The sequence below is a fragment of the Anabas testudineus genome, chromosome 8 (genome assembly GCF_900324465.2).
Source record: "Anabas testudineus chromosome 8, fAnaTes1.2, whole genome shotgun sequence".
NCBI lineage: Eukaryota > Metazoa > Chordata > Actinopteri > Anabantiformes > Anabantidae > Anabas > Anabas testudineus.
Window position 1 is genome coordinate 9,508,483 of NC_046617.1, and position 54,527 is coordinate 9,563,009.

Below are 54,527 nucleotides of genomic sequence, written 5' to 3' on the forward strand. Positions count from 1 at the left end.
ACAACAGCTGCTCCATCCCTTCCCTATTCCTGCTCCTCTGCGTCTGATTGTACCGGCTGATTCATTTTACCGTCCACTGATGTGTCCTGCTGCTTCAGACCTGCTATTTCTCACCTGTCCACTTGGTGTCCTCAGTCTGTCATCTGGCTGCACACCTGCTTCTCATTTCGTATTGTAGTTTCAATATAAAAAGCGTCAGTCAGCAATGCAGACCTGGATTTCAAACAATTTGGCTTTTTCGAAGGATCCAATCAGGGAGGTAAAAATAATCTGGAGGTGAAAACAATCCACACAAATGTTGTGTGCAGAGTTCAACCTCATTAACCTCACCTATAAACCCAAAAGAAGTTGGGACACTGTATGAATTCTACGTTAAAACAGAATTCAACTATTTATAAATCTCATAAACCCGCATTTTAACCACAGTAGAACACAGAAAACAGATGAAATGCTTAAACTGAGAATTGAGAATTTCTCATCTTTCTAATAGATGAGTTTCATAATGACGTTTGCCCATTTTATCCTTGTAACTTTCTATTGAATCCTGTAGGCAAATATTTAATACAGAGAATGGGTTTAAGCTTAACTCCCTGTAAAAATGTTTTTAATTGTTGCACTATGCTTAACATTACAATTGCATGAATATGTTAGTTGTGGTGTTATCTTTATAACTGTACATTTCTCTACTCTTTTCAGTGCAGTAAAACCTTCAGTGGTGGTGACATATTAACATTTCACTCAAACCTGAAGAGACCAAAGATTAAACACGCATCATGTTTAAATAGATAGATATAGAGTGCACAGTAGTGTCTTATCTATTCAGCTTCTGCTCTGTTTTGGGACTATTGATGGCTGCTACAGTTTATAGTCATATAACATAAATTCATCCTGTGAACACAGATTGCTGATGTTCTATCATTCTGTCATTTTCTAAATTGCCTCTTACAGACGGTCCTGAGAATCTGCAAAGATAACACTACAGTGGGATTAAATTTAACAGACCTGCTTAAAGTAATGTTAAAAATGATGATATAGTTTAATATAAAACCACAGTCATGTTTTTCTGAATAGGGGAGCCTTCTGCGTACTCCCTATAAAACCCATGACCCACACATACGTTGAAAAAACAGTAGAATCAAATAGAAAGCTGTAAAGTTTGCTCTGGGGGGTAACAGCAGATGAGAGGTTATGTCAGCGGGGGTTATCCTCTGTTTCATGGTCATTCTGGGACACCGGACTCAGCTCCACATTCACAACTGCTGATTCACAAATCTGCTTCACACTGTAATTGTTGTAGTATGATTTCAATGTGAGATCAAGGATTTCTCTAATATTTATATATTTTAATTTATCACAAATCTTGCCAAGGTTATATTTCTTTCACATATTCCACTTCAATCTGTTTCTATCAACTCTGTTTTACTCTTTTAATTAACTCTTGATATAGCAGCTACCTATGACTATTTGAATGCAGCCATGCTCTTTACTCAGGACATAGTAAAGGGCATGCTGAATATGTAATGTTTGTCAAAGATTTTCTGCCACGGTCACTGGCGAACCATCAGATAGCAAACATTTACTGACAAAGTCTGTGTAGTGCAAATGTATTTTTGCAAATGCATGTTTGGTGCCATCTGGTGACTTCAAACATTGAAGCTGAAAGATTTAAATCAAGTTCCAGGCGCCTGATGTATGGAAGAGAACAGCTGCCATAATATTACTTAAACCGGATGGTGAAATAACAAACACATCTCAAACACACAAAGTTTGCAAAACATACTTAATTAGGAAGACCCTCCAGCCCATAGCCTTATGGATAAATATAACACGATGCTGTGTTACATAATGCATTGTTTTTGTAAGTTGCACGGTAGAAGGTGATGTCTTCTCTACTCTACACGCCAGAGGACGCAGACTTGGTAGTAAAAGAATTTATGTCAGACAGTGTGATGAAATTAGTGACTAATGTAGGGAGGTTTCTACAAGCCATCACCTGCAGTAACAACAAACGGTCATCAGAACAATGACTGGGGGATGATAGTTTCACTAGGAGCACGTAAAAACATAAAATGTTCCATTAGGATCTTGATGAAATACATGTTCGTGATAACAGTCACTATTATCTATGAACACTAAAATAGGTTTAACATTGCTAGAATCATTTCTCCAGTTAAAACTGGTCATGAATAGCTCCTTTCCCCAAGTCATTACAATGAAAGTGGTAGTGGTCAATATACACAGTCCTTGTTCTGGACATAAACATATTCAAATGTGCACCTAAAGCTAAAATGAGGCTTTAGCAATCTGACATTAATAAATCAGGTGGGCGTCTCTCACAGTGAATGTCTTTTAAGTGTGAAATTATCTCGCTTCCCTGGACAATGTTTAACTGTTGAGTTGCAGTTGAAGGAAAGTACCAGAGTGTCTTTGGGAGCGGTAACCTAAAGACCTGTATGAACAGGAATATTTGTACACCAAGCAAATCCTATTTCATCATTTATCTGAGACAAACAGATTTGCACAATCTATACTTCATTCTATCTTGATCAGGAGTTTCCAACTGGTCGTAATCTAGGAATCATCATTCTGACTAAGAAGCAATGTGAGGACCACTGTGTGGAAACTGTTTCATACCTGAAAAACGTGAATGTTGACACTGTCTGTCTATTCTTGGTAATATAGAGGTGGATGTGACCTTCCAGTACAGAGAAACAGAAATAGAGTAGGCATAATTTTCTGAAAATCATCTTGGCTTTTCAGAATTTTTTTATGTTTTCATTAATTTAATGATTAATCACTAACAATAATCGATACATTGAAATGTGTTTTTGAAAATATAAAACAAAGAAACAGTGATTCCCCATTGAAACTACATTATTGAATGTCTGTTCAGGAACCAAGTGATATCAATACCATCCTAGGGGTCAGCTAACATGTTGTCTGAATAATACATGAATGAGCTTAATGATTTAACTAGCTGCCATTATTGCTAATGTAAAACAGTACATTGTACACAGTTGATAATTGTTATATTATGTCATGTGTGTAGGTGGCCCAAATGCTTCTGTTTGAAATATAATTTTTCAAAAGCGACAGTGTATGCTTTTATTTTCTGTGGACACGCCTGTGCATGTGTTGAAACAAGCGCTGTGGAGGTGTAATCACACAAGGGAGACTCTCTCCACCTCTCTGCAGAACCTGCGAAAAAGGAACTTGACGCTGTTGTCTGGCACTGTTCGAGCACAACTCCAAAAGGTGACTATAATTACTCTTACTTATAGCAAGATCATAAATTAACTGTGATATCTTGGTTATCCAATATTAAAGCATTTTTCTCTGTGCTTAAGAACAGTTTTTGTATAGTTGAACTAAACAGACATCTTATGTACTCACAGAGCATGTACAGATTGATTCTTTCAGGAGGAGAGAAAGACAGCTTTAATTATAATACGGTGTTTCACCTTTGCAGCTTTTAAGGATCTGTATTTTCTTTGCATATGTTATGTGAGAGAGACATATCTTTTTATGGCAGCACACCGGCTGACAGCTGATTTACTGTTCTGAGCTTTTAGTCCCGTTCCTCTTGCAGCCAAGATGCCAGAAACAGCAGAAGCAGTGTCAGCTACTCTCACCACCAACAGAAACTGCACCATAGAAATAACCAATGTCAGCAGTAACTACTGTCTCATCAACCCCAAGTAAGTCTGTAAATGTATTAATTCATGTGCGATTGATCATGTATGTGCAATCTATTTAATTTAAAGCAAAGCTTGTTTTTGCCACCTATTCGTCAACAGTGCAATCCGACACTTTCTCTTATTTCTGATAAAAAAGGAAGCTGAAGCTACCACAATAAAATAAATACAAATTACTCTTGTCTGTTAGAATTTGTGTCATGCTTCTACATTTATCTAGTTGTGGCAGGATAGACCATATCCTGGATGGGTGGTTTTCATGTGTGACATCAACTTTGCTGAGAACATCCACCTATCCATCATGTAGTGACATACACCGCCTCATTGCACATTGCATGCAGGTACACTCACTGTTGCTTAGAAGTCCACAGCAGCACTTGTACAGTCACACTCCATCTATCAGCAGAAGGTGTTTCACCCTGCAAAGCATAACACTTAAAAAGTACACTGACAATCTGCACAAAACTTACAAAACTGGGTTTTGTTTTTTATCAGAAGTAAAGAAAATATGATTAATAGTGATGGTAAGGAGTTGCCTGTCACTCTTCTGTGCAGGGTGTACATGACGAGTGGATTCTCTCAGCATCCGCCGCAGCCTACGATTCGTAGCACCAAAACCGAAGTGTGCTCCTTCACCAAGGACGACAACACTGCCACGGGCGCCGTCGGCCTGCTGACCTACGACCTGTTCCACATGCAGAGCCGGGTCTGCTCCGAGCGCATGGCTATCATGTTCTCTGTGCCCTTTGACCACAACCTGTACAAAAACCGGCTGGCCGTGGGCGTGGTGGATCAAACCTCTGCCTGTGACAAAAGTCTGTACGACCAGATGTATGATGGGAAAGACCTTAGTAAATTCACACGCTCCGAGGCAAACGGTAGCGGGCTGGAATATCGAGCAACATATGTTGATTTGAGGGCCACAATGTCTACTGTTGGCAAAGCTATTGTTAAAGTGGAGCTGTTTGATAAAATGGGTCGTTAGCGTGGTGTTCTGCTTTTTGGTGCTTTGTTGATTTTGTACCAACAGAATAAATAAGCTTCATCTTTTTTGGGCCGCTGTTGCATGTTTTCATCCACAGAAACATTTAAATGAGAGAAAGACTGATTTGCTGTCATCCTTACTTTGTGTCCGCTGAAAGATATCAATATCTGACAGCCAGCTCATTGATTCTCCATTAGCTTATTCCTTGGGCTTATGTACACTGCACACTCCCTTTTTTTTTTAATATGGTAATAAAACATTCAAACCAAATGCTTGTGCTTGTGTTTTGTTTTTTTTTTTTCTGTGGGATATGTTTTTGCTCAGTGTGCTTTCATTATTACTGATGAACAGTAATCATTTTTTAATCTCTTAGCTGGATCCATCCAATTCTAATGAGTAGCAACAGATGGAATATCTGCATAGATGTTTTTTTAATCGGCACTGTAACAGTATTGTTCTTCGCTGGCTGTGAGACTCTCCATCTTGCTCTGAAGTGAGTGGTTTTTTCTGTGGCATTTGGAATTCAAGAGTTTCAACAACAGAAAGACTAAGCATCTGATGTCTGTCTCAGGGTTCAGTTTGCTTCGTTCCTATGTGACCCAATAGCGCAGGAATGAGATTTTTTTTTTTAGACCACCTCAGCCAGTCAATCAGAATCCAAAATTAATGTGCTGAATCATCCCAACTTACCTAACAGGTTGGGACTCAATATGAAGCAGCTGGAAATGGTTCAACTTAGGGTGTGCTTGTTTTTCCCATAGAGAAAAAACACAGGGATCTTTGTTCTCAATGTCTTTATTTTTTTGTGAGCTGTGGCTTTCTGGTAAAGACGTGTGGAATGAGGGTGTGTTCTGGGTGTGTTGGGCTGAGTGGGAGGCTTCCTTGGGCGTGTACATCGCTGTTAAAAAAAATATAGAAAAAAACTCCCAGTGTCTACCTTTCAGGTAGCTTCTCCCATTTTGCACCTCGGGACCACTGACAGCGGGTAAGTCACTTACTGGAGAGCATTTGGGGGGAAAACTTGCTACACCAAGAGATAGCATAGAGAATGGCTCCTTAAATGACTCTCAAGAACAGAGCAATTTGTAGAGGCGCATAGAAGCCTGATGGGGGCATTAGTTTGATTTGTATCTCTTATCTGCTGATAAAAGAGTTGATGATTTTCTCCAGTGTTTTCACTCCAACTTCATTATTGCGTGTACTTAGTGCTGTAATTGAAGAGGTACACTCTCTAATGAGGCAAAGAGAGTCTGCAGCTATTGTCCAATTGCTCATAACTGTTTTGAAATCTCATTATCTCCAGAAATGCATTAGCCAACCTCGGCTGCAGTCTGTGTGCACTTTTGAAGGTCATCGTAATGCCAATAGAGCATGTCAGCAGAGCAGCGGTCAGGAGGATGTTCTATATTATAACAAGTCCGATTTTTGTGCTTCTCAGGCGGAGACAGGAGAGCGAAGTGATAGTCGCAGCTGTGATGTTGTGGGGTTCAGGTGGTTGGCTCCTAAATTACCTTTGTTTTACAAGCAGATCTCACAGACATTGAAACATGGCTGAGACGGCTGAAGCGGTAGCAGCTGACGTGAGCAGCAAGAGGAGCGTTACCATTGAAATCAGCAATGTCACCAGCAACTACTGCCTCATCAACCCAAGGCAAGCCCCTGTTAAATTCATGTACTTATGCAATATGAAATGTATTGTTCTGTATGTCACTTAAAACCAAAACCATGTATAATGTATGTGTCTACTTGTTACTGATTAGGGTGTACCTTGAAAATGGGGAGACGTACAACCCACCACAGCCCACAGTGCGACCCCTAAAAACAGAGCTGTGCACTTTCACCAAGTCCAGCAGCAAAGCAACCGGGAGCGTGGGTGTAATGACCTACGACCTTTTCGAGCGGTCGCAGAATGACTACATTGAGACTTTGGCCATCATGTTCTCCGTTCCTTGGGACTACAACCTGTACAAGAACTGGTTTGCAGTGGGCATTTACAAAAAGGGCCGTAACTGTGATAAGGATTTGTACAAGGAAATGTACTATGAGAAGAAGCAGCATGAGCATGGGTTTGTCAGGGAGGAAGCTAATGGGTCAGGAATCAATTATGTGGGCAGCTACCTAGATATTAAAGCCACCATGTGTCCCATGGGCAAAGCCATCATGAAGGTGGAGGTGTGGGATAAGCTTTTCACACCCATGGGTCAGCAGGCTTACTAGAGACCCCTCCCAACCAGTATTTCTGCCATGTGCTCCAAGAACAGAAGTCATCCTTTCACCTCAAGCTCTTACCGTGCACACTGTTTGTACAGTCAACACGCATGATTTAACACATCTGTTGTTGCTTACATGTGTCTGTATTCCTGGGCATTACCCTTTAGTAAATCTGCTTGAGATAAGAGTCTGGTTTGTTTATAAATCCAGGCAGTAAGATCCCCCCATTATTCAAAACCTCTGTCTGTTTGAATAGCATTCAGTTTTTAAATGGCATCTTTGGAAATGGAAATAAAAGGATGGGTCTCTGGAGGATAAGGGCATATAGCTTCATAAGAACAAACTGAAAGCATGTCTGAATTTGCCTTGACACTTTAGCCTGAGGAATAAAATAAACCTATTTTTATGAAATATTTGGACACGAGTGTCTGTTGATTGAGTTTAAAACACAGAAAAGGTGCTTAAACAGAAACATGATTGAAAACTTAGAATATAAATGTGTTTTTTTGTTGTTGTTGTTGTTGTTTTTTTTGTACATGAGTATTGGAGTGCATTTTTTCCCAAGGCTCTGTATATAGGAGCAGCACAGGGTCACAATCTTTTCTAATGTTGCACAGCATCAAAACACTTCTGTCTGACCGATGTGAAACTAGCCATTTTGTTGTATTAGTGCCGTTTTGTTCACTGTAATATTTGGTAGGAGAGCTCAAGTATTTGCAGTCCTGCCATCTCTGCTGTTGGCACTAGATGTGGCTGATTTCCATTAAGATATTCTATTATTTTCTGTGATTGTTTTAAAGTAACCTGCAGCTATGTTATTAAAACTTGTGATACATCTGAACACGGTATAAAATACTAAACAAAATGAACTCCTTGCCACAAGGAGTGAAATGATAAAAAAAAAAGGAAAGTTCATTCTTGGTTAATTACAACCTTGTGTGATTAAAATCTGTAGAATCGGTCATCAGTAATCAGTAGAACAGTACTTATGGCCAGTTATTTTAGATATAGAGTTTGAATCGTGATGCAAGTCTGACAGAACCTCAGAGAAAAGTAAAACTTCTTCAGCTATGTTGTTGTTTGAAACAAGACCGCTGATTTATTTTAACAAACAAAACCCAAATGAGTATAGATATTTGCTTTTTAAATTTTTTTTATTTATTTTAGTTTGTTTGCTTTTTGTTTTTAACAATTACGATCTTGGCAGGGGCTATGAGTCAGTGGCAAATGAGACAGAAATGGATTTAGGTGATGACCATATTATTCCAACTGCTCAGCAACTCATTACATTTACCAAAAGCTTTGTAATTCTTTAATTGAGCAGAAATTACTATCTTGATGTGTTATCTCATCATCAAAGGACCTGTTTTGCGGTAATGGCATATCCAATCCTGTGTAGATGTAGTCATTAACCTTAGCAAAATAGGGGGTTCTGAGGCAGCAGGCAGAATATCAGCTCTTCATTTACATCACAGGCGAAGTTATCAGGTCTATTTACAGTCTCGACACTGCATTCCTGATTCTGTTTCCCCATTAGATTTATGATGCATTTGCAGCATTAACTGTTCCAGCCACAAAGAAGCCCAGATCAAAGGTTTTTGGTTAGTGTCACCGTTGCACATTTGCATAAAAGCCATACATAATACAGAGGCATAAATTGGGCCTGATTAGACTCAATGCTTCAAGCATTGTCATGACCCACGGTAACAGATTGGGACACTAAGCAGGAACTTTTCTTTGTCAGCGCTTTAAAATGGGTCCCCACACATGCCTTTCAATCTCTCCTCTGTGTTTACTATACCTGCACATAAGTCTTCTTTCATGTTTTGTATTATATTGTTTACTACTGTGTATTCTAGCTTGTGTGTTTGCATCTCCATTGGTACAAGCAGAATGTGAGTTTGCATGCTTTGTGCATTTGTGTACACTAGCTACGCCTGCACGTGTGGAAATATTTTATCAAATTATTTCTCTTTTACGTGATGCGATTTGTATTTTAACCCCGAAACAAAAGATATGTTGAAATTGTATTTTCCTTTGTAGATAAACATAAGAAACTCAGCATGGTCTGACACTGATGCTATTCACCTCTGAGCAGGTTTGAATCTAGCTGCTTCTTGCACTAAAAGCTACTGTCAAAATCCTTCCAGCATCTTGAAAGGAAAAGGAGGTGCATAAGCAAAAGAGCATCGACAGTTAACACTGTGGCGCGTTGTTCCAAACATCAGCTGATCACACTGAAACAACAGAAATGTTCCAGTTAAACTTGCAGGAACATGAGCAGACACGGACAGAAATGTATGCTGGACCAAGCTGAAAGGATCTGAGGTGATGCAAACTGGAATTTCAAGTCAACTACACTCCAGTCTTTATTTTAAAATGCTCATATACTGTATTATTGCTTTTTTCTGTTTTTGAACAGACAGTGGCTGATGTTGAATTCGCTTTGAAACTAAGCCTCACTGTACTGGAAGTGTCCAAACAGGCATAAAGTGATTGTTTGATCACAGTTTCAGTGACCTGAGGGTTGAGTGTGAACTGCTGCGTTTTAAACAACCCAAACTACTAAGAACAGAACAAATCGTTTTCTTCTCTTTTAATGTGAAGATGTTTATTTAAAGGTGCAATTTACTTCAACTTCCAAATATGCTCTCAAATACTGCCATCTAGAGGCCAGATCTGACAGTGAGAGTAACCACATAATCCATGGCTTAAGTGCTCTGGGTATTCAAGGCCATAAAAAATACCTTAAAGGATATTTCTGCACCATGACGCTAAATTAGTTGTATACTTTTATGTGGCTCACTTGTCTTTCTCTGCTCTTCGCTCCAAACATATCTTGACGTCCAGCAGGGTCTGGTACTCCTCGACAGTTCACTGTGTGTCTGCCCTGATGTGTCAGGCTGGCAACAGGCGCCTGCAGCCCCGTCATCAGAGCTCGATTACGGGCCTCAGTCTCAGTCAGGGTCCCCTCCAGAGAGTCTACAAGGCTAAAACAATGAAATTAGATATTGCTGATGCTAAGCTGGGATTGCGTGTGTTCTGCGTGTTTGTTTTTGTTTTTCAACATTTCTGCAGGTCCTATTTTGCAGACTGTTCATAATTCCTTCAGCGGATATGTGACGGACGAAGGTCATGTTGCTCTTGGCAGGTTGTATTTGACTCTTTTTGTTAGTTTGAAACTTCTCAGCATGCAGGGAGACACACGTGTATCATGTACTGCAACGAAACACATAATTTCAGGGAAGGAACTCAAAATGTTTTTCATAAGAAACTGAGCTGCCAAGATGTTTCTTTGTAAATTTGGCAATAGATAATAATAATAAATATTTATTGAGTGTCTGTTGATTTATGTTTGTAACTTGAGACATATCTAATACAATGTTGGACTTCCTAACAAGAAGGAAGTCCAGTTGACATGATTTAACTTACAAATAACCTCACCTGGATGACTGCCCTCTCTTGTGGACTGTGTATTTACTCAGCTTTTGGTGTGCCCTCTCAGCCTCAGATGAACCGGCAGATCCACGTGATGACTCAGCTGGCAATGCAAAAGCCATGTATGTTCCTGATTCTGGTAATTGCAATTCCCTTTGGTTGTTTCTGAGGTACTATATAGTATATATATAGTGGTATATACTATATACCAGCGTTCTTTTTAGAAAAAAAACCCTAATTTAATCATGTTAACCAGCAAAGTTGATGCAGGAGCTGCTGCTTTTCCATCTTTGCACGAACTGGCCAATTATTCTGTTGTCATTCAGGTGTTCGGCTGCCATCTGTACACGGCTGTAAATCTTTGAGTTTACTCTGATTTAACGAGCAGCAGTTTTGATGTCAAATCTACTTGAATGAACAGTCATCTGCTGCCAGCTTGGTGTCATCCGGCTGTAGGGTCAGCTCTGACACAGCAGTAGCTGCCTGGATCTCACACAACTAAGTAATTACTGGGTTCACAGTAAATCACTCCCATCAGTGAGTGATATCTTATAATTAACCCCAAGTTTGTCAAAGATCCAGCGTGCACTTGATTTTTCTCACCGCTAGTTGGTGAGAAAAACAAATTATGCAAACAAATGCACTTTCCCACTGTGTTTCTGTTCATTCTGCCAGCTCTCTCAGACATAATACTCTTTGGCCATCATGGTGCGAAGACTCTGAGGCCCTGACAAGGCTCCAAAACCTAAATAAAAGGTTGCACGTAACTGAGTTACGTAAGTTGAACGTAACTCAGTTACGTTTATATAAACCAATAATTAGATAAACTTAACGGAGTAACTTGAGGTGAGATCAACACTTTCAAGATTTTCCTGTTCGAATCTGTTTCACAGATTTTTCTAATTTGTCAATCAAAACTAACCGTGTCAATTTTACATAACCAAATAGCTCTGGAGGAGAGCAGCTTCATATGAAACGCTCCCTGATGCATTTAAAAAATACCCTGCAGCAGCGAGTCAACCCACTTCAATGTCAGCACAGATCATTGAAACAGAGGCCTATGGGATTATGCTCAGATCATCTGATTTATATACAAGTTGTTTCATCTCACAGTGTTATGCAATTGCGTTGCGGTATAACTGATGGGCTTGAAAATAACCTGTTGGCCTCATAAAATGTTTTCCTGTAATAACATCCAGATATATCCAATAACATTAATTTTGTGTGGCAAGCATTTGTGTGCCTGTATTTTATTGTTATAGAGGTTTCTATATTTAAATAAAAATCTATTAACACACACACATGTTAATTAATGCTAATACAAAGTTCTCTTTAAAAATCTCCATGTTTAATGCCTGATGTCTTATTTTTATAGTGGACATATTTGTAGTTTGGCCTGATTTCAAAGGTTCCAATGATGATACCACTGTTGCTCTGGATTCTCGGGTCAAGGTGTGAACAATTGTATAGTTGAAGTTGTTTGTCACTATATCACATAAAACCACTAGAGGGCAAAGTGTCCTGACTGGAAAGACTTTAAACTCATGTAGTGTTTATGGACATGTATAAAACAACATATTGTTTTGTGAAATACTTTATGAAATATGGCAGGTAGCCTAGAATATGATGAACATTGTTTTCACAATCACATATTCCCTCGTGGCATCAGAAATGGTTTCTGGCTTGCTGTCACAAAAAGGTGTAACACAGAGTTGGATGAGATCAGAAAGGGGTGGAGGCGAGGATGGCCTAGCATCTAGAGAGGAAGAAGGTCACCAAACACACTTTCCCACTCGGCCCTGCCAGAGACACACACCTACAGCATGTACACACACATAGAGTCAAAGGGGACCAGCCAAATATCCTCCATCCGCACAATGAACTAGACTGTGTACACACAACCATGGAAAGACATGTAGGCTCCATTTACACACAAACACAGGCCCACCCTGCCGTGTTGTGTGTGCCAGATGAGGGTGTGATACATGACTGCTGTCACTGCTTCCTCCACTACATCAGCAGCAGCATAGCAACTGCGCCACAATACAGTGTTCACAGAAGATACAGTGAAACACTACCTGAGGCACAAAGCAATGCCATCTGCTCCGCTCCCAAAGGAGGGGGGGGATGTGTTTCTAATCAAATGCTGACAAAGGTTAAAGTGCACAGGATGACCAGAAATAGAAAAATAAAAGCGCAGACAAGTAAAAATGAGACAATACAACCGTTTATTTTATATTGTAGAAAATATTTGTTTTCAAAATGAATACAGTACATGGTGTGAGAGCAGGCAGAATGTATTCTCTCATAAGGTACAGTAAGTCCTGACAAAGGCAGAAAAATAACACAGCATATAAATACATACTTGTTCTAAATCTGAAAGCACTTGCAATGGCTTTATTGTCACTAAGGAATTGAACAATATATAACCACAGTGTCAAGATTCAGGTAGAAAGAATAAACCCCTGTATCTTGTTGTCGTTGCTCAGTGTTTATCACCATGCTGCGTAGACAAACGTCTTCTGTCTGAACTGAGACGTTAGATGTTAGTGCTTCAGTTAACTCGTCATTATATGATCGCGAGGCTGTTTCGGGATGGGAAGTGCAGAGGGATTTCTTGCCGTTCAAAAATAGACAATTTCAGGAAATAGATCTCATTTCTGGGGCGGACCCGTTCATTGTTTCCCATCTGCAGCCTCTGACCCTGAACCTTCTCCATGTTATGACTTTCACATTTACAAAGACCCTTTTCATATATCAAACATGGACACATACCAGTATCCATTTCAGAGCTGCACTGAATACATGTACATTGTCTAATTAGTGGCTCAAAGCAGAGTTAAGTTTGAGAGGCAACAAAAGTTTGCATAAGAATATTTGAGGAGTTCAGTAATAAAGATTACCTTGTCTTTTATCAGTATATCTGGTGTCTAACATAATGTCAGCACAAATAAAGTTTAGATTTGCAAGCTGCAGAGCTTTTGTCATAATGACCCTGAATACTAGGTTCTCCAGTTTAAAGTAACTGTATTCTGAATATGTGCAAACTGAATGTGACCAATACCATCATATTCAGACAACTTTTGTCACAGATTTTCATACAAAAGTGTTTATAAGATACAGTACAAGAATTGAAAACAACACTGTCACAGTTAGTCTAACACCGGGGAGTTTGCTTTTGGACAGCTGCAATGATTTTTGATGACACAGAATCTGACATTTACTCAAAATCGGGATGGTCTCTCGACACGCTTCGTCAGTTGCTGATATTTCAGAATTCCTCTGAGTTGTGAAGTGCTGGTGAACTTGAAAAGAGTCACTCCTCCACAAGGCCCTGGGTGAGATGAAAGTGCAGCAGCAGTTTCTGTTTAAATAAGCAGTCCTCAGGTTGGAAGAAAAATGAGAGCACATGTCCAAAGAGTGATATTGTTGGTGACTGAGCGGAGCCTTGATTTAAGATGATCAAGAGCTTCCATCCCCGTTCTTAGTCTTGAGCACCACAAGGCTAACCATGATGGGGATCAAGCAGATGGGAGTGACCACCAGTGCAAACACAACGGCTGACGGTGGGTCTCTTAGCTCCTCTGTGGCACAGTCCTTGAAATATAAGGAGTGAATGTTCACAAAGATCTCTTCCACCAGAGAGTTGGGCCATGGGATCAGGAGACAGTCAGATATTTCCTCTGTGCAAAGGCTTAAGTTGCTATACAAACTGCAGTGTGGAGACAGTGAGACATTGACAGTGTGAAAAGGACTGAGATAGAAAAACATAATTAACAACAACTGTTATGTCTGCAAACGTAGACCACGTACTACTTACTCTCTCACATTGTCCCAGATGCACCAGTCAGTGCTGTTCAATGATGCCATTGCGCTCATAAAATTGCTGTGACATAAATGTTTAGACAGCATGGAATGGCAATCCATTTTTGGTAAACCATTGCAGAAGTTACAAAAGTGAGGACAATTTTCAGTAGCAGTCCCGCAGGCTGCATGAATGGATCAGTAACAAAAATAATACAATTTAAAAAAGAGCAGGACATGTGAAAAAGAGAGACAAACGGAAATAGATTAGAAAGACACAATAAAGACATGTTGGACATTTCTAGAAGCTCATCGTTAAACTGTAAGCTTGTATGATTATAAGGTTATGTCACCTACCAAGTGGCAAGGTAGACTCTCCATACATAGGTTCTGATGGGGAGAAAAAGCACAACTTTAAATTAAATAAAAAATATTTACATTAACAGTAACGGAGACTATTTGGATTGAAGGATAAAAAAAGCGTCTGTCATGTAAACTTTTCTGTTTTTCATTCAAAAACACACGAATCTTAGCAAACGTCAATACAAAGAGATTTTTTTTTTTTTTGTCTGCTGTAGCTCCTGAGCTCTTTTCGCATGTCTCGCTCTGAGGCAGGCATTTGCAGCTGGAGAAGAGAGACCACACACTCACCAGAGAGAAAGGAGAGGAATACCCCAATGAAACCAAGCGCTGCCTTCATGTCAGAAAAAACGAACAAAGCTGCGTTTTCCCCAACTGATGACCATGTATAATAAACTTTAACCTCTTCGACTCTGTGCAGCAAGGCATAACAGGAAACCCGACAGGATGGAAAAGACGCAGTGTAACCTTCGGTTACCAGATGTCCAAACAGTGTTACCCACGGTTAACAGATGTTCTTCGAAGATCTGTCTGACAGCCCTGTGTCTTGGCAGCAGCTCTTCCCCTCTCCAACGCACGTTTCTTTAAGACTTTCTTCCTTTTTTAAAGGGGTGGAGGCAACAAAGATTGTCCTCTCCATTCTCCCAAATAAAAGGGAGCACACCCAAGCTGGGCTGGACTCACATCTGAAAACCCTTACTCTTTAACTCTTGTTCTGCTTTTTAGTCTCAGTTTCTCACAGTCGAAGGCCTGGCCAGCTCACAGCATGTGATTTATTTGCCTTTTGGGCTGCCTCTGCCAAATAGGAAACATAAGTAAACATTTAGGGCTTAGCGTTTTGGGGAGGATGTAATCATGACTCTGCAGGGTGTGCTGTGCAGACAGCCATGATTTCATATTTAGGTTAATTTGACCAAACTTGGAACAAGTTGTTAGTCAGGGCTGACCAGCTGTTTAAAAGGCCAACTACACTCACATGCAAATTCTAGTAAAGAAAACACACTAATAGCTCCACCACAAGTGTGGGAAACGTTTGTTCTTCAATGTAGCATGGAACTCATGTGTGTTGTACATCTGTAAGGTAGTTTCTCAGTGTCGCCACTCACCACTTTAAAGAGCAATGGAAAGAACGGGTCTCACTGATTGAAAGAAAAATTAAATGTATGGTGCATGTTTTCTCACGACCAGCCTGTTAATTTATGTGACTGAATCCACATGCTGGGCCTCTCACAACATCTGTTTGCCGAGCAGCATTTTGATTTAGTAATGACATCAGGAAATGTGTCTTTTCAGTAGAGGAGGAGCTGAGAGTTGGGGGGAGTTGGCAAGGGAAGTAGGGGGACAGTCAGGGGAAAGGAAAAAAAAAAAAAAGGACGGCACAGGATGACGAACAGTGAAAGGGGCGCAGCTCCAAAGTTCCAGTTGTTTCACAACTCAGAGTTCATGAGTTGATCACAGACGTTGCATGGGGTGAATGACGAACAAACGCAGGAAGTTGAGCCAGGTGGGGGCTGCTCATAATGAGGTTTCAGTTAACCTTCAACCTCAAACCATTAGGGGCCTTGTGTCTACTGCTGTTGACCCCTCACTGGTAGAGACCTCCCCAGGAGTTTGTCTTGGATCCTCAAGATACTACACACAAGGAGATTTTGGCAGAAAACAGGAGCTCCATGCTTTGCTTTGCTGTTTGTCAGTTCCAGGACAGGCAAATGAGTGTGAGGAACTGATCCAACACAACCCCGCAGTGGACACAAGCATATAGTCATTATTTGTACTTGTAAAACATATCAAAAGTAAATGTGATTTGACTATATATGCTTCTGAATTATTCAAGTAACAAGCTGGACGCAGGTTTGAATTGTCTGGCAGACGCAGACACCTAGTTCACAGTCCTATTGAGGATAATATGTGACAGTAGGTGGTTAACTTACCAGCACTCATCAATGGTGAGTGATACCCTGTAAAGAGAGGATACTGGATTAAGTATTTGTGATTTTATTTTCATGTTGTTGTTGTTGTTGTTTCTTTCACATACCCATAGTTGTGGCAGGTTCCACAGCTAACTTTTCATCAACCAGACAAACCACTGCTGTGCATCCTGCTGCGAGAAAAAGAAAAACAAGGAGAATTGAATATTGTCATAACTAGATCAGAATAAGATGAAATGTTATCCAGAATATACAAATGTCAGACTTTGTGAAAGTAGAAATTCTAAAGAACATAGCAAGGAGTGAACAGCTAAAGCTAAATCTTAATATATTAACTTAATTACAAATTAATTTGCAGTAAAATATATCACATTTGCACAAGATCATAAAATAAACTGGAACAGTGTGATTATTACAGCATTACTAAACCACAGTATTCTACTCTATAATAATATAGTATAAAACTCAAACTTGAAGATTTTTAAAAGCCACACAGCCACTGAGAACCCCTGAACCTTCCTTTTCAGAGTTGAAATTAAGAGTAAGGTTAAATCATAAAGTAAAGAAGTTATCAGCATAAATCTTCAACTTACCCCAGATGAGAAGAGTCACAAAACCTCCAGAAAATCCAAGTGAGGAGCTGGTGGCTGTCATTTTGTCTGACAATGCTTAGTCCGTCTTCCCTGTTGGGTAGGAATTTCATATCTCAACCTTTCTGCAGGATGGCTCTATAAAACAACAGGAAGCCCTCATTTCCTAGGATGGGCGGATTCACAAAACAGAACAGAGAGTCTCTGATTAGGTTAAAACTGCTGTGGTCCATTAGTGCACCACCATCACTCTCTCTCTCTCTCTCTCTCTCTCTTTATCTATGTCGTTCACTCATCCCACCCTCTGTTTTCATGAGAAAAAGAGAACTTCTTTGATTTTATCAATACAAGTCATTTTTATATCTCAATAACGGCTTCACACAGCAGTAGTTTCTAATAGCATGTGAGGCGTTTTGTACTTTGTGGGATTCATGCTGCTATTTGCTAGTCGATTATCTGACAGCTTCTTTTTTATGTTTTGTATGCTTTGCTTGAGTGGAAACTTGGAATAGGTATTTTTGCACTGAGCAAATTTTATCACCAAGAGCTGTGAAGCCAACTCACAGCATAAGTGAGTACACGGCTGTTTATCATAGTCTAAAGGCTTTTTATTAATACCGGGAGGTTGTTCATAGCCAAATGTTATAATGAATGAAAGTACATACAAAATGCACAAATGTCATCGTTTTCCTGTGTTTTGGAACCGCACATTGTTTCTGGTCAAAATCTGATGCATGCATTCTTCACAATGCAGCTTGACCACAGACATTGGGGTGTGTTATGCTCATACATGCATGATGTAGCCTCAAACTCCCAGCCTCAACCACAGGTGAGGGGTGGCCTACAGAGGTCCGGTAAATTCCAAGCAATCCAGACTCAAGTGACTTCATTTGAGGCAATTTGTCAGACTGTGAGCAGCTCCTTCCCTCCCAAAATTGTTATTAAACTCTACTTAAATATGCATCAGTGGTCTATGCTCTAAGACCCACAAGCGCTGTTAGAATTCACTTAATTTGTCATCATCGCAGACCGCATTTTCTAGATTATGACTGCTGTTCCTGTTTCTGTAGCGTAGACGATTTCCTGTATGTGACTGGTGGTGAGTAAGGATTATATTAGTGTTTTATCTGTGCTGTGTTACACCATCAGCGGTGATGACAAGCACCGGCTTCCCACCACCTCTGCGTTTGACGTCATGCTGAGCTTCTGTGGTAAAAAAAAAAAAAAAAAAAAAAAAAAGAGGCAGCGGGGCTCTTCAGTATGAAACTGATGGACTTGTCTGTGATGGGTGTTCTTTCTCAGCTGCTGAGCTTGGGAGAGCGCCAAGTAGCTCTGGGCCAAAATTGCTTCCACATTTCATTTTGGATAAGGGTGCTGCTCTTTCTTCATGTGACTGATTGACTTTTCAAAAATCCCACAGATACGAGCTTAAATACTTCTCCATCAAACTCGCAGCCTGAGTGAAGTTAAATAGCTGCATTGACGAGCTTCAAATGTTTCTTAATGTTATGTGTAATCGAGGCAGAATAAGTAAAAGCTTTCTTGGCTTATCTTTCTTTTATGAATAAATGCTTCCTACATCAGTAACACTCAGTTCACATTTTAAATTATTACATAATTATTTTATCAGCTAGTTTGTTACTATATCATAGCTGCAACATAACTGTCCCAATGAAACAGTAGCTGCCAAGACAGGCAGTTTACATTAGAAAGAACTGAAAGCTTCCTGCTGATATCGTCACTTATCTTCCTCTTTGTATTTCCACTTGTCTGACAGCTCAGTGTCAGTCTCGTGGCTACTTCAAATACCGCTGTAGACACGCCACACACGGCGTACCATCTGAGATGCCTTTGTTCAGTAAATCCATAATTAATTACCAGGAATACACAGCATAAACAGAGAGCAGGGAGGAGCAGTGACGACAGCCTGACATTCAATCAGAGCATGTCCAGCCAAAGTCTTACAACCAAATTAGACGTTTACAGCTTGTGAGCACTTTCCTACAGAGAAAAACAGCTGAACAGTGCCATCTTGTGTGTCAAACAAATCACATTTCAGCTCCTTATTCTTGTTCCTTGGATTAAAATTTAAGAAGTTCCTGCAGCTGTCTTCAAGACTAATATAACAGTCTCTATTATAAAGAGTGAAAGCGAGCATGTTTGTCAAGGCAGCAATAAAATATTACAAGTAATGAATGACATTTATTTTGTAACAAGCAGTATCACTTTGGTTCATAGACTAAGTGTTAAGTAAGTTAAATAAGTGTTGTGCGTTTGTCATCTATTACCCCTGTGGGCACCCACAAACAGATTATTAATGGCAACATAGTCGGTCAGAGTTATATCTCCATAAGATCAGTTATAATTATGACAAATACTGTCCATGAATACATTTATAATTTAAAATGTCCTTTCTTAACCTTCATAAATAAGCATTTCCTGTTTTGTTTTTGTTTTTTAACGTCACTCTAAATAGATTGATAAGATGAAGCTGTCAGAAACATAGGTGCATATGGGTACATTAGATACTCTTTTATTAATGTACTCACACTGGAAGCAAGACACACTAATTATTCTGTAGTAATTAAGTATGATGTACACTGATGTGATCAGTGTTATCTACCACTCCACTACCACTTTACATCTGGTTTGTCACTCAGTTTTAACCCTTCCTTCCCTTTTTCACAAAGGATGTGACGTTTGTGAACTCACCACATCAGATAGCTTTTTTTTTTCATCTCAATCTGTACAACTATGCACTTCCGCTGTTAATCGGGCTAAACATATTTCACAACGTTGCCATACATCCAAATGCTGTCACGTCAAGAAGTAGGGTTTTACGTGATGTACCTGACGGCACCAGCGCCTTGAGGAGCTCCTCGGTGACACAGAGGATGAGATGTGTCGGGCTCCCCCTGCAGGTGGAGGGCAGAACAACGACTGGGCTGTGCTGCATCCACTGGAATGTGAAGGGACTGCAGCAAGGCCAGGTTTCACCCCCTAACTTAGTCGATCTTTAAATCTCCTTGTTGATCATATTAAATATCATATGCACATTCACGGGAAATAGCTACAATACATTTTTTCGTGGTGCTCTACTATACTATTTTTTTCCCATTATGCTATTTCAAAAGATAAATCCAGCCTCATTTATCGTCACACTTCGTTTATTTATTGTGTTTGTTTCACCTGGTTGATCGGATCATGCTGTATTTTTCCCTTCCTTGATGCTTTTATCGAGTATTACTGTGAACTTTTTTTTTTTTTTTTTAAACGTTACATTTACATTTAGTCATATGGCACACGCGTTTATCCACGTTACATTTCAATGCTGATCAAAACCCACAGCGCGTTATTCCCCTCACGCATTTAGATGGCGATCTAGCCCTCCGGACAGTTGCATCAGTTCCTGTGCGTGCGTGTAAATGGATGTGTCGTGGCTACTCTACGTTACTTTTTATTCCCAGGACGCAGAATAGTAAAAAAAAAAAAAAAAAAAAAAACCCTCCGCTACGAGGAAAGGCAGCGATCATAATAAAGACGTCACCGTCCTGCTCGGGTTGGTTCAACCAAACCAATTGCGCAGCTATTTGTAAGCTACAACAACAACAACCTCCAGCACCATGCCCATGGATAACGCAGGGATTTCTCTGAGATCCCCTCCTCGCCGTGCGGAGACGTTATCTGCGTCAGACCCCAAAACACCCTTTAATCGCTCCGGATCTCTCTACTAAGAAAAAAAAAAAAAAAAAAAAAGAGGACAGAGGGACTTGGTCGCGCTGCAGCCTCCTGTCGCAACAAACGGGACGCGAGACGCGGATTTGAAGGTATTTAATAACTGCGCCACTGGGTTCAGACGTGGATGGACGCGGTGTCATCGTGGCGCTCGCTCGGTGCGCAGCTCCCCGACGGTGTCCACCTTTAAATGGACACTGTGTGGAGCCACGGACACGGGACGCAGCGCACTTCACGGCCGTGGCATGAAACGCGTGCACGAATCGCAGTCCTGAGCAAATACGGACGGGAGCACTGTCTCTCTCTCTCTCTCTCTCTCTCTGTCTCTCCAGCTCGGCTTAGCCGTCATACTTGTTGTTCTTGTTGTGTTTACGCTCAGACAGGAGAAGTTGATGTTCATGAGGGTTTTATGGAATATATCAGAGTGTACTACGCACTTTTCTGCTCCGCTTCATATTGCTTTTCTGGAGAGGCACGCCCACTCCGGAGCGATGTGGGGTTGAAGTCACACGGTTTCTATTCACTGGCTGTACATCTGTAGGTTTGCTCATCATTTGATCAGTTGCAACCTAAATGCTGCGAAAGAGGCTAAAGGCACTGAACCCTCCACAGTTTAAAGCACTCGGAGGCTTCTTGTGTTTTTTTTTTTTTTTTTTTTGCTAACATCAGATGTCAGTTTTGTTTTGCGAACACAGGGGGGCGCTGTTTGAAATTCACTTCCAGTTCAAGTGAATGGGGAAGTTTGAGACCTGTGAGTGGGAGGAAGTAGTTCTCAGTGTATAGTGTAATAATATTTATATAGTAATTAACAACATACAGAGACTATTATAAGCGTATTAAACCAAAACTATTGGTTATGACCATACTAGTGTTTATTAACTTGAAAAGGTGAAAGTTGCTAAATTCACCACACTCACACTTTCTAAAGTCTGGCAGGAATATTATTGAAATTGTAAAAAAAAAACAGTTACTTAAATTACATTAATCCTCCTGAGAGTCCGTGATGAGGAACTGCTTTCCCACTTTCCTGTCTTTTTTTTTTAAAGAGTCATGGAGGAATCAGCGACTGCAGCCCCAGCTCCTGGTCCAGGTGCTGCCCCGCCAACTGCAAGACCTCAGCCTCCCTTCTTCGTCCCCTCCCGCAGCCTGCTAGAGTGGAGACGGAGGGTCAAGTCCGAGTATATGCGCCTTCGCCAGTTAAAATGCCTTAAAAAAGCAGAGCAGGTCAAGGTGGGTCAACTCAATCGCTGGCGGTTCTGCTCATGCTCGAGATGTTTTATTAGCAGCTCTCACTGTGTGTGTGTGTGTGTGTGTGTGTGTGTGTGTGTGAGTCGGGATGTGTGATGTTCTCCTTTTTTTGTGTTTGTTTCTAGACATTGTTCATGTCCAACAGACAAAAGATTGAGCAGCAAACAAATCTGCTGAACTCAGAGTGGTCCAAGCTCAGGATTCAGTCCATCCCCTTGTCAACGTCTGGTGGAGCTCTGGCCAACAAGAAGGTTTGTGCACGGTGTGCTAAAGAGAGGAAAGTAATGTCTATTGCATCAGATAACTTTCCATATTACTCTGCCTGCCCTGTTCAGCTCGGTCTTCATATATCTTCATCTCGACTGTCCTGGTTCAGCTAGTAATACAGTATTATCAGGAGCAAATGTCATATCCACCATGATGAATCATCAGCAGCAGCAGCCCCACTGTTCTGCTCTGATTACCAACTGGTTGTCAGGTGCTACTAAACATCCAAGGACAAACCTCTGTGCTAGAAATGGATCGTACCGCAGCCTAACATGTGAACGCTCATACTGTGAACAGCCTGAGGGGATAACATCATCTTTTTCCTCCCACATACTGTCAGGGTCCCCTACATCATGTTTCCTGGGTTTAATTTCCCTGTTGGGGGTTGAGCAGCAGGTGTATTCACATGTAAAAATGAGGAATACTCTGCTGCCAGCCTCAGTCAACATCGGGTTCTCTTACAGATGTGCACCGTGGAGTTTGGCTTTCCAGGATTCAAAGCTCAAGCCATTGCCATAAGGACAATGTCAACAGTGGCAGGAATCCCCTTCATGTACTCCTGGTCGCCTCTGCAGCACAACTTCATGGTATGAGATAAATAACTTTGTCTTGTGGTACTCTGGCTTCCTCCCTCAGTGAAAGGACATGCATGTTAGGATAATTAGTGAGTCTAAATTGCCCATAGGTGTGAATGTGAGTGTGAATGGTTGTCTGTTTCTATGTGTCAGCCCCTGTGATAAACTGGCGACCTGTCCAGGGTGTAACCAGCCTCTCGCTCAACAGCTGAGAGCTGGACAGGCTCCAGCACACCTTGACTCTTGAGAGGACAAGCGGCGGATAATGGATGGATGGATGTTTATTATTGAGGATATGGTGGAATAGACATGCTCCTCTGTAACATGTTTTAATTATTGTTTTATGAAATATCTAGCCAGGGTGTTTTCTGCTTTATTTAAAAAAGAAAAATAGACCATTTTTCATCTGGGAAGGGTGATATGATGACAGAATAGCAGCAATTTCACACACAGCTGATGTGTCGCAATATGGTTTACATTTATTTTGGTTCCAGTCCTTTTGTGCACTTTCTTGATGGACATTTTTTTCTGTCATAGGTGGAGGATGAGACGTTCCTTCACAATATCCCCTACATGGGCGACGAGGTGCTGGAACAGGACGAGGCCTTCCTTGAGGAACTCATTGACAACTATGATGGGGTCCACGGTGATCGAGGTGTGTGGTCAAGATGTCTTCACAGATTGCCCTTTTAAATCTCTTATTTACTGTGAGACACACATCAATTACAGTTTTAGTAGGGAACTAGGCCAAGCTGATGTCATGTATTAGCATGGAGTTCTGCGCAGGCTTCTTACCTGTTGACTGTGTCTTAGAGGGTGGGTTTATCAGCGACGAGATCTTTAAAGAGCTGGTGGAGGCCTTAAGCCAATACTCTGACCACGACGAGGAGGAAGAGGAGGAAGCAGCACCGGTGGCAGAGCTGGCTGGGAAGAAGGAAGAGGGAAGAATGATGAGGAGGAGCTCAGTGGAGAGTTCAGAAGAGACCAAAGCCGGGACTGTGATGTTCATCAAGAGGAAGAGGAGGAGCACTACTGAGGGTGAGCGAGTCTTCAGCTGTGCACTTATGTGTTCATACTTCATGTGCTGTGAGAGAACAAGAGGGCTGCAGCATCAACAAGGCTGGTACTGTTCCTCTCATTACACTGCACAGCTGCCACAAGGTCGCTCTGCTGCTGAACAGAGCAGCTCCTGAACTGGCATTGTTTACTTTAAAGCTGCCCCTGTGTCCCCGCATGGGTACTGTGAGGGAACCTGTTTGTCCATGACACTGATATGGCCTGTCTCTAATTACAGGACTTAATGACCTCTTGTACCAGGCTTTATGGGAGGCTAGGCTGTATACACACTCTGCTACTTAGTGATAGTGAAATGGAAGCACACCTACTGTACTTTAGGCGCACAGTGTTTCAGCTGCTGGTACACAAACACATGCATGGATGAAGCTTACATGACTAAAAGGTACTGAAAAGGAAAAAAGGAAAGCGACACTGTTCACATTGCGGTTCCAACATGTTTTTGACAGACAACTGTTTTTAAGAACAAGTTACCCCAAGCTGGCCTTGAGAACTGGGAACACATCTGTACTGTTGCAAAATGTTTAAAAGGACATATTACATAAGCTTTATTTGTTATCTGTATCCAAACCTGATGTGTTCATTTGTATAACAAACTGTGTTCATTGTGTCTTTCTGTGTCTTTCTGTCTCCCAAGTGCGGGACTTGTCCAGCAACAAGAAGATCCCCAATGATAAGATATTCACAGCCATTGCCTCCATGTTCCCGTACAAGGGCACCACGGAGGAGCTCAAGGAAAAGTAAGAAAAGGGCAGTGGAACCGGGGATCCATGCACACAATGCAGAACAGGCCGTTGCTTAGTGTTCACCATGGAGACGCAAGTTGTCAGGGAGGAAAGTAATAATGGTGGCTCCCTCTCAGGCTCTCCGACTCAAAGGAGCAGTTGCATCAGCATGTGAAAGAACTTAACTTATAAAGAAAAATTCAATTTCACCGGATACCACCTTGAAATGAATAAACTAACACGGTTACACAAAAGACTTTCACTACTTTAACTTTCACCCTCACCTCCCACAGGTACAAGGACCTCTTGGAGCCGCCCAACCCGGTAAAGTTGCCTCCCTTGTGTACCCCCAGCCTGGATGGACCTTTTGCAAAGTCTGTGCAGCGGGAGCAGTCGTTACACTCCTTCCACACGCTTTTCTGCAGACGTTGCTTCAAATACGACTGTTTTCTCCACCGTAAGGCCTTGACTTTAGTTCATTATCATCTCTACTGCTGGTTCATTTTAGTTTAGGTTTGAGTCCCACTGAGATTGTGATACGTCTACGTCGATTAGGCCATGACTTCCAAGCTCCTTCTTTGTGTTTTGAGTGTTGTATTTGCTTAATTGTCACTACCTAATGTACATTAGAAAGATTTTTTTAAAAAAGTTTGTTTCTGTTCATAAAGCTTTTCATACTACACCCAATGTTTACAAGAGGAAGAGTAAGGAGATCCGCATGGAGACGGAACCATGTGGCGTAGACTGCTTTCTGTTACAGGTATGGCACAGTCATGTAGCCTATTAATGCCTTCAGTAGGTTGTGATACTCACTGTATGTTGTTTGTTTTGTGTGCGTCTTCTGAAGAAAGGGGCGAAAGAGTTTGTCTATCAGAACATGTTACGATCACAGAGGTCTCGCAGGCGGCGGAGACAGCAGCGTCCCACCAGCTCCAGCTGCCCTGGACCATCTGGGTCTGCTGAGGAAGGAAATAAGGACGACAGTGACCATGAGACGACCTCCTCGTCAGGTAGGAATAATCACACAGGGGCAGTTTCATTGTACTTATAACTAATAATTTAGCATTATTTCTGAAAAGTTTATTGTTTGGGGATTTCCATACTCTACTCTGCTTTAAAGGAAATGTAAAACATCTGGTAATACATTTAAGGTTGTAAGACCTGAACACAGCATAGGCACCGTTATTTCAACGTGTTACTGAGACTCTGAGTCACTGTATGACTTAGTGAGTGGGTGCAACATTTACCATAACTTCCCCTAGATTCCCTCTTTCTGGAAAGCTGTGTGGCTGACTGACTGCAGCGCTCTCCTCTTGTCCCCCTTCTTCCATCTCCTCTCAATATCGGGTCTCTTTCTCCAAGCAAAACAAACCAACCATTAGTTTTGCATGCTTCAGACCCAATATAAACACTTTGTTCCTTCTCCTACTGCTCCTACTGTGGTTTTTTTCCTCTTTTGACATCTTCATGTAGGGAGCTGCAGGAGGGAAATAAGAGAAATCTCCTCAGGCTCTTTATGTTCTCCACCACCCCACCAGTGCTCTCAAGTTGCTGCTCATTGCCATCACAGCCTCAGTGGAAGTCTCTATTAGTTTGAGAAACAGCTCATGCTCAGCCAGTGACTCAGCAGTCACTCTCACACGTGTTGAGATAATGTGGAAAAAACAGATTGTTGAACAGATTAATAAAGATACTCAGAGCTGGAGCATGTGGCCACAGCAATGCTGCATTCACCCTGTTGCCAAGCAACATTCAGCTCTCTGCCTTGAGCTGTGGGTGTACAGCATCAGTCTTGAATATCCAAAAAAGCTAAATCAAAGCCTGTGTTCCCTTTTTTGTATGTGTCTGTGTGCACATCCAGATACACAAAAAAGGCATCCAGAAATTATAGTATGTGTGTCAGTGTAGGATGAATTGCATTAGCACTGCTGAGGTGCATGAAGATAAAAAGCATAAGCAGATAACAGTGGGGTGTTGAGTGCATTGTTGTGTATGTGTTGCTCCATGTGTGTAGTTTCAAAAAAACATGCAACAAACTTTCTGCTCAGACTCAGTTAGTCAGTGACACAAGTGCGTGTCTCGGTGTCTGTGTCCCCATGTTTGTGTTCGTGAAACAGAGGGGAATTCTCGGTGTCAGACTCCCACCAAGCTGCGCCCAGGGGATGAAGATGGGGAGCAGCAGGCGTGCTGTGTGGTCCAGTGGAGCGGGGCAGAGGAGTCACTGTTCAGGGTGCTGCACGGCACATATTTCAACAACTTCTGCTCCATCGCCCGTCTCATTGGTACCAAGAACTGCAAAGAGGTAAAATGCTCACACACCTTGCAGCAGGTTCCAAAAACAGAAGATACAACATTCACCATGTTACAAATTGTTCTCTTACTAACAATGTACGTACTACGAATAATTCAGGGCCTGTAAGCAGACTGACCAGTGCAGTTCACATTTAAAATGCCAGATGCTGAAATAAGATAAAAGGCTTGAAATGGATTTTAAACAATCTGAACTTTAGTAGGGCAAGAAAGAAAAAGAACAGGGATCAAACAAGGTGATGGGAAGAGAGTGACAAACAGGACAGAAAGATGAAAGGATTTATGAGAAATGAGCTCTTAATGTTAGTGAGAAAGCAGTAAATGTACCACAGTTGTGAATAACAAGCGGCATCATCTGTTTCTTTATAGCTATATTAGCTGTAAAATGTGGTGTTTAAACGTTGAATAACGAACTGAGCGCAATATTTTCTTAAAATGGTACATGGTTGTTTTGAAATAAAAAAGCACACGCATTTCGGTTGCATTTACGTCAGTGTAAATGTACTAACACATGCAACCTGTGCCTGCGGTTTTATGGTGTGGATAATTAGGCCGACTACAGAGAGAAATGGCATGTGGCACTTTAAGCACGGATGCTTACCAGATGTGACATCTCTCATAATGTAGTCACTCAGCCTTCGTTATTCCCAGACTAAAGTCAACTGAGCATCATGTGCGTAAGAAGAACAGTGAAGAATTCAGCTTTTTTAGGTTCCAGCGCTTTTCTAAACTTTCAAGCGAGCATACATGTGATGCACCATTAAAAGGAACAGGTAAAGCGAATCTTGATCTGAGAGCCTCGCCTCTCTACATCCAGTCCTTATGGGGCCTCTTGTCTTACAGCCAGATGAATCCAGAATCCATATTAGCCTGTATGTCTTGGCCCTGCTGGTATCCAGAGGGCCCCTCCCACTGTTTCGCTGAGTGGAAATGCTGAAACCAGCTGCAATCATTATGCATTTCTATGTCCTAGGGAAGAGGCCAAATCAGGGTTTTGGCAGCCTGAAGTGGTTGTGTGTGTGTGTGTGTGTGTGTGTGTGTGTGTGTGTGCGTGCGTGCTCAGATGCATGTGTGCGTCTGGCCTCTGCAGTGGAGTTTTGATAGCAGAGGAGAGGGCAGGATGTTCTGTGGCGTAATTGCATCGATGTGCTTTTCAGCTTGAGTGGCACCACGTTACACAACATAATACCGACGAAGGGAACAGAATTTCATCACAGCAGAGTACATTTGGGACCTCCGTGCGGTGTTATTGTTCATATCGTTTTCGTCGCTCCACAGGTGTACGAGTTTGCTGTGAAGGAGGTTCTGATCCATCGTGTTCCTTTGGAGGATGGCGGCATCTCGCCCCAAAAGAAGAAAAGAAAACACAGGCATGAAATCAGCAGTTATTCTCCCTCTCTTTGCCACCTTTTGTTGTGTAATGGAAACTTGATCATAGCATAAGATGAACACATGTTCATGCAGAGACAAAAGTTTTCAGCACAGTTTCAGCACTGAATTTGAGCTTTTTTTTTAATTTACTAAATAGATGGAAGTTGGAAGGTTTTTGAAAAAGCTGACTAATTTGTGTTTGTTTTGGCAGGTTATGGGCAAAGATTCAGCTAAAGAAAGGTATGCTCATTTCACAATACAACATCACAGCGTCACTACTATTACACTTTTGCCTTTACTGTGCCAGTCTGAGAGTGTTGACCTCTGTTACTCCAGATAATTCGTCCAATCAGGTGTACAACTACCAGCCATGTGACCACCCTGACCATCCATGTGACAGTTCCTGCCCTTGTGTAATGACCCAGAATTTCTGTGAGAAGTTCTGCCAGTGTGAGCACGAGTGTGAGTCACCTTTATCATTCATCTCTCACATAATATATGCTAACCTCTTCCTTACACAAACACAAAAACCAATAGAAGCCCATTGGGCTTTCGTCACCACATTTTCTGCATTAGAGACTGCATTCTGCAGTGTTCTGGCACTGGTCAGGGGAAAAACTGTCCTCTAGTAGGGATAGGTAGGTGTCTGTTTAACACAGAATGAGGCATTCATTGCAGCAGAAACAAATCCTCAATTCTGTTTTTAAAAATGGCCACATGGTGGAGGAATGCATTTTGTATTTTGCTCTCCGGAGAGTTTACACCCAAAAGAAAAAGGAAAAGACAAGGTAAACATTTTGCTATGGTTTTGAAAAGACTGTTTTGCCCCATTTGTTCATCTGTTGTGGTTCAGTCACCTCCCCCCCCCCCTCCCTCTTTTTGACCCGACTGTTACCTCTTCTTTTCCCGTAGCCGAGGAGAGCTAGGTCCAAACAGGAAGCAGCTCCCACATGTGTGTGCTCTAAAGACTTGGAGAGAAATCAAAGGGATTTGACAGGCTCTGTGCCTAATACACAACATCATCTCCAACATCAGTATGAGTCAGACAGCTCCAGTTAAACAATGCTTGATGATACAGACACATAAAACCCACACAGCCGGGGAGTGGGAGGTTAAAATGGCACGACAGGGAAGGCAAATGCTGTTTGAAGCGCTTGTTATGGACAGTTTTCCCCAAGCGGAGGCTGCTGGGAAGACATTTCAGTTATTCTTTCCTGATCCTTCTATTCATCTGCCCAGAGGGTGTTACGTTACACCCTGCAAAATTGTATTTTGGCTCATCTGCCAGCAGAGGTCTCTGACTGATGATATTTTTTTTTTCAGCATTACTCAGCCCTTCAGTGTCTGTGCTGCTATTGTGTTTAGAGACAGAATTATTTATCGCGATCATATTGTGTTCTGCCAAGTCAGATGATGGATTGGATTTCTGCACTGGTGCAGTTTGCTCATAAACCTTCTTCAGCACAGGTGTGTGTCTAAACGTTTTCCAGGTCAGAACCGCTTCCCAGGCTGCCGGTGTAAGACGCAGTGTAACACAAAACAGTGTCCGTGCTACCTGGCCGTGAGGGAGTGCGACCCAGATCTGTGCATGACGTGTGGCGCTGCGGATCACTGGGACAGCAAAGTGGTTTCCTGCAAGAACTGCAGCATCCAGAGAGGCCTAAAAAAGGTACACGAGGACAGTGGGTGGCACTGATAGTTTATTATTTGTAATCTGATATTCTGTTATTCTGGATACACCTTTTCTAACCTCCATCTGATTTCTCCTTCAGCACCTGCTGTTGGCTCCATCAGATGTCGCCGGGTGGGGCACCTTCATCAAAGAGCCTGTTCAGAAGAATGAGTTCATCTCGGAGTACTGTGGAGAGGCAAGTATATGCAGTTTAGTCGATAAGAATGATTTTGTTTATGAACTCTCAGCTTGATTGAAGTTTTGCACTTACAGTGTTTATTATGCATGTGTGTGTGCATGAGCAGCTGATCTCCCAGGATGAGGCAGACCGACGTGGGAGGATCTATGACAAATACATGTCTAGTTTCCTCTTCAATTTGAACAATGGCAAGTATTCTCCATGCTTAATCTAATTGCAAAGCACACTACCACTATTTCAGCATATTAAGGAATCTATTATAAAATCTATGTCTCTTAGACTTTGTTGTGGATGCCACACGAAAGGGGAACAAAATCCGCTTTGCGAATCACTCTGTTAATCCCAACTGCTACGCAAAAGGTAGGACTGAGTTGCTTTTTTTGTGTTATGAACTCAAATATGATTTTAGTGTGTTTGTTGTGGAACAAAAGCTGTTGGTATGTTTGCTGTTATTGCAGTGGTAATGGTGAACGGAGACCACCGCATTGGTATCTTTGCCAAACGAGCTATCCTGCAAGGAGAGGAGCTCTTCTTTGACTACAGGTAGAGTCACAGGCCTTTTTGTGACTCTCCATCAGCTTCAAAGTAAAATAAAATAAAATAAAGAAAAAACAAGCCTGCTGTGCAATGCGGCTGAATTCCCGGTTTCAGCAGACACTGTATGCTAACACAGACTCTTTACTTCTTCACATCTTCCCACAGATACAGCCAGGCCGATGCCCTCAAATATGTTGGGATAGAGAGGGAGGTAGAAATGACTTAGCGACACCTGCTGCCTACCTCCATAACCTGTTCCTGCTCCTCAGCCACCCACTAATGCTTTTGTCCTTCTCTGCAGCATCATATCTAGCTGACAAGTTCCTGTGAACAGTCATTGTTTCTGCCCTCTCTGCTGCACTTCCAAAAATAGAAAATAGCTGCGCGCTGTTTGCAGGTGGTCCTTCTCTGCAGACAACGTTCCACCTCCTCCAGTGACAGCCATCAGCACTCCCCCAAATCATCTGCCCAAACCCATCCACATACCTGCAAGGCTGTATATGGCCAGCTTATGAAACTAAACTATTTAAAGTGGAAATACTATTAATCCATATCCCCATCATTCAGTGTGTTACTCTGTCTGCAGTTTTGTTACTGTACTAATACACCGGCTTTTGTTTGACCTCTCAATACGTAATGCAAGTTTTACATCGTACCCAATGGCGATCAGTGAAATGCATGTATTGTGTCTTGGATAAACGAACCATTAAACATGTTACAGTAGCCACAACATTAGCTTCAGTCAGACGCTGCTCTTGCAGTCACTCAGTATTGTAGTGTGATGTTACCCTCTGGCTGTTCAGAAAAACTTGATCAGGTTTGACAGCTTGGTATGTTCCTCTGTGAACCTTTTCAGTGGCTAGCAGTGCCACCACATCTTTATGGTAAAAATAAGTTATTGTGCATTTAAAATGTTGTTCTGCAAAAATAGGCAACCAGACGAGAAACCGACTGACTGAATGTAACCTGTAGACGATGGTGAAGTTGATCTCATCCCTTTTTTTTTATTTTCTCATTCTACACATCACCCCATTCTGTTGGTACTTTGAGCAAGGATATGCACATCAAACATGTATCGTCATGTTTACATGATCTTGAAGCCTTCACGTTTTGTAAGGCGAATAATTAATAAATAAATGAGTCACAGAATAAATGTCTTCCTTTTCAAAAAGTGCCAAGTGAGTCCACGCAGAAAAAGGCTCAACCGTGTGGATGCGTTGCACAGTAAACAGAACTGTTCTAGCCTCAAGAGAAAAGGTTGGAACAGTGGGAAAAGCAAAATTAGCAGTGTTTGACCAAATAATAGTCCCCCACATGTGAATATAAAATATCATTTACCATCTTCTCTTTATTTTCTATGTGTCTAGATTTGTTATTCATTGTTTTTCATTTACAAACATCAAAGCCCACATTGAAACGAGATCTTTCTCAATAGAGAGCAACAAAATGGAGTTTACTGCTATGTACAGTGTATGCCTATAAAAAATAAAAGTTTAACTTTATACATTAAAACATGCTGTGCTAGTCTTTATGTGACTTAACCGTGACCCATTGTTGTGCCAAAACACAGAGACGCTTTCCTTCAAGCTTCTTTTATTGAGGTGACAGTTTGCCTGTGCCGTGATTTACACAGTAATGGTCATTTACAGTGAAAGTACTGACGAAACAAAATCAAGTTTACTGAAGAACAGAGAAAAATCCTAAATATCAGTGTGATCGCATACACAACTGTAGTCATCATAACTGGTACATGTTGCAGAAAGATACAGTTTTTATGGTGTAACGAAGAGTCTAACCCGGTCTAACCTGTCTGCTCGTCCCTCTGGTGCTTGACATCAGCAGGTCGCAGATTATCTGGTGATTTGTTTATTAGGATGTCTTAAAAAGGCCTTCACAGGCACTAACATTTCTTATGTTAATAACATGCTAATTGCAAAGTTCTCTTTTACCGAACCTAATTTTAATTTAAATAGCTTTAAATATGTATTTTTTTATTATTTTTTTTTTATAATTCTCATGTTACACTTAGTTTAAAGTCCAGCAAGCATTAATCAGCACTCATAAACTCCCACTTGATGTGAAATCATCAGATATGCTGTCCAAGCTAATAAAATCCCGCTCGCCTACTCCCTCTACTGGCCATTTTATCCTAGTCCAAGTTTCCCACATCCATGGCTTCACTGAATGCAGGATGGAGGCCATCAGGAGCAGTTCAGCACAGATTCAACGTGTCTGTAAATGTATACTCTCTCTCCTCTAAGCTACGATAAGGCCTTGTTTCTGTCTCACTCTTCTACTGTTGGTGCACAGGTGAGTTGAATAGTTGACTGCACATGTAGATTTTAGTGACGGCATATTATTTAATATCAATAAGTAGTATCTGTCTAGGCAAACTACGAATACAGAAGCACTTACACACCCAGTCAGTCACACATACACACGCTTCCGGGACCACACATGAATTAACAAGTGAGCTGCTATGGAGTGCCAATGCAAGGCTGAATGATTACAGTAAATCTTCCTTTTACTCTACACATTGACTCTATTTCTGCATAAACATGAGCTCAAACATGATCAGATAATATGTAAATCCTAAAACTTGATTAGGGAATCTAATTAAACATAAGATGTTAATCTTGAATGGCTGATTCAAAGCCCTCAATAATATAATAATAGCATCCCTTTATCTAGTCGTAGGACTGACATGAAAATCTGATCATGTTTAAAGTCATATTCATGCAAATATAGAGAAAATTCTTATTCATTCAACTTCCATGCGGCACTGTATTCAGAAAAATATAATATGAAGTTTGACAAACTACTCTTGGTATCAATGAAAAACCAACCGTTTTGCTCTGCTCTTTCTCTCACTTTTCATTTTCATTCATCTTTTCACACTCAACATTCTGAAAAATAGAACTTCTAAACGTCAGCTTCGGCTGAATCTGTACATTTTCATACATGAGTAACAAGTTGTGCCTTTACAGTATATGCAGTTTTTACATCTACTGTACAGCCTGTCAATGTACAATTCTGCACAGTCCTGCCCATCTGTAATGGAAGAAATCAACAAAGTTGAGTTTTGGGTTATACAGAGAACAAGTACTGTACTTTCTTTATCCTGAGCTTTCTAAAGAAAACTAGCATGAATAATGTTACTTTCAGTTTACAGCTTACAATGAAAACATGAGAGCAGGTGTTCACTGTAGCATCTGCTCATACATTACAGAGTCAAAGGGTTTACATTCAAAGCACTCCATTTAACTGTTTTACTTGTTTTGTAGAAACCACAGGATTAAAAAAAGCTGCTTAGCACGTTTTTCATATTTTCACGTATATACTCATTACATCCTATTTGCAAACAAAACTGAGACATTAACGTCACCGGTGGTTGATATAAGCTCCTATTATTGCACATTACTGCAAATTGCGCTCATGCTGCATATACGCATAGCTGATGCTTTTTTCTATTTTTTCACATACACAATAGTGTTTTAGTGTCAAGGAGAGTAGCAGTGAGTGATGATAGCCCTACGCTTTGGTTGCACCACACATCCAACGAAATGTCATCTTGCCAGAAATGAAAAAAATTTCGTTGGATTATAGGTAGGATTTTCAATTTTCCACTGAAAGCAGCTAAACAAGCAGCAGCAGCAGTGATGACAGTGTGGTCAGCTACTGTCCTACAGCATTATGCAAAAATATTCAAGCAGTGTGAATCAGAAGTAAATACTTGCGTTTACATTGTTGTGGTCCTCTTTACATATGTCGCTGTGTGTACATGTACGGTTCTATGTAGGCTTTTCCATATGGCCATAGGGAGGAGCAGCTATTTCCTGACAGATGCTTGTTATTGGAAACCAAAGGGTTGTGAAGACTTTTGTTAGAGATGTCCGATGAGTCAAACATTCTGTAGCACCGAGCTATTGGCAGCTTCACTATAACATAAGCAACCTGAAGTACAACTAAAGGAATGAAAACTTGGTTACTTAAGTCGCCCTGTCCTTGGCAACGTTCATCACAACGACTTCTGTTTTGATTCTGCAGTACACCAACAGTCTGTGTCAGCTCTCACACCTAGAGGTGCAGTAACGTCAAATCATCACACTCTCTCTTCTGAAGCCCCGTCGTTAAGACTGTGAGCACAATGTGATTGGCAAAGCTCCTATCTATAATACGATACGATACTCCGATTCTGAACCACTCACATGTGCCATTCTGTGTTGGTAATGCGTTGTTATGGGCTGAAATACAACAAACACGAGCGAACATACTCTTTCACAGTCTCTGTGTAAAGCTCCATGCTTGTCTGTAGTGCGCTCATCAGTTAGTTGTTTTTATCTATGCACATGATTTGGATTTGTGTTGCAGTGGTTTAGGACTCAGATCTCAGATGTGCTCACTGCTCAAACCCAACCTGGATTATGAGCTATGCTGCCAAAAATGGCTCCGTGATAAGTTCTAAACAAAAGGTATATTTTCGATTACAATAAATCTAAACGTGAGATAAAAATAACTTCAATATGTCTCGAAAATGGCTCTGAAAAGAATGACGAATATTTTAAACTCATGTTCAAGCTATAATTAAACATTCCTTGAAATTCTTGTCTAATCTAAACCCTATCTGAATCAGCTATTATGGTTACGTCAGATCAAGCTTGCTCAGATGAGGCACTTCAGTATTTCACCCTGTAATACAGTGTGAGACTTGTTGGCTGCTCACGCAACATGGGGCTTGATTTGAACTTTGAACCCAGCAAAACTAGAACTTACCAAAGTACATGCAATGTCGAGCACCAGGCGTCAGATCCCACTCAACTGGGGAAAGTAACACAAACCAAAAATGTAAAAAGAAAGAAAATTATTAGAAAACAGGTATCTGTGGTTGTTGTAAGTGCTATTTCCTTCTTCCCAGTCCCCAGCCAAAGCCCACCCACTCCCCCATTGGTCCTGTGATGCTAGTCACTCCTGAACTCCTCTTCGATTTCTGAGAGGTGCTTTTTTTCTCTCCTCAGGGTTTCGGTCAGCGGCCTGGAACTGCTGGGAGACTCCAGGTTCTTGGGTTCATTAGTGAGATAGCTGCCCTTCTGCTGATATGCGTAGACGTAGATGCTGTACAGACCTCCAAAGAGCAGCAGCAATGCCAGGATGACAATGACTGAAGGACAAAAATAGCGCAGTCAGAGATTATATTAAACACACTGAAGGAAAGAGGAGCTCCTGCAAATATTGTTAAGGAGCAGGTTCTACCTGATTTTTAGTTTTATATTATTACAATATATGAGCCAAACTAAATTTAGGTCTGGTAAATATTATGACAATATAATAACTGCAGTGTCATATTTATTTTTCCCTTAGATTCAAGTCATATGTCCAAATACACAGTGACTCCAAACAACACACAGATGATATGTCCACCTTCAAGTCGGCACTGACCTTTTTTTCTCTTATACTTTTCACTGACCACCCACCTCTGAGCTTTGCTATAGCTAGAATTGTTAGTGCTTGCAACATAATGGCTCAGTAATTTAAGCTGCTGTTCTACAGCTGATGACCCTCTCTCTGCCAATGCACACTGACAGCAGCCCTCAGCCCCTCAGGTTTATACCCTCAGCAGATGGGTATAGAGAATGAATCAATATTGTTAATGTTGCTGAAAATAACTGTGGTACTACAGTATTTTTCCTAAAGTTATACACCAAACACAGTGCGTAGAGCAGCAAATATGTTATTTAAACCAATATTTCCACAGGACAAATGGAGGGGGAACATGTGTCTTCAGTATCACTATGGGAGATTTGTATGCTAGAACAATTTACCATTTTATTTTATCAGCTACATTTAAAACAAGAGGTGTAATTTTTCATAACAATTTCATCCTGTGCTGTATATCAGATGAGGATGATGTCTGATAACCAAAGGGGACCATTGATAGCATGCCTGAATGGTGCACTAATCTTTAATGACATGCTGATGTCCTGCATTAGCATAATGTCTCTGAAGCTGAATGATCTATTAAGCTGAGGCATCCATCAATGATGAACAGTAATCTGGGCCCATGCAGACTAAATATAGCCGATCCGGTAAAGGTCTCAGACAGGGATGGAGCAGGGAGTCGCTGTGCTGCAGCTTAATCCTCAGCCTCTCCTGCTCAACAGGGGGACCTGCTCTATTTTTTCTATTATCTGTAACGCTGTGCTGCAGACTGTTCGTCTGGTCTCACGATTCAAGATGTAAAGTGTTTGCAAGGGGATTAGCTAGATGAAGAAATACATTTAATGTGGCTCTTTACAGAAACCAATAGTTACACCACATATTTCAACTTTATTTGTAATATCCGGTTTAGATTCCCTCATGTCCCACTATAGGTTATTTTCTCTTTTTAATAAATTTTCTTATTTTAATTTTGCAGATGTACTGGAAAAGACAAAAAAAGATAATCCCACTTCTCTCTCTCCCTATATATATATATACATTGTTTGTCCCACATATAGTAGATTAAGCCTACACTGGATTCTGACAACCCTGCTCTACTTTTGGATTAGAGGATTCTAGGGAAAAAAGTAAATAGATTTACAAATGGTTGAGTTGTGTCATCTGGGACAGCAGGGAAATAATGAGTAAAACAGAAACAAATAGCGGTGTTTCAAAATATACAGAATAAACTGCCAAATGTCAAACTCAGACCTTATTTTTTAAAATGCAACATTTTAGAAACAAAATAGATGTACAAGGTTTTTGAATTTAGGGCAATATATGATTAAAGAGGGTGTATTAAAGTATAGGAACAATTCTAATCTTACCTGTTATCCAAAACAGACCAAGGTCATCGTGGATATAAAAATACTCTGTAAGCAAAAGATAAACAGTTGAGTGGATGAAGAGAAAATAATATTCCTTTCATTAAAATGGAGAATATGTATAAACTCACCTATGCCAGTAAACCAGGGGTCAACCTCCCATGGTACATAACCCAGGACAGGAGGGAAGGCGCCACAGATGGACTCTGAGACATAGCCCTGTGTTGTTACCGGAGGTTCTGTTTCATTAGGTCGAAAGAAAGCCTTTAAAGGGGCATAGACGTTGTATCTCACTCCAGATATGCAACCGATGAAGCCTGGAGCATTATGTCTCTGGATCTCATAGTCTATGTCACCAACCTCTGAAGGACATACAAGCAATAATACATCATTAAAGTTTCTACTTTCACAAATAAAATTTAAAAAAATTAAAGGGGTAAATAAGATAGTTACCCATCACTCTGCCCAGAAACATAGACTTAGGCGAGTCAAACCTGGCATCCTCCACTAAAGTTATCTTTTCTACTATGGGTTCCATGTAATCCACCTGCAGATATGCAAATATGCAAATATGTCACATAAAAAAAAGAAAACTGATGCATTAAAAATAATGAGTTAATCGCTACAAAGTGACAGTGGTGAGAGGATGAACCTGTGTTTTGATGGTTCTGTTGTGTCTTGTTATGTTGACATAGTGCGGGAAGCCATCTGCAAGGTTTCGGCCAGTCAGCTGGTACTTGTGTGTAATGAGTCCCAGCTTATACCTCAGATCTACACTACCTTTAGGCAGAGAAAAAAAGGAAATATTGCTGTGAAGACTTTTGCCATAGAGTAGTGTTCTGTGAAATGTCAACTGCACTGTTAGGTGTAGTTTAATATTTTTCCTTCTGAGTGAAACTGTGACTGAGCTTCTCCTACCATCAGTCCTGAGGATGACAGCGATGTAATCCTGGACAAAGGAGCTGATGTAGAGCAACACGGCTGGCGTGTGGACAGTACTGAAACTGAACTCTATGTCATCTGCTGTGTCATTGTAGCCAAGGCTGAAGTTGTCATAATGCGGGTCGATCCAGTTGGCCCACGCCGCTTCATCTGATACGGGCTTTTTTCGTATGTTGTACTTGAGCCATGAGCCAATCTCAAAGTAGGCTCCAATGTCTTAGAAAAGATCATCAGGGAATTAGATAGAATATCTATTGTACATCTATTTAAAACTATGGCTGTACATTTAGTCAATTACTAAGTTCAGTTTTTTGTACTTTCTACAATAACTCACCTTTGTGGCAGTAGAAACCATCAAATGCTGTGTTGTTACAGTCACAGGTGTAGGAAGCATAGCCCTCAATACATTGGCCACTGTTTCGACATGGTATGGTAGCGTTGAGACACTGTCCAGTACAGTTCCTCCTTATACCCTGCTCTTCATTTACTTTCCCCTCTAGATCAATGGGAACACCATTCATCCGTAACCCTCGAAGACACCCCAAGAATGGTCTCAGGGTACGGTTGGCTGAACCTAATACAAACAATAATTAATGGTTATTCATCATCTTTGAAAGTCTAGAGAGGACAATATACCAATTCTAAAGCTAATTTCCAAATTCGACCTACCTACTAGAAGAGGATGAGTAAACGTCATGGTGACAAAGGTCTGAGCTGGGAAGCGCCTAACAGCCCAGGGTTGATAATCAACCTTAATCCGAGCCAATTTTACATTAATCTCAGCTTGAACAAAGTGCCACTCATTATCATTCAGCGGCACAGGGGAGCGTAGGGTCACATTAATGATGCCATCACCAACCATAAATACAAACACAAGATTGTGGGTGGCTGGAAAAGAAAAAAAAGGAATAGCAAAAATAATTACAAAATATACAGAAATTATCATTCAGTCACATGAAGAGAAACGCTTCCTGCTAACAGGTGAGTCAACTCACTATTGAGCTCTATCCGTATAAAGTTTCGAAGTTGATCATCAGAGTTCTCCAAGAAGACGCCGTGGTCACGATAGGTTTTGAAGTGGAAGGAGATGTCCGCACTGGACCCAGGCCTGAAGGTGGGAAATGTAATGTAGGTAGGTTTGGTGAACGCTATAGTGTTCCAGATGTTCTCTGTGGAAAATTGAAATAGAAGGAAAGGCCTTTATTATGGAGTTGTTGTTGAAGGTCTGACAGTTATTTCATTATTATCAAATCCAAATATACACATATATATAAAATTTTATTATATTATTATCTTTTATCTTAATTTCTTCCTCCTTTACATGTTATAACGTTCTCATTATTTCCAGGGTTACTTTCATACGTATAAAACAGATTTTCACTGTGGTTTCACACTTCTGGACCCCACTGTATATTTAAGCTCACTGTCGCCATGGCAGCGGAGAGGTCCAACAGTGATGTGGGCCTGTGAGCCGGTCCTGTTAGTGTCCCCAACTACCACCCTCCTCACAGGCAGATGGTCTCTGAAGTCCAAGTAGCCCTTATCTGAGTACCTAAAAAAAACACAACGGGGATGTTGAAACTACAATATTAGTGTCACAAATACAAGTTAAACCTGTTCATTGTGCCTTTTTCTCACCATTGTCTATAGTCTGCATCACAGTTGCACTGAAACTTTGGGTCAATGCAGGTTTGGTTGATGGAGCAGCCACACTTTTGGACTTCTCTGAATGTCCCACCCCAGTAATAATGAGTCTCGTTGTTACGGCCAATCCAGTACCCAAAAGGTCTTCCATCTATTTGGCAAAAGAAATGTAGTGTTAGTGAGTTATTTAAATGTCCTTTCACCCATTTTGTCCATATGCACAGTACTCAGATAATAAACTTAATAATCCCACTCACTGGGGGTGTTGAGGAGACGGGACTTATAGCATGAGTAGTCAATCCACTGCTCACAGTACATGGAGATGTTGGCCAGAGCAGTAACTTCATCCCAAGAGGCGTTCCAGTAGTTGACGTCTACTATATATGGACGGTCTATAGAACTCCCAGACACCTTTGTGCCTTCCACGCGGTCATGCATAATCACCGTCCAAGCTTTATAGGCTGAAGAAGTGTGACAGGTAAATGATGGAGTGGAAGAAAATAAGAAAAATAAAAAATAAACATAATGTCTCATAAGAACCAGCAGAACACAGAGCGCTAGTTCGAGAACAACACAGACAGAAACAATTGGTTGTATCTATATCTTTTGTTTTATGAACTCTTTAATTTCCCATGAAATTTCACAACACATTTCTCATTATAGCAACATGATAACCTGACACCGTGCTTTCCAGCTTATATAATAATAATAATAATAATATCAACCCTGATAGAAAATTCTAGCAAACACTAAACATGTTGCTTATGAAGCTATATCCACTGATTGACAGTGATTGCTTACACTTCATTTTGCAGTACACCTCAAATGGTTTCAGCGGTCCACTTAGATCAGGATCGATGGTGTAGTTTCCAGACCAATATTTGCCACTGAGTCTGTAGGCCTCGCATGACTCTTTATAAACCGCTGTTGGAGAAGAGGAATGATCAAAATATTTTTCTATTAGCGAAAAATATAGCATGGACTGGGTGCAATTACCTGTGACGAATGATTTGCTCCAACGATAAGATTACCAGCATTACTTACACATGTGGCACACTTCTCCTTTATAGCCTGTATTCTCACAAAGGCAGATAAAGTCATCCCAGGACTGGATGCATCTCCCTTCATGTTCACATGGGTTCGGAGTACACCTGTAAAGAAATAGTAGAGTATTAGTAGAGTATTTTGATAAAGAAGTGTATCGGCATTGGTACTGTACTAAAATCTACCTGTCAGTGATACCACAGGTGCCTAACAACAGTTCTGCATAGCGCCCCCACTGTCGTTGCAAAATAATGTCAATATCAAGTTGCTCATTGTCTATGAAAATATGCTGCATGCAGCCATGGAAGTGGTTCAGCTTGGTCTCACACTTCCGTATTGTGTTATTGGTTTTTGGACAACCTGAGGACAGAAAACCAAATGTATGAACAGTACAGATCTACCGTTTAAGATGATTTTTGTTGTCAGCAAATGTTTAAGTCATCACAACACCTCCAAAAAAGTAGCGGTCCCCAGTCCGCATTGTGAAGGGGTTGGTGATCTTCAGAGGAGAGCCCTCTTCTTCATCAATTGTGAGGGTCAGCAGGTTGTCTCGGGCTGCCAGATCCACTGTATGCCAGTAACCGTCATTTAGTCTGTAGCCTAGAGATTGGAGAGATGTTTGTCATGTAGTGATTTCACTCTAACAACACACATCTACAACTGACTGTTCACTAACAAGTCAAGTCAAGGAGGGTATGCTACTGTATACTGTATTACCTGCAGCAAACTGGAGTTTCTTCTTTCCGGGCTGGAATATAGTGACATTGATCTGTCCCTCGCTCAGACCCAGCTCGAGGGCGCCCAGGTCATCAGCAAAACGTGTGAACATTAGTAGCCCTGTGTAGTCCCAGGAACGGAACTTGAACTTGACAAACATACGAGGCCGTCTGAAGAAGCCAGGCACCTGGAGGTAGTTGTTGGGCCCAGCAAAGGTCATTGGTTTCAGGAGGATGTCACGGCAGGCGAAATGCATCTTTTTCTGGAAGTACGAAAGAAAAGTTAAATCATCAGTTGAAACATTTTGATTGTGATTAGGCTGCAAGCATGAAGTACAAAGAAAGTAATCACAATTACTCACTGTGGTTGTCAGAAGCTATTGCTGGACTAGACTAGTGGTTTGTATAAAGCCCTACCTTTCGTGGTATGCGGATATCAGGTTCTTCTCTTTTGGCCTTGTCAATGATGTTGATACCGTTGATGAAGACATTCTCCAGACAGCCCCGGAAATTTGGTGTTGTAGGTAAGTGAGGCAAGTTTTGCTCTATTACTCCTCCTACATACATCTAAGAGGTGTCAAGAGTCAATTTTCCTCATCATCACAGTATGTTATCTGATGTTCTCTAATATTTCCACTATTAAAGAAGTTACCTGTGCATCCAGATCCAGGTGGGTAAAATCGCCATTACAGATGGCTGTCACAGTCTGACTGTCCACTGTGAAGTTCACCTGTCGACCATAACGCTTGATGGTGACATAGTGCCAGTGCAAGTTGTCAAGAAGGCTTCCAGCAGTCAGTGTAGTTCGACCATTTACTTTGTGTATTACACTACTTCCTGGGAAGTACAAGGTAAAAACAAATGCTCAAAACAGCTGTAAGTTACAAATATACATATATTAAACAAAATAAAATGCAAAAAATGTTCATATTAAAAGAACTATCAACAATCCAAACAGAAAAGGTAATTTCATGATTGAGAGAAGTCTGCTCCTTTCTCAGGTGGATGTCACAGATTTGTGCATGTGGATTGTCACATATGCCGCAATGTGCTTTGCTACAAAATTGTTTCTCTAAATTATAGCTTTGATGGTGTCTTCTCTAGTCATTCTAATAAAAGCAGGCCCTCGTGATGCTGTACCAAGGCTGATGTGCAGGTAGAGGCGGCCTTTCTTCAGCTCCAGGGTAAAGAGGTCTCCTTGGATCCCCTCACTATGCAACAGCAGACCATCCTGCTCCAGAGTCTTGAAGTTAATGGCGATGTGGTCGTGCAGTGTGCGGGACCTTTTCTCTGGGTACATGTAGACCACTGAGTCATCCCCGTTGTACTGTAGCACATAGGAATCTGAAACACAGAGCAAACTGTATTCAAAATGTTTTCAGAGTTTGCTACAAAGAATTTTGTTTAAAAATGTTGCTTTAAGTGAGGTGCAGTCATAAAAAGCATTTATTGAGGTTTTAGGGATTATCTAAATGAATGCTTAATGGCAAAGAGTTAAGTCATTTAATGACTGGAAGCAGAGTGTAGCATATGTCATATTAAGATATATTGGCGTTTTATCAAATATGATTAAGCACCAGGATTGTAAAATGTCCCTGGATGTGGATCAGAGGCAGCAAATCCTCGTGTAGCATCCATCACTCATTTTTACCATAAGAGCAGCCAAACAGCTCCAGCCTCACACCGATCTTCCCTCCATTCTCCGTGTTCCACGCCAGAGGCAGCAGGCGAATGTGTTTAGCAGTAAAGGCGTAATGGAAGACATTCCTCTTGACCTGATAATAATTCCAGTTCCCAGGCATCGTCTGCAAACAGATGACACAAGCAAAAAGAAGAGAGGGTTATCGAGTCACTGTAACGGCGTAAAAGACTTACTAAGAGACTGGAGATGAACGGATGATGCGATTAGCTTAGTCAGTGATGAGAGAGATAATATGCTATTCTGTCTCTTTTTCAGCGCCAGTGCGAATGAATGTAATGGAACACCCACTGACTGCAAAATCAGCTCTAAAGATTGTGTTTGAGTAGTTAATCCTCAACTCATCCCTGTTATAGGCCTCATCCCACCCCTACCCCAACCATTCTGGCTCCGTGGCACCTACAGAGTTTCCTCCTTTCATGATGTATGGCGTCCAAGAGTCTGGTCGGTCTCCATAGAGCAGGGTGTACTTGGTGACCCAGTCATACGAGTTGAATGTCCCCTGGGTGGCAATGGCCACCAATCGATACTTTCTGCCCAGATCTACCTGTAACCATGGCTGTCTGTCCCTTGGGGATGGGGACCAGCCACTGCTGCCTGAGGGGAAGAAAGAGCAGCGTTTGACTGGAGTGTGACAGATACAGTTTGACAAGGATAAAATCACAGACTTCTAATGAGCCGGCTGCACATCATGTAGCCTCGAGCTGCCATGAAGAAGCACGCTATGGAGGTCTGGAAAGATCATTTTACAAATATTTTTTAATTCCACAGTATTATACATGACATAATAGAAGACATCAATGATATTATACAAGTTTAAACATGAGAAAGGAATCTAAAGTGAATTTCATCAAATTATGGAAAGACTAAGTTATATACTTACCATATAATTTCGCAAAATTGGCAGAGTACAGAAAGTTATATCTGGAGGAAGCCAGGAAAGAGGAGGCATAGAGGCCAGAGACCAGAGGATCAACACATTCTCCTGCAGTGACAATATGGAAGACACCAAGGTCAGGAATAAGAAAAGAAAGGACTTCTCATAATGCAGCATTCATGTATGGCTTTGAAAATGAGACAATTGTGGGAAACAAAGACTGTACAGCCTGTAAAACCTTGTAGGATTTAATTGGAATCTAGAGCTTCTCATGATACACAAAATACAAAAGTTTAGATTTATACAAAATGCAGCACTAACACAGTTATGTAATTCAGATAGCCCGTTTAAAGAATCATATTCTAAATTAATGCACATCCTCTAAGGCCTCATTATAAGTAGGTGGACCATAATCACTTCCTAACGACATCAAGTGTCCCGATATTTACTCAGAGTGTGTCATCTGTTGTAGCTTCATTCTTTCCCCTGTTGGATGAGACTATCAGTAAATTAAATTCTAGACAGCTACTGATTACACGTGCTCTCTCTGAGATAAACCAAACTGATGTAAAAGTCATGTTAATCCTTCACGGCACAGTGGTGTAGTGGTTAGCACTGTAGCCACACAGCATAAGGTTCAAATCCGTGTGTTCTCTGGGTGCCTTTCTGTGTGGGGTTTGCATGTTCCCCCATGCATGGCTCCGGAACAGGTACTGGACTGGTTGTTTGGTTAATTGATGACTCTACATTGCCCATAGGGTGTGAATGTGTAAGGTTGTCTGCCTCTCTATGATAGACTGGTGGTGACGCTGCCTCTTGCCCAGTAACAGCTGGGGTAGGCTCCAGCACTCCTGTGAATGGGACTGACTGGACTGAGCTACACAGAGAGAGAGAAAGACTAAAATTTGGCAGCATTACATAATTGAAGTGTGCATTTTGGCCTCTTTCTGTGTAGTTTCCTGAAAAGATGCAGCTTCATGGGCGGGAAAAAGTCAAAGACAAGAATAGTTTGCTCCTGTGAGATTGATAAGACCATCTCCCATCGGCTGTGCCTCAGTGCAGGGCTATTTAAACTGACCATAATTCAACCTAATCTTGCTTGTATAAGTGCTGTGGAAGAATTTGCCATGCCCTCACCAAAAGCTACACTGTCTCATTTTAGTGCCTATGTATGTGCTATAATACTGGAAAAAGAACCTTTGTCATGGACTTTGCACTGGAACTGGGGATTGCTGGATCAGAGCAGACCTTTGCGGTAAATAAATATAAATGAGAGATTCTAAATCTACTCAAATGCCACAGAAAAGCTGGAGTTTTGTCACCTTTCATGCAATGACACTCTGCACATTGGGGTGGAAGAAACATGCTGAGCATGGGAAATGTGACCTTGACTTTCTGCTTCTCTCTCCCTCACCATCTTTATCCCACGCTGCAGCTTCTTCAATAACACATCTCTGCTGCATCACTCCATCCATGATCCACTGTTTAAATGGCCTTTCAAACTAAACTCTTGTATTACAGTGGTCCACTCAAAGCTAATTTGCTGCTAATGGCTAAAGATGAATTGATTTGTTTTCGATCCAACAATTAGTAGTTAAAGGAGCAGAATATGACTTTTAATGTGAAGGGCAGCTCCATCCCAGACTGCAGCAGGTTAACTGAGGCCCCTCAGCTCCTCAGCTCCTCCTCTTGGCAAGACTGTCATGCACGTCTTGCTTCCTTTCGCTCACTCTGCTCACTCTGACTCCTCTCTCTTTATCACCACCCCAACCCTGAGCACCAACCACTCTTTTGCGCACTCACTGCACCCCATTACCTCATACTCTCGCTCATCGTGATGCCGCTATTTTTTACTTCTCTCTCTCTCTCTGCCTCTCTCTCTCTCTGAGTGGGTGTTGTCATGTTGCAGCAGCTAAAGTGTACCTGAAGACTGTGACCAGGTTTTCACTCCTCTATCCTGCATCTTCCCCCTCCTCCCTTCTATGCACCACACAGAGAAGTCTCTTTCTCCATTCATCATCAAGGGGCTGTGGCGAACAGTGTGGCTGTTCAGAGCTCTACACCACTCCTGCTGAATCATCAGTCTGCTGTAAGTGTGGATGGTCTGTCTGAGCTGACACATCATTACATACAGTATGCAGAGAGGCACCTCCTCTGACTGTCACTGCCCTATGACGCGTGCTGCTGAGGCTTCAGATAGCAACCATGTTTGTTTGCAGATATCAGCTGAATGCAGATGTCCACCAGCATTATATTAAAACGTACCACAACAGAACAGCAAATATAAGCTGTGAAAATTGCATGTTAAATAAAGGGGTTTTACTTAATTATTCATAGTGAGGCTGGCATCACAGTGGGTGGTGTCTGACTCCTGCCAGCCAAAACAACACATCAGAATCACATTCATGCTGAAATGCTGATCTCAAAAAGCTGTATTCTTTTTTTCCACACAGCCAAAACACATCCCTCCCTTTTCCAGTCAGTCCCCTGCTGCTTGTGTTGGTCATAATGACATTATGCACGAAGCATAAAACTTGAGATTTATGCATGTGAATAACACCCTATTAATTCAAACAGAAACACACATATTTCCTCACAGAGTGAGTCTCAGCCTCCACCCAAGCTGGGTCAAAGTGTTTTGGGATCTGAGGCTCCATTTTAATCTGGCACAGTTCCGCGGTTCACATCCACACACCAGATATACAGCCGGCCCGAGCTGTAATAAAGTATGAGCAAGATGTTGCTACAAGCCAAACCCACAGGCCTTCGATAGACTTCTTAGCATTTGGTGATTCAATTAAATTTACAGACTTTGTTCTTCAAAGTTACACCCAGATAGTAGAATTTACCTCCCAGATTATTGTGTGGCAGAGTTTCCATTTTTCATGAACAAAAAACTATGGTATCTACAAATAATAATAATAATAATAATAATAATAATAATAATAATAATAATAATAATAATAATAATAATAATAATAATAATAATAATAACAACAACAACAACAACAGGGTGCCTGTGCAGGAAGACTACTCCCCACAATAACCTACCAAAGCGACTGTTACTTCCATCATTTGCCCTATCCAGTAGTTTCCCATTCCAAACTAAGTCACTGGACACCTCCACCCCACGCCCCATATAAGTGGCTGATTACAAAGCACCATGCACTGTATGGGGTTAACAGTCAAGCTCCTCTGAGGTCATCCTGGCACTGACATCACCTATGAAGCTTATCAGCATGCATAAAACACATTTCATACACAGCAGTACTAAATTGTAGCCTCAATCACAGTCCCACCTCTGCTTTACTAAACACCAGCACATCTCTGCTTCAGTGATGTCATAGTAATGATTTTCCTGCCAAGTGAATTCACTCTCGTCGTGTACATGATGCAGGGCTTTTTGGACAGGTGACCGAAACACAGGCTTCCCAAAAAGTACTGCAGTGGGCTGGTCCCGGTCAGGACGCTGAGCCACGCTCCCGCAGCCTCCACTTTGAAAACGTGTTCAGCGGATTTCCAGCAACAGCCCACACTATTCGTGGGAATTTGGCGATTGTTATATTATAAATAACAAAACAGACTCTCGGGCAGCATCGGGTTTTGCCAATGAGTCGAGAGTTGAACCCACACGAGCTGCCTCAGAGAAAGCACTGCAATGCAGACAGTCCAGTGCGATGGGGACCACTGTGCGCACCTTCTGCAGGACCGGCTGCGGCTTCTTTCTACACTTTTTTTTTTTTTTTTGTGGTCCCACAAAGCTGTTATCACTAAAACTGCAGTATGCAAAAACAGAAATCGAATAATATGTCTGGGATATACCTGTTTTCATCGCAACGTGTGTTGCCCTTAGCCTACGCTTTGCCCTCCAGTGGTATTTTCCACTTAATACCGATTGTTATCCTCCATCCAACTTTTTTCTTACACATATGACCACAAGCAATGCAATCTGCATGAAGACGCCTTGAAAAAATAAATGCAACTATAATTATAGTCTAGCAGCCGATAAAATGTGAATAATTGCTGTTTTACAAGACTTACGTGATGAGCAATGTCGAAAAGCCAAAAATAAGAGGTAAATGCTCAGTATTTTGCAAGTCATCCTTCACTTAGGACACGTTTCTCCGTGCAGGCTATGTTAATTAGATCGTTGATTCTTCTGCAGCATCCTCTCACCCCCCTTTTAGCCCAACTTTAACTCGCGCAGCTCCAACTCCTCTTCCCGGGATCTCAGGCAGCCTCCACCGGGGCGGGAACGCGCATTGGCGATGGGTGCTGATGCTGTGCTTCGCCGAGGGCGCGCAATCCGTCTTTTATATCTTTTAAATTGGTTTATTTACATGTCTGTCGTGGAGTAGCGTGGCAAAATATTAGTTAATGTGTTTAACTGGCAGAGTGGTCGAAGCCCAGGGGAGTGAGATTTTGTTGCATCCCTTCCGCGGGAGTCTGGTGTTTGAGACGCAGAGGAAACTGGGAGAAAGGACAGAAACTTTTGAAGATTGGTAATATTTTCAATAGAGTTCAAAGTCATGCGAAAATAATTGATCCAAAATAGTCCAAATCAAAAACACATCCATCTGTGCTGCAGATTATGAAAGCAAAAAAGATTCATTCCCCTTCCTTTGCTGTGGCATCTCCTCTCCTCCTCTGGCACAGAGAGGAAACTGAACGGATGGTTCCAGTCTGTCTGTCCAGGAACAGATCTCAACTTATCCCAAAAATAGGGTGAAAGTCTGTTAATGTATCCTGTATCAGCAGCAGATGTGCAGAGAATGACTCCTCCGGCAGGCTGCACAGTTTGGCTGGTTTGCTTGTCTGACCTTGTCCAGGTACTCAGCTCGTGCCAGTGCATTCACAAATATGCCCAGAGCAGAACAGGTTACAGGATGATGGTGCCAGCTGTGCCTGAACTCTCAGTCTCATCTCTGCACACACACACACACTCACTCACTCACTTATAAACACAGACACACACACATTCACACAGGGGGGGGGATGGGGCAGGGTGAAACTGAGGCAGAAGGGAATTTGCGGCGATGGGTGGCACACTGACCACAAAATAAAAAAGGCTTTGGGATTAAGAAGTGGGTTTACGGGCCGGCAGTGTGTCAGCGACGATGTGAGATTGAATGGCTGGGCCAGCGTGGGATTTACCGTGTTTTCAATCAAATCAGATTGTCAGATTGTAAGCTCCCAGCTCCACTGCTTTTCTCCCTGAAATACCATAACAGTATAGAATTACATCTGCAATGCAAAGACAAAGGCAGAGAGCAGAAAATGACTTGTGTGAGGAAAGTAGGACATCAAATCAGCAGGGGGAAAGGAGCAGATGGTGCCCAGGCGTTGCAGAAGCATTTATTTAACTAACAAGAGACAGGTACAGAAACGATTTAGTCTGTCAAGTTATTTATATCATTCACAGAAGTGTTCTAGTTATTTAGGAGATATTGTCTCATTGATAGTGTGCACACATTTAAAAGCTCAAAGGAGCTGTTGTAATCATCTCACATCCTACATCCAAGTACATGACGTGTGTAGAGTTTATTATAAAGTCATTTTACCTCCTTAAAACAAACTAAAACAAGATTATTCTGTTGCTTTAGGGGGTTTTCTCTGTGAGACAGTTCTGTTAACATATACAATACGTATACACCCTTCACCCCGCACATCTGCACCTATGATTGAGCAGGATTACGAGTCTAGATGAGACCTAATACGATATGATTGGGATTAAACTATTCATCTAGACCAAAAAAAAGGCTCAAGTGATAAACTGATTAATAAGAGCATTTGGAGGCAGAAGTTCTAGCAAAACAAATGGATGAAAATTAAACATATTTCAGATATCAGGCAGAACACTAAACCAATTAACATTACATTGAATTGTTAGTCCAGGGTTTATTAATGATTCGGTGATGTTGCTGTCTGTTTTTCGAATATAATAAATTAATATATTAAACATTTATTTTGATTTAGAAATCATCATAATATTGAAATATTTATCTATTGGAAACTGAAATATATTTGTATCTGTAGAGAATAATGAGAGAAATAAATTATAGGTTTACATGTAGTAAATTAGTTTTACACACTCCCAGTTTTCATTCATTAATCTCCATTTGAACTAAATCTGTGTTTTGCTGGAACAACATCAACGTCAAACTGCAAGTGACCACTAGATGTCAGATATAGTTCACACTTAAAATACTCATCTGTTCCTCCAACACTGTCACAGCTTTGACATCATGACATTGACATACTTTATTGATCCCCCTGGGGAAACTGTGCACATGCAATGCAGCACATTTTCCTGATAAGCTGTTTCCCAGCTCTCTCACACATACTATTCATTTCTGCGAAGGTCTTAAATTGTATTTCATGCTGCCAAAATGAATTAACACTGACATAAATGATGAATGAATAAGCACTGGTAACAGATAATACACATAAATATGCATCTTCTTTCACTTTTCTTTTTATCCTGTTTTAAACAAGCTGAAACACAAACAATAAAAAGCCATTAAGGCAATGCTCTCCCTATGTCCTTCTGTTTCCTAACAATCCATAAACAAAGAAAAACAAGTGGAGACTTGTGATGGCCTTGTTTCTCACAGGGATTTTATATCAGATTGTACTTTGGTCTGTTTAGCATTGTGTGTATTTTCCATCAGGGCACCACGTGCAAGCTATAGAATGTGTGCTGAGGGTACAAACATCATACATAGAGACACAGATTTTCTCATAAACACAAACAAACTCACACTCGGGTTATGATATGAGGGTATGATGATAGCTTTGCTGATCTATTATCATGGTGGTTGGTGCTTCATGTCATGAAGACGGATGAAGGCATCTGAAAAAGGCTGTAATGATAATTACAATGAGCGCCCTGTTTAAAAATGTGCGTCAGAAAACCGAATAATTCAGTAAGACTGTAGCTGGACTCTAGGACAGGTGTTTAAACAGGGTTGTTAAAAGTGTCAGGTGTCCACACACTGGCGTGAACCCCTGCTGGTGAGAGCCAATACCAGCTGAAAATAAGCCCAGCAGGGGATGTAGAGGCTAGGATCCCACCTAGCAGAATCTGCCCTAGTGTTAGCACAACAGGTGTGTCCGTGACAGTTGCTACAACCTGTTTGACCGCTCACAGTAGAGTGGACGGACACACACACCAACACAAAACCCATTTTTGAAAACCGAGTGATTGGACCGACAGACTTTGGTTGAGGATCTAAAGCGTGTGTGTGTGTTTGTTTGGTTGTTTTTGATGACCAAAAGAACACATGATGACCTACATTACACAATCAAACCATGATGCAGACAAACAATGGTCAACAAAACACAAAATTACCAAAAAGGAGACACAACAACAGACCACAAGTAGACATACAAGTACCACAAATAGTTTAAATAAGAGTGCAAACGACTACAAAAAACATGACAGCCTCATTTGTAGCTGTTGAGCGTTTGTGTGTGTGTGTCTCTTCCAGTCTATGTATGGAACTGTTTTACCTGTCTGTCCCCAAGGGCCCATTCTCTCATGATACATCGATGGCTTTACTCAGTGTGGGTTGTGATACAAGTCACGTCAACTGCTGTCACTAAGCCGCCTTTACACAAATACAGGCTCTTGTTAATGAACACACACACACACACACACACACACACGCATGTGTGTGTGCATTCATTTACAGAGTTACTTTATTCACAGAAAAGGAAATGTATGTGTAATGACAGCTCCACAAACACAAGAGCACTCACACCTGCATCAAGTTTAAATACTAGCAACAGCTGCACCATGGTGGAGATGCATGAAGCTGAGACGCTTTTGTTTTTTGTGTTTGCTGCCAACACAAGCACACAAACACAGAAGCTCACACACAAATTCAGAGCCAGTGACATACACCGCTGGGTTATGTTTCCCTCATGCACCAGACAAGCCACAGTTATTTAGTCTGCCTCCCAGTTTGTTTGCCCACAGTCTTTTCCCTTTTGTTGTTTCGCCTTGGGCTTTGTTTGATGTGAACTGCTGACTGAAGCAAATGACAGTTGCAGCTGGGAGGATGATGAGTGAGAAGAGTGACATTAAGTGACAAACTATAAAAGTGGTCAGGTTAGAAAAAGAGAAATGTTTCTGTGTTTGTGTTCAAATATTGACAACTTAATGACTCTCGTCACATTTAGCTAAAAACTAATATGTCAGTGTGAGTTTTCTCACATTTACAGTACACTTACAGACACACACACTAAAATATCTGACTAGATGTGCAAACCTGCCCTTCCCCAGTTCCTTGGAGTTGATCTCCAGTAAAGTACTTAAGGCAGGAAGGCTGTAGAACGGCTTGTTGTCTCAATGCTGAACCCACTCCACTCACAGCCTGCACGTAGGGTGGGGGTTGGTTCCTCTGGAGGCAGATGAGACTAAGAAGGGATGGCTTTTTCAGTTTTTTGATGTTGGAAATATAAAAGACCAGATTATTATGCAATTATGTCATACAAGAATCTTTATTCCAGTGTGAAAAATATACTCATCTGCACATTCTGCTCCAAAAGAGATAGAAAAAGATAGAGAGACAGAGAGAGATCTCCAGTTTTGTTGGTCAAACATATGCCTGATGATGAACCATTAGTAAATGAGCCCAGGCAAAGGTCAAGCCCATGGGGAGATGTGTTGTACAGTATGTGAGTGTGTGCATGTGTTTGGCCAGGGGGGAGGGTGCAGAAATAAAATACAACCCTACTCCACCTTGCAGAGTTCACCCTTTGCTTCCATGCATGTTGCTCTTGGAGGTCACAGCACCTAGCAACAGCCTGGATTGTGGCCTGAAAGAAACATGAGACAACACTGAGGCAGACACGCAACATATATTTTTGTAAACTCACTTTGTTGGCATGATTTTTCCTTTGATATGATGTTGACCTCAAGTGCAGTAGCATGAAAAAACATTTTCACTTCACAGTAGGTCTGACCTGGTTATCACACAGCAAATCACTGACTTATCTAAAAGGTGGAAGACAATTTCTTGATCCTCTCTTCATTCATAGTTTTAAGCTTATAGTCAATTACAAATTTAAACCAGCCTAATATTTTAGTTGTTACTAACCTCTCTCCTGTGTCTGTCTACCTTGATAAAGATGAAAATGCCTTTAAATTTCCTGCATATTCTCTCAGGCTACTCTATGAATAGCATGCTTCCATTGTGTGGAGAGTCACATTATGTTTGATGATTTCCTGGCAATATAAATGCCGGATCTTTTTTGAACTTTTAACCTAAAGTAATTTATGTGTAAAAAGTTCAAACAAGATAAGTCATTATCCAGAAGATTGGCTTCCCATTCATTGTCACTGGAGCCTTGGCTGTCTTCATTCTTGCTTTGAGAGCTGTTCCTGTTTACAGTAGTGTTTTGAGTCTGGAAGATCACAGGAGGGTGCGATTCTATTTTAGGGTGGGTTCCCCCATAAAGCCGCCGAGATACATACTCACAAATTGGACCAAAGGGATATAAGTTTACGCAGTTGCTCTGTGAAGGGTTGCTGCCCAGACTGAGGTAAGACAGTGGGCACTTTTTCCATATTCAGTAATTATACAGTTTGTACTGCTAAGAGCTGCTCTCAAGGCTGATATCTAAACACAGGAAGCAAGACCAAGACACACATGGATAGACTCCTTCGCAAATGGCAGACCATTTCTGCAAATCATTCAAGCATGTCCATCTTTCAGCCAGTGGCCAATCAATGCCCTTTATCATTAAAAATGCACTGAAAGACACAAGCAGGCAGTGTGCAGCTTTTGCACTCAATGCATTTGCATTCATGTGCTTCTGTGCCAAAGCACACTTATGCATGTGCACATTTCCATATGGAAGTGCACACAGACACCACTAATCCGGCACAGGTTCAGATTTTTGGCGGCGTGTCATCACCTCTGCATTCAGCGTACTTTCACACAGTCAGCATCCTAAAAATAGCTGAAGGACTCTGGCTGTCTGCCCAACCTCCCTAACTGTCAATAAGTTATCTTCTCTCTTGCACTAACACTGCTTTTAACCTACAGAACCACAGCTGTAAACAGCTCTTTCT

The 54,527-nt window shown here is 41.3% G+C and overlaps 5 protein-coding genes across 12 annotated transcripts; 3 read left to right on the forward strand and 2 right to left on the reverse strand.

The window, feature by feature from the left end:
- Nucleotides 1-3,142: 3,142 nt before the first annotated feature.
- On the forward strand, nucleotides 3,143-4,940 carry LOC113172755 (bryoporin). Of its 4 annotated transcripts, XM_026376050.1 has the most exons (4): nucleotides 3,143-3,255; nucleotides 3,533-3,540; nucleotides 3,575-3,698; nucleotides 4,251-4,940. In XM_026376050.1, the coding sequence occupies exons 3-4, from the start codon at nucleotides 3,595-3,597 to the stop codon at nucleotides 4,678-4,680; spliced, it is 534 nt and encodes a 177-aa protein (XP_026231835.1). In that variant the 5' UTR covers nucleotides 3,143-3,255; nucleotides 3,533-3,540; nucleotides 3,575-3,594; the 3' UTR covers nucleotides 4,681-4,940. The 4 variants fall into 4 exon arrangements, with proteins under 4 accessions (XP_026231835.1, XP_026231747.1, XP_026231664.1 ...); XM_026375962.1 differs by having other exon boundaries at nucleotides 3,533-3,698; XM_026375879.1 differs by lacking the exon at nucleotides 3,533-3,540 and having other exon boundaries at nucleotides 3,144-3,255; nucleotides 3,573-3,698.
- A 645-nt stretch (nucleotides 4,941-5,585) lies between these two features.
- Nucleotides 5,586-7,310, forward strand: apnl (actinoporin-like protein). Its single transcript, XM_026364742.1, has 3 exons — nucleotides 5,586-5,665; nucleotides 6,209-6,331; nucleotides 6,441-7,310. Exons 2-3 carry the CDS (start codon nucleotides 6,228-6,230, stop codon nucleotides 6,895-6,897), a joined length of 561 nt encoding a protein of 186 aa, XP_026220527.1. The 5' UTR covers nucleotides 5,586-5,665; nucleotides 6,209-6,227; the 3' UTR covers nucleotides 6,898-7,310.
- Nucleotides 7,311-12,534: 5,224 nt separating this feature from the next.
- ramp2 (receptor (G protein-coupled) activity modifying protein 2) lies at nucleotides 12,535-19,954 on the reverse strand. Of its 3 annotated transcripts, none has more exons than XM_026361996.1 (7): nucleotides 19,862-19,954; nucleotides 17,015-17,177; nucleotides 16,529-16,591; nucleotides 16,425-16,451; nucleotides 14,491-14,523; nucleotides 14,150-14,318; nucleotides 12,535-14,041 (listed from the first exon to the last, which is right to left on the reverse strand). In XM_026361996.1, the coding sequence occupies exons 2-7, from the start codon at nucleotides 17,073-17,075 to the stop codon at nucleotides 13,792-13,794; spliced, it is 603 nt and encodes a 200-aa protein (XP_026217781.1). In that variant the 5' UTR covers nucleotides 17,076-17,177; nucleotides 19,862-19,954; the 3' UTR covers nucleotides 12,535-13,791. The 3 variants fall into 3 exon arrangements, with proteins under 3 accessions (XP_026217781.1, XP_026217773.1, XP_026217790.1); XM_026361988.1 differs by having other exon boundaries at nucleotides 16,529-16,594; XM_026362005.1 differs by lacking the exons at nucleotides 16,425-16,451; nucleotides 16,529-16,591; nucleotides 17,015-17,177; nucleotides 19,862-19,954 and adding an exon at nucleotides 14,785-16,418.
- A 610-nt stretch (nucleotides 19,955-20,564) lies between these two features.
- On the forward strand, nucleotides 20,565-31,906 carry ezh1 (enhancer of zeste 1 polycomb repressive complex 2 subunit). 3 transcript variants are annotated; one of them, XM_026361958.1, is made up of 20 exons: nucleotides 20,566-20,838; nucleotides 21,793-21,976; nucleotides 22,120-22,245; nucleotides 22,726-22,848; nucleotides 23,374-23,491; nucleotides 23,650-23,874; nucleotides 24,548-24,650; nucleotides 24,929-25,092; nucleotides 25,304-25,395; nucleotides 25,483-25,645; nucleotides 26,753-26,937; nucleotides 28,224-28,315; nucleotides 28,528-28,556; nucleotides 28,653-28,778; nucleotides 29,807-29,985; nucleotides 30,089-30,184; nucleotides 30,294-30,375; nucleotides 30,467-30,547; nucleotides 30,646-30,730; nucleotides 30,890-31,906. In XM_026361958.1, exons 2-20 carry the CDS (start codon nucleotides 21,797-21,799, stop codon nucleotides 30,948-30,950), a joined length of 2,310 nt encoding a protein of 769 aa, XP_026217743.1. In that variant the 5' UTR covers nucleotides 20,566-20,838; nucleotides 21,793-21,796; the 3' UTR covers nucleotides 30,951-31,906. The 3 variants fall into 3 exon arrangements, with proteins under 3 accessions (XP_026217759.1, XP_026217743.1, XP_026217750.1); XM_026361965.1 differs by having other exon boundaries at nucleotides 20,567-20,838; nucleotides 30,646-30,772; XM_026361974.1 differs by lacking the exons at nucleotides 30,467-30,547; nucleotides 30,646-30,730; nucleotides 30,890-31,906 and having other exon boundaries at nucleotides 20,565-20,838; nucleotides 30,262-30,375.
- An 837-nt stretch (nucleotides 31,907-32,743) lies between these two features.
- Nucleotides 32,744-48,616, reverse strand: cntnap1 (contactin associated protein 1). Its single transcript, XM_026363066.1, has 24 exons — nucleotides 48,488-48,616; nucleotides 44,453-44,554; nucleotides 43,973-44,166; nucleotides 43,522-43,675; nucleotides 43,011-43,214; nucleotides 42,523-42,707; nucleotides 42,288-42,437; nucleotides 41,872-42,133; nucleotides 41,605-41,754; nucleotides 41,340-41,514; nucleotides 41,155-41,261; nucleotides 40,912-41,034; nucleotides 40,368-40,571; nucleotides 40,105-40,261; nucleotides 39,891-40,018; nucleotides 39,462-39,635; nucleotides 39,136-39,354; nucleotides 38,801-39,040; nucleotides 38,443-38,682; nucleotides 38,177-38,304; nucleotides 37,978-38,071; nucleotides 37,656-37,886; nucleotides 37,528-37,572; nucleotides 32,744-35,882 (listed from the first exon to the last, which is right to left on the reverse strand). The coding sequence occupies exons 1-24, from the start codon at nucleotides 48,546-48,548 to the stop codon at nucleotides 35,683-35,685; spliced, it is 3,927 nt and encodes a 1,308-aa protein (XP_026218851.1). The 5' UTR covers nucleotides 48,549-48,616; the 3' UTR covers nucleotides 32,744-35,682.
- Nucleotides 48,617-54,527: the final 5,911 nt, after the last annotated feature.

Bases quoted from the DNA above. Each gene is read 5' to 3' on its own strand.
- ezh1 (XM_026361958.1), top strand. From the start codon at position 21,797: ATGGAGGAATCAGCGACTGCAGCCCCAGCTCCTGGTCCAGGTGCTGCC. The intron at 25,093-25,303 runs GTAAGGCCTTGA...CTGTTCATAAAG, and splicing joins ATACGACTGTTTTCTCCACC to CTTTTCATACTACACCCAAT. The intron at 28,779-29,806 runs GTGAGTCACCTT...AACGTTTTCCAG, and splicing joins CTGCCAGTGTGAGCACGAGT to GTCAGAACCGCTTCCCAGGC.
- apnl (XM_026364742.1), top strand. From the start codon at position 6,228: ATGGCTGAGACGGCTGAAGCGGTAGCAGCTGACGTGAGCAGCAAGAGG. The intron at 6,332-6,440 runs GCAAGCCCCTGT...GTTACTGATTAG, and splicing joins TACTGCCTCATCAACCCAAG to GGTGTACCTTGAAAATGGGG.
- LOC113172755 (XM_026375962.1), top strand. From the start codon at position 3,595: ATGCCAGAAACAGCAGAAGCAGTGTCAGCTACTCTCACCACCAACAGA. The intron at 3,699-4,250 runs GTAAGTCTGTAA...TCTTCTGTGCAG, and splicing joins TACTGTCTCATCAACCCCAA to GGTGTACATGACGAGTGGAT.
- ramp2 (XM_026361988.1), bottom strand. From the start codon at position 17,075: ATGACAGCCACCAGCTCCTCACTTGGATTTTCTGGAGGTTTTGTGACT. The intron at 16,595-17,014 runs GTAAGTTGAAGA...TTTTTCTCGCAG, and splicing joins TGTGACTCTTCTCATCTGGG to CAGGATGCACAGCAGTGGTT. The intron at 14,319-14,490 runs GTAGGTGACATA...CCATTCATGCAG, and splicing joins AGAGTCTACCTTGCCACTTG to CCTGCGGGACTGCTACTGAA.
- cntnap1 (XM_026363066.1), bottom strand. From the start codon at position 48,548: ATGACTTGCAAAATACTGAGCATTTACCTCTTATTTTTGGCTTTTCGA. The intron at 42,438-42,522 runs GTAACTTCTTTA...GACACCTCTTAG, and splicing joins ACCTGGATCTGGATGCACAG to ATGTATGTAGGAGGAGTAAT. The intron at 41,262-41,339 runs GTAGATTTTAGT...ATTTCTTTACAG, and splicing joins ACCTGTGGTATCACTGACAG to GTGTACTCCGAACCCATGTG.